A 58,956-nucleotide genomic window follows, 5' to 3' on the forward strand; every position below is an offset into this window, starting at 1 on the left:
AATCTAAGTATTTGTATATGTTGTACGTGTTTCAGATTATGGCGAATGTTCTCGGCTGTTCTGCTGGGATTCGAACAATAGACATTCAGGGGCGGATCCAGGATTTTGAGAGGGGGGGGGGCGTGCTGCCCCCACTTGAGAGAGTGCGAAGCCCGGCCCTCGGTGGGCGGACTGACGGACAATCAACCAAGTCACCAACCGGCTCGTTTCGGAGTAAATTACGACGGGGATCACTACCATTTTTAAGTATTTTTGTTCTCCTTTCCGGCAAGAATATACGGGGCAAAACATTGTTCGCCACCGCAAAAAAATAGGAGGGGGGGAGGAGCGTGCGCCGGGCGCGCGCCTGATATTCTCATTGAGAGCCTATAACTACCCAGAGGCGTGTCCAGATATTTGAGCAGCGGTGGGTTTAAGGTGGCGACAACGTCAAGTTTGGCGTTAGGTGGGGGAGGGGGGGGGGACAACCCGCGAATTTGATCAAATCAGAAGCTTTGAGACAATATTTCTGTTCATTTAGTTGCATACGTGTATATGATTACAGTGGAGGGAGGGAAAACGGGGGTAGTACTTTGCACTTTAGTTTCTTCAATGTTATTTTCTTGAATGTAGGACGGAATTATGCGCTGCGCCAGCAAGGATGGGCCCGGAACCCTTGCCCCCACCCCTCGGGACACGCGCCTGGTAGACTACCATCTCCTGTAGTAAATTGAATTACTGTGTTAGAATAAATAAATAACTTTGATTTCATTATAAATGAAATGAAATAGGGTTTAACGTCTAACTCTTCTGCACCAACTGGGCTAAAAAAAACCAAAACACGATGATTTCAATAGATTCGTTGCGGGGCGACGGTCTATCTTCGTGGATAATTTTAAATCTATGATAAAGCCGGTGTTGAGATGTAACCAATCTTGCGTCTCACTTTTGACCTTGGGGGTAAGAGTTGGCGCAGGTCTGGGCATGGACTGTATGTCGGCGGAGTTCTGTCGCCCGCGTTCGTAATCAGTAATCGTATTAGAGCGGCGCCGGTGTTGGTGGCTACCTCAAGTGGCATCGGTTTTGATGGTTCCCCAAGAGCCGTGGTTCGCTAAGAGCGGCGCCTGATTTGATGGTTCGCCAAGAGCAGCGTCGGGTTTTTGGTTGGCCTCGTATCTGTTTTTAACTCCACCTCGTTCCTGGAACTGTTCACAGGAAGGAAAGGGAACGGTTCTAGCATCACCGTGTTATAATACAGCAGACCAACCCAATTCTTTATTTTGACCAAAAAACAAAGAGATTTAGCTCTTTTAACATTACATTTACATAACAAAAATTAAATGTTCTTGTGGTAGTTTCTCACTAAATATTATATGTAAGAAAAAGACTAAAGCGATTTGAACATTTTGAGTAGTTAGTGTCAATTTGCTCTGTTCTAATTTCTGTTGGAAAAATATTATCTAATGCCGAAAACGAATGAATAAAATAAAACATATAACGAAATGTCAGTTTTACTTGCCAAACAAAACATAATCAAAATAGTCTCGCCCAGTATTAAATTAGTACTTGTATATATTAAAGGCGCGTGCAAGTTAAGGCCTAGTTTGATTCCTGTATATGATGGGATATTATGATGTTACACATTTCTAGAGTTAGTATGGAAAATGTCGAAATACGACAACAAATGCAAAGCCCAACTTAGGCATGGGCCTGAGGGGCCAAGGCCCAGGGCCCCGCGGTTTTGGGGGACCGCGGTATATGGCAAAAAGAGAAAAAATTCAAATTCCAGATGAAAGTTTCACAGTAATCGATCTAGCGGCATGAGGGCGGAGACTGATCGGTGATCGGTCTATGCCATTGGGAACTGAACAGATTTCGTATGTGATCAGGCCCTGGTTTTACAAAACATTCTCAGACTTAAGTTAAGAAATTTACTCAGCTTTCAATCACTGTTTATGACAAATATCTTTGATCCAGAAACACAACACTTTGCACATAGTTTCGTATTGATACAATAAAACAACAGATTTATAAAGGGCTATATTTTAGTTAAAATAAGGCGAACAATTTTAAGTAAATTCTCAACTTAAGTCTGAGAATGCTTTGTGAACTCGGGGCCAGATATTATGTAATTATTCTTGTATGACAGACCGTTTAATTGTGTGTTACGCATGCGTGCCATTCAAAAGGGGCCCCGCGATTGTAGTCAGGCCCAGGGCCCCGCTCCGGTTAAACTGTTCTTTGAATAAATGAAGAAATAAGAATTAAGGACTATGAATTAAGAACTAAGAATTAAGAACACTGAATAAATAATATGAGGATGTACTTAAACATGCATTATTCAAGAGCTTATATATAATTTATATAAGTACAGGGTAATAAGTAATTCAAGTTAACATCCTGATTTACAAACGTCATTAATATAATTTCCTGTATTATCAATCGGATTAAAACACAGATTAGCCAATGAAACCATCTGTTACGGGAACTTCTTGGCGTGTCATGCACGGAACTGTGGGTAAACCACTAGAAACGTCAACGCCGATTGATTAATCAATGTCTTGGGTCATAGGGTCAAAAGCCGCTCGTACGACCCCTGACGCGACCTTCCAGTACAACTGGTCAGATTTTCATGTAGTGTAGGCCATCGAAAGTATAAAAAAAACGAAACGAAATATAGATCTTTATTATAATCAGATTGCTATATTATATGTTACCAGTAATATACCATACTCTTCAATGATTATTTATATTGATATATCACACATTTACATATGATTTACATCTGATACACGATAAAAAAAACAACAATACTTCCAACAACCCCCCAAAAAACGAACACGCCCACGTTGTGATTTTGAAATAAAGATAGGATTATTCACATTCAATATTTTCAAGTCTCGGGCCGGATTTAAACCATTTGGATCAGCTAGGCCGTGATAGGGTAATCTTCATTAGTATTGTCAAGTAAAACTGTCATCGTAATGTAAGTGCGTCTTAAAAAAATGTATTGGACTAAACACACGTCGGCAGTGAACAAGAGTATCTGCCAAAAAATGTTCCCAGGTGGGCCCCGTAGCTTTTCTTCTGAGTTTGGCCCTTGCGATGACCAGTTGGTCCACGTCACATCTCTGACAGGGCGAGGGATTGTTGTGGTTTGTTATACCTCAAGACAGCTCAACAAACTTTAGTTGGGGCGGGAGGGAGCGGGGGTGGGGGTGAGGGTCTTCCAGGGCGGTAGTGTTGCCTGTCCAACCTCTTGGGTTTTCCCCGGGTCCTCCAGTTTCCCCCACTGCTAAGGGCCTCCACGCGCAACCAAATTATTCAAATTAAATTGAACTACATGTTAATCCCAAAATTAACTAGTTTGTGTCGAGTGGACATTAAAGCCCATTTCTCTCCCTCTGTTGAGTTGTCAGGTTTGTGGAGTACCGGTTGGAGGTTGGTGTAGTTCGAGATACCACAACGACAACCGAACTTTGACCGGCCTTCTTAGCGAGAGTTATAATGAACGTTTAACAAGCTTATTAACAGATGTTATTGGATGTGAAATATGTGATGTATTTTTAACAGTGTAGGTATAAAAGCTGAAAGTTGAGAACCAGATGAAAATCAGATTTTTTTAGTGAAACAGAAAGATAGCCAGAAAACGTCTAGATTAACAGATAGAGAAATACACTAGCTTATACTCAATATATTTATGTGCTTAAATTCATTTGAAATCCGTTTTAGATTTTAAGGTAAGCATTTATTTTTCTTTATTGTCTAAGCATTGGCATTGATCTTTTATAAGGGGTGGGGGTATGTGGAGAGGTAAGGGGTGGGTTGGGGATAAAATGTCTTTTTCTTTAATATCTAAGCATTGACATTGCTCTTTTATATAGTCGGGTAGTGGTGGTGGTAGGTGTGAGTGTGTGTGTGTGTGGGGGGGGGGGGGTGCGTATGTGGAAGGGCGGGGGGGGGGGGGGAATAAGGGTTTCTTTTTCTTTATTATCTAAGCATTGACATTGACATTGATCTTTTATAAGGGTGGGTGGCAGGGTGGTGATGGTGGGAGGGCGGTAAATAGCTAAAAGGTTTCAACAGGTAAAAGTCCGACAGTTAGGCATGCAGTCACACATAGATCCCAATGCAACGGAATAGGATGTAACGTCTTAATTCCCTGCATCAGTGCGACTAATATAAGACAGACAGACATACTTCTTTTGCAGTTGGCAAAAAGGAAATTTGTTTAAAGGGATCATAACCATATTGTCCATAGTATCTACGGGACCTTGGTTTACCTTGGTTTTTGTACCATTCGAACCACTAGGCGCTATTCTTTGTCAGCCCGTCTGTCCAAAACTGCTAACATAGGGAACTACGCTGGCAAAATCCTGTGGCACTTTCTCGGCCAACATCGGAATCTTGTAAAATGAGACGATAATTTGTTCTGAAATGGAGTGTTATTTATACGCTGGTATTATTAGTATATTGGGTAGATGTTTCTGTTTCGTACTTCAATTGGTAAATTTTGATTTCGTATTCAATTGGTAGGTATTTTTGTTTCGTACTTCAATTGGTAGATTTTTTTTGTGCGTACCCCAACTGGTAGTGGCAAGGGACAACGTATAGTTGTTCGGATGGGGCGCAAAACCGAGGACACGTATATACATTGGCGTGCACGCAAAAGAACCCTTGACAGTTGGAACTAGAAATAAGAGTAGACCATAGTGCCACTATCCGGGCAAAGTTTTTTTTGTCGTACTTCAGTTGGTAGTTTTTTATGTCTTACTTTAATTGGTAGTGTTTTTGTATTTGTTTCTCGCCTTTTCAATTGATAGTTTTTTGTATTTGTTTCTCACCTTTTCAATTGGTAGTTTTTTTGTGTCGTACCTCATTTGGTAGGGATTTTTTTGTTTCGAGCTTCAGTTGGTATTTGTTTGTTTCGTACTGCTATTAATGGGTTTTTTGTTTCGTTCTTCAATTTGTAGTTCTTTGGTTGACGGCTAGGGCGGATCCAGATACCATGGATAGGCGGGGGGGGGGGGCACGCTGCGAGCGCCGAAGGCGCAAAGTGCGCCAACCTTGACCAACGCACGGCCCCACTAGATCCGTCCTAGAATGCAGTTGCTTTTGTTTCAATATACGAGTATTAGAATAAAAGACCTTGTCTACTGAACAGTCTGATTTGGGGGAGGGTGAATTTGATACTACTAGGGTTAGGGTAAGGGGTGGGCAACCCTAGCATTCACCATTTACCATAAATGCATTTTCTGTATGAATAAGATCTTCCCAACCGCCCTGGGCCTTGTTTCTCGAAATATTAACTTAAGATAAAATCCAAATTTTAGTAGATACTTCAATTTTGATTGGCTAAGCACTAAAATCAACCTAATATTATCCAATCAAATTCCTAAAATTTGGATTTTATCTTAGTTAAAATTTCGTGAAACAGGCCCCTGATCTACCCAACCCGCGTCATTGACTTAAATTGCTATCACAGAGTTCAATTTTACTGTTATCATGTGATATGGCATAATCTGGAACGATACCCGAATTGCTCGAAGACATTAAAACATGTGCGTCATTGTACTGATAATTTCAAAAAAAAGTTTGCACGATTGGCGCCGCCCTAGCCCCAGCGCGTGTTATACGGGTGCATAATTAGCGCCGCTCTACCCTCGATGTATATGCCACGCGTGCATTGTGCACGTGCAAGAAGGGAAGTAACTTTTTATTTTGACTTTACCAGGCAAAGTAGCTTTAATGTTATTCAGTGTTATTTGCTGCCAGGAGAAAAAAACGACTGCTATCCTATTTCAAAGGGCGTTCATGGTATGGGTGTGAAGGTGGTGATATTGAGCCGTGTAGAATCTAAGTGTAATACTAGTTGTAGCAACATATAATGTATATATACATGTATATATCAAGTACCTGCTAGCTGTATATATATACATGTACCTGATTACCTACATGGTGTAATATTATACCTATATATACCTTGTTTTAACAACTAGTTCCACCAACATTAGTCTTTGCAAACAACTTTTATTCCAGTTGTATATACATAGAACCTGGGTAACTATTTGTTTTGGAATGAAATGAAATGGGGTTTAGCGTCCTACTGTTCTGCTCCTATACTGGCCTAATGAAGACGGGGAAATTTTGCCCGGGCAGCGGTACTATGGTCTACTCTTATAAAGAATTCCAACTGCCAAGGGATCTTTTACGTGCACGACAATGTATACACGGGACCTCGGTTTTTTGTTCAATCCGAACGACTAGACAGCTGTCCTTGTCAGGCCCTCCGTTCTGCACCACTGACCCAGAGTAAGATTTGATATGGATCGGCATATATTGGTTTAATTGAAATTATGCATACACAGTAGGACGCTAAACCCCATTTCATTTCATTTCATTTCATTTATGCCTTCACACAATCAATGGAATATGAAAATGAAAATCAGCACTCCATAGATTCCGACTTCGACCCACGGGCGTTCGGACTCCTCATTTCCGAAACAAGCACTGGCAATGAGGATGATATTGAGAGGATGAGTTTAATATCGTATACAATTAGCTGTTTAGATTGAGTTCCTATATCTATATATATATAAATAGAAGATATGGGCCGATCTAACTTTAGGTGTGAGTTATTCGTGTAGAGAGTGTAATACTGTCAGTAATTAACCTTATAGTGGGATACTCGCGTTCTAAATATATAACACAATACTTGAAATACCAAGGTTACAGACTCATACCAATGTAAAATACGAAGCCTTAAGAGCAGGGGGGGTTGGATGGCTGAATGGTTAGCGTGCGCGCGCTGTATCATAAAGTCTGTCATTGAGTCGACTGGTGTGGTTTCGAATCCCCGGTTGTACGTGACAAGGAGTAGGGTCGCCTGTCCAACCTCGTGGGTTTTCTCCGGGTCCTCCGGTTTCCTCCCACTGCTAAAGACCCCTACGCGCAAGCGAATTATTGAAATAAAATTAAACCATATGTTAGTCCCGAAATGACCTAGTTTGTGTCGAGTGGACGTTAAACCCCATTTCTCTCTCTCTCTCTCCTTAAGAGCAGCCTACACGGGGTCGTATTTAAGGCGGCGCAAACAGTGCAGCTATCTGTACAGAACTTACTTGTTATGAACTTAAACATACATTATGAATGAGCAAAATCGGCCTATTGTACGTCTTTCTTTAGGCCTGAAATGTTATAAAAACTATTATTTAGACATTAATTAACTTATCCAGACCATAATCAGCTCTCGATGTCAAGGCTTGCCTGCGATATTTGTTGGATTACAGTCCGATTTGCTGCAAAACTTTCCTTCGTGATTAACGATTAAATGGATAATCAAGACTATTAGTTTTGTCTTATCGACTTCAGTAATGATGATCGAGGCTAAGCGGAACTTTCATCCGCTTGGTTCTCGGTTCATAGTTGATCAATTTAACTGAAATTTTCAGCAAGTTGCCTTTACATTATGTAGTTTTTAACTATTATAGTGAGAACTGTCAGCTCGTTATCTAATCTCCCATAATGTATCTTTAATCTGATTAAAATATAGATCTATATTTCGTTTCGTATTTTTATACTTTCGATGGCCTACGTTACATGAATATCTGAACAGTTGTACTGGAAGGTCGCGTCAGGGGTCGCACGAGCGACTTTTGACGCTATGACGTCAGACATTGATTAATCAGCCAGCGTTGACTTTTCTAGTGGTTTACCCACAGTTCTGTGCGTCACACGCCAAGAACTCGCCGTAACAGATCGTTTCATTGGCGAAGTCCTCACTTCAAGCAGAACGCCGGTAATATAACATCTATTCCAGATCCTAGTGTAGTAAAGACAAGTAAAACGAAATTTTGAACTATAAAAAACGAAACGAAATAGGATCTGTGTTTTAATCCGATTGATCTGGGAGTTACCTTGATTCAAACCAACCTATCTAATACACTATATCGTATATTATGGAAGATAATAAAACACCTGTAAACTCACCTGATATCTAAAGATAAAGTTCTATATAAATATTGACATCCAGAATATCTGTTTCTTTATAAACACTTATACCCATTCGATAAATAGACCTCCTTTCAATCATATTCTGTCGGCATACTCCACACCCACACTGATCAGCAGTGAATTTTTCGCTAGGCCGCTACAATCACTGATAAGGATGACATCGATGCGACTTAATGAGTCAGAAATATTAACTTTTTTCCTGCGACAAATTAAATTCTAAAACATTTTTTTATGTATTGGAAAAATAAATAAAGGCGTTTGACGTATTTGTAGGTAAAAATTATTTCCTATTTAGTGTAAATGGGTATTAAAGTAGCTAAGTCTCTAACTCAAAATCATCAAAAATCTTCAACATTGAAAACACGAATTATTTGTCAATTTAAATCAACATTGATGTTGTGATCTTACCGGGAAGAGATGGGCTTCTGATATCCAATATTTAAGACAAAATAAACATTTTACCATTGGTACACGAATCGTGTACCATAATGCGTTTCGGCGTCATTTGTAATAAGGGACTTAAAAAACGAGCCTAGGCATATTCCACATGTCAAGTCAAACGGTGACGCCATATTCTTATCTGGAGAGCATGTGCAATAAATACTATCGGTGTAGACTGGAATAACCAGTCACTAGATATTGCCATTCAATTGAGACTTCTGGCGTATTTCGCCGAACATAAATGATTAGAAATTACAGTGAAAACAGAAAAGATTGAATGTAAATCAGTTTATATACATTCATATTACATTATTATATGCGTTGCGACCCATTTATGTCAATTTCTAGGTTCCAAATATTAGCGATTTAGCTCTTTTAAAATGACTAAAAGGCAGCATTCCGCCCGAAGCAGTAATGCCTTATGTAAACAATGCACGCGCCATTCAGCTAATGATTGACGCCGCGTGCTGTGACGGCACGTGTTAAGGCAGTCATCTTTGACAGAGATATTACTCTAGGCTCCCATATATAAACCCGCCCACGCGTTCAACCATTCGGCCACCCTACCTCAATTCCTCCGCCCCCACCCCTCCCCGCCCCCCACTATCGTTAAACAAGGCCAAGGTATGGCAATCATCGGGATATTTTATTCTCTGGTCCCACATGATTCCTGGGTGAACTGGACCTCGGGAGAATTTGGGCCCTAGGTGAATTTGAGCACTGGAAGAAGCCCCGTATCCTGCTAGTTATAAATATAAAAGCGGATTATCTAAACATTTCGGTATATTTGCCTGTACTACTTTTGTAGATCTTCAAAGGGGTATTTGTCTAAACGATGCAGTTTGTTTGTTTGTATTTATAGTACCATGTAATCAATGGCGGGCACCTGCAGATTAATAATATTATCATATTTACATTCTCTAACGGTGCTAACTACTCGGACCACACTTTACTAATGTGTAATGTTGTTAAACATTATAATGGCTCAGACACTCAGACTGCAATGTAGACTGTTCTTTGAATTCCAAATGTCAAGGGTGCATTTACGTGAACGCCAATAGGTACAAGGGACCTTGGCTTTTCGTCCTATTCGGACGACTAGACACCAGGTGCTCCTTCCTGGAAGAGGAATTTACTCGGCTAACTTGCTAATAGTGGGTCAGGGTCATACTCACCAAGTCACCGTGTCTTAATTCCGATATATTTTATGAATTGTTACTTAAATCCCGATGCATCATTTGAGAGCTATAGAATCACTTTCAAGATACAACATTCTGCACGACGGGTCTCTAATATGAATATCGATCCAAAAATGGTTCAATTCCGTTCAGTATTTAGAAAGTTATGTAGAATTGAAATTTTATCGATTGATATGGTATTGGTTACGCAATAAGCCCACAGCCATCGATTGAATCCAAGCGTTGGTATTTTGAATTTGTTTTCTTAATTAAACATGCATTATGCAAGAGCTAAATCTGCCTATTGCAGGTCTTTCTTTAGGCCTGAAATGTTTTCTAAATTATTAATTAGACATTAATTAACTGATCCAGGCCTTAATTAACTCTCGATGGCATCAGATTTCTCCGATATTAAATAGATTAGAATGGTTCAGCGATACTTTGATTTAATCAAATATGGAGGACCAAGACTTAGCTTCGATCAACCAGTACGGTGGTGAAATTATTGCACACGTCTGTCAAACCTTCAAAGGCTAATATCTTGGCTTGCAATAGAGTAATTTGAATGCAATTTTCAAATTATTCATTTTACATCATCTACTTTCGAACTATTAATTATAGCAAGAATGGCTAGTTCTTTATCTAAATCTTACATAATGTTTTTTTAATTAAATGTTAGATAATACATCTGAGTACATATTTAGCGTGGATTCAGCCATGATAAATTTGATATTTTGACGCATCGGGACTTTATAATAAATGATATATATCGTGATTATTGCACGGCCAATCTGCATTTTGTTGCGCCCAATTAAACGGTAACTTGAATTGAGGTGTGAATAAATCCACGATAACATAATTCACAGCATGCATTGTTTTAATATATCCTCTCTTCGCGCAGTCCCTGTAACCCGAGAACCTAGAATATCGCTTGTCCTTAACCGTTATTTTTAGAACTTAAAGAATTTTGTTATGTCACCTGACAAACGAATAAATTTCGCGGGAAAGATCGACGTATCGTCGTATATTATAGTAATAAGTGGAAACAACAGACGTGATATTCTTCCCTTCTTCACTAATTACCTTGACAACCATAATCTAGCGCTAGTCTCTCGCACTGTATAGGCAACTGATATATCACTATAGGCAAAGGCGCGCCACCGCTTCTCCATTTTTAGGCAGAAGGTAATCGCATGGCAAGAATCTGTCTTGGACCAGTCCATTTCTAAATGGGGAAGTGCGGTTAGTTCCAAAGTTCAATAATCGGTTGTAAATGAATTGATCAGTCCGAACCATAACATGAAAGTTGGTGCCCCAGGTACTGAAATGATTTTCGTCTATAATATTTAACAGGGTGTGTGCCTAGAACTAATTAAAACTGTCTGGTATGATCAAGAATTAGTCACAAACCCTATTCCCCCCGTCAGTGGTTGTTCCTCGTCAGTCGGTATAGAGTCGTGAGTTTTCTTGTGTTAGGCTTATCGCTGCCACCCTCGTCTCTGCTGAATACAGGACCTGAACTTATCTTTCGTTACAAATTTCAGGCTTACCTGTGTGTGGACGTAAGTACATGCCATTTTAAAATAATTTTACAATTTTTCTCGGGGGTGATATGTATTAATACCTGTAAATATTATTCAGTTTTAGAGAACACACCTTTAATTTGTATCCATGGTTATAAGATCAGTTCTTGTTTTGAAAAAAAAATGTCGCTTTTTGAAAATTATTTCTCTGTTTGTGAGTGATTGGTTTAATTTGTCCAGATGTCTCATATATTGTGAGTTGGTTGAGGAATTTTTCGTGTATTATCGAGATATTGAAGAGAAGTTGGATCGAAGGGTTCATGACATTTACCTGTGCCAGAAAATCCGCAGATGTTTGATACCCAATTCCTACAACTACGTATCTTAGAATTATTGCCTTACATATCTACGTCAATCTTATAGAATAAGTCACCTATCGGCTTCATTACGTACACCTCCCTTTGCTCTTTATCAAACCATTTATAGGAAACACACTTAGAAACTAGAAATAACGCGGGAGATGCAGTAGGCCATTTTGACGGGCTTCAGTTTGGCGCGCTTTGACTTTTACTGGCAACTATAGCAGCTTTTTAGTTAGACCTGGGTTTCTCAAAGAACGTCTCTGTTCACGTAAATTACCATATAAGGAGATAATTAAATAGATTAATTTGTAACAAAATGTTTATTCATGAAAATGATTCTGGATTTAATGAAACGGATTTAGAGGTGCTAGCTTATGCCCAGGTGAGTCAAATCATTTTGCTGAGTCAACGATTTTTGCAACCTGCATTTTTCTGAAATGTGCTGCACAGAATTGTAGTTTGAATTAGGACCCCGTTTTTCTTTCCCCAAGGTTGTTATTAATTTTTGATTGACCTTAAAAATGTTGTTTTGGGATTTGGATTTTCTTCAATGCTGATTAACTTTAAGAACAGGTGCGTGCTCTCAAGGTCACGCGGATATTTCGAGCCTCCCACTTTATCCTATTTAATTTCAACTTAGTTCGGATATTTTAGCGCCAGAAATATCGCGTGGCAATCTTTTCGACGTTCTCGCTTCATTAATATTTCACAATAATATTAAGCGCAAAACAACCTGGTTAATGATGTCTCCATTTCTCGATCTTTCCTTCTTTTTCCTTCGAAGTAATGGATTAAAAAGTCATCGTGAATTAGAGGCAAAAATTTCAAAAATTCAGATTCAGCGCAAAAACCAGTCTGGTCAACGCTGTCTCCATTTCTTCATCTCGGTTTTTTGTTCTTTTTGTTTTCTCTCATTCTAACTGGAATGAAAATTTTGGTGTAAAATTCCAATACATTCCGCTCGTAATGGCGATAATTCCAAAATCTGCATAATTTCAAATCAAGTCAGCACTCCCTGAAAAATAAATATCTCACATTTTATTTGCATGGATCATCAGAATTCTAAAAATAGTTTTGGCAACAACACGGCTATAAATTTAACTGATGGGAACAGATTGTTAGGTTAATTACACGGGCTTGAATTCCTAAATATATTACGGGATAAATTATTTAATTAGTTTATAGTCATTGCCAACATCTAAAGGTGAAAAACTGACATGTCAGTGTTGGGTCATGTAGCTCTTATTAACATGGAAATGGTGTTTTATGACACGTCAGTCACAAATGAATTCCGTGGAGAGATATATATTATCATGAATCAGGTTCACAGACTTAAAATGGAATTTTATTTCTACATACGTTTATACACTATTGAGTTATGAAGAATTTTATCTGGCGCTTTTAGGGTGGTGCATTTAGAACGTATATTAGTATAATATCATTTGATATCATTTAGAATGTATATATTAGTACAATATCATTTAGATATAATATAATATCATTTGACATTGATATTAGTATAATACCATTTGATATCATTTAGAACGTATATTAGTATAATACCATTTGATATCATAGTAGTTTATTCTTGTGATTGTTGACGAGATTGTAGGTTAGGTTTGGGGTAAGCGTTAGGGTTAAGTCCAGGGTTAGGGTTAGGGTTAGGGTTGGGATTAGAGCTAGCCCTGTTTACATCTCATGACCTTAAAGTTGGCCTTATCAAATAAATCTAACTGTTGAACAAGGTTACCGGTGAATGTCATCGGTACATCTGCTTGTAATGATAACAAAAGTCGCTAACCTCATCTCAAAGATGAAACATACAGATACACATACTTTAAATAAAAAGGGAAAAACAAATACTGAAGATGCCAGTAATTTTTTCAGTTATTTAAACTGATGAGTGTATCCGAATATATAAATCCTACCATCTCCGCCATATCTATATAATATGGAATCAACTATAACTATGTTACACATCCGGCATACAAAATCTGTAAATATCACCTAGTCCAATACGCACCTGTTTATTGAACGTTTTTATTTTTGCGCTATATTAAACCTACAATCTACGCCACATCTATGGAATCAACTATAACTATGTTACACATCCGGAATTCAAAATCTGTAAATATCTCCAGATCCAATCGTATAACGCACCTGTTCATTGAACGCTTTTATTTGTGCGCTATATAAATAAGGATTATTATTATTCCTGAACCTAATGCTAAAGAGCATCATTGCTGTCGGAGTGCAGAGACCGGTACACCTGAGATACATAATGATCCAAAGGTGGAGGGGGTGGTGGTGGTGGTAGTTGACTAGAATGTCAGTGCCGGCTTCAAATTCCGGTTTCATTCTTAATAATAAGATGCTTATTTTGTCTAATACATGGCTATGGCTATTGCTATGGCAGTGCGTTTTGCTCTAAATATGTATTTGAAGACAAGGGCCAAAACTTGAGTTCGAACTAAGGGATTTCATATAAACACGTTCCATAAGTTACTCGATCATTTTGAAATCGTCCACTGGATTTTGTCAGCCAGTTAGTTTATTGTCGACTGCGTGCTTTATTTTTCAAGATCGGTTCTCACTTGTGGTGGCGCTTGTGGGGCTGACTTGTAAAAGCGCCTGGTCGTTGGCGTGCAGGTAAAAGATCCCTTGTCAGTTAGAAACACCGCTGTCCAGGTAACATTTCCTTCAAAGCACACTGCATGGTCGACCTTGGATTGTGTCAACCGATTAATTTGTATTTGAGCTAGTCTAGGCACTCTCCCTCAAACTAGGAGGTCCTGGGTTCGATCCCGGTGATGGCCGAGAAAGTTCTTCGGGATTTTCCAATGTGGTTTACCCTTGTCAGTGGTACAGGATGGTGGGATAGACAATGAACAATGTCGACTTTCAGAAGGAGCGAACAACCGATGTCCCGTGTACACCTTGGTATATACTTAAAGACACCTTGCCAATTGGAATTCAACAGCTGTCCGGGAATAATTTACCACATAAAACAATGGTGCAGGGCCAGGCAACGTCTAGTTTTTCGGAAGGAACGAACAACCGAGGTCCCGTGTACACCTTGACATGCACATAAAAAACACCTTGCCAATTGGAATTCAATTGCTGTTCGGGCAAAATTTACCACATTAAAACAGCTTGGCATATGCCCTTCTTGGTTATACCGGCTGGTGCAGAAAAGTGAGACGTCATACCCCATTTCATTAGTTTGTTATAAATTAGAAATACCTTTTTTTTTTCGCCATATCTTTGAAGACAAGACGGGAATACCTGTTTATTTTTTAACCAGAGATGTGATGAGTTTGCCATTTGTAATGAGGAATGTATCTGAACATGGTTACTGGGTATCAGGTTACATCTTCAGAGGTAATAATAGACCAATATCCACAGACATACAGACACGTGCACACATACAGGCAGCATAACATACTGGTACCAGGAACCGTTCATTTCGCTGACGTTTTAGGATTATTTTAATTTTAAATTGAGGTAAAAGTACTTATCTAAACGATAAACTATTCCTGGCAGAGTTTTGGTTGATGAATCACACTGTTCAGACATTTTAGGATTTGTATACCTGAAGAAGTTGCTAAGGTTATTTAGAATTCAGGTGTATTTCGTTGGATTGCGGATTATTGTTTGAGTTGTATACAGGTAAAGGTGTTTAACTCCTTTTGATAATTTTGTTACCTTCTTTCATTTTGGAAATAGTTACACGAGTGTTTTTTTATTTGGAGATGAAATACAGTTTTAGATATCGCGGGTGTATTGAAATACTTCATGTACATTTCAGACATTTTTTTTGGTTCAAAACAGAAAATTGGGATTCACGTCATTTTTTTGCCATCGCAAATAGGCAGATTATTTTTTCAGAAAAGAAAATTGGGAATCGTGTCATTTATTGCCATCACACACAGGTAGATTTTCAAGCCGTACGGAGAATATATATATCCGTATGATCTCAAAGGAGAGGTAAAATCAACCACGAGAATAGAGCCAAATTTTCTCGAATGGCGGTAACATCAACCTCGAATGCCCGTATTCCATAGAAATGTAACCAGTGCACAATCTCTTGTAGTTTTTTGAGAATTTAAATTTGGAAATGAAAATATCATCAAATTGTGATTGTATGAGTCAGAAGATATGTCGATTGTCTGACTATGTTCAGTAAATGCGTTCTATAGATAGACCACGTGTTACACTATATACCCAGTTAACATTGATCGTTAGATTTACGTAAAGTAAAGGTATCATATTTGGTTTTACGAGACCGAGGCGTCATTCTTTACTAAATAGTCTTTGGAATGTACAACACTGATTGTCTGGATTCAATGACATGCTTCCTTTAAGGTCCCTTCAGGTTGTGGATCAAGGAAGTTCCGGTGTTCCAATTAAGAGGTGTATATGGGGAGGTAACTTCAAAAGAAAAATAGAAACAGTCCCTTAATTCGACATTAGATTTTGTTCTGATTTCAACAAGCTGTTGTTATTTGGACCCAGATTAGTTAATTATTTAAAGTTACAATTTCATATTTTTAAGTTATATTTTTAAAATGTATTAAAATAAAGCCCTAAAATAGACGGTATCTATAAACAGTCCTACCTTGTTAAAGAATAATCCTATTAATCCTATAATTCACTATTGCAAGTTGAGAAATTGGCAAAAATATCATTTTCAACTTCAAATTCAAGATAGCTATTCCATAGTGGGGAATAGGAAAACAAGGGAGGTAATTGTGTTATTATTTCCGGTGTAAATGATTTTTAAGTGTGAGAAAGATAGCCTATGATCGTATAATAGTGAGTTGACAACCTATTGAGCAAAAGACATAGAAATAATTATGTTTTGACTTTCTTAGAAAATATGAAATTGTAACTTTAAAAATAGATTACATCAATAGTTCATGAGCTGCAATATGCCACATGGAATGGTTTAATGTTCTCCCTGTGCCATAGGTTCAACCATTTTCAATGTTATTTGAATGTTTTCGTAAATTCATTTGGCGTTGACAGGTTAGAAACAGCCAGCCCAATTTTTCCAAATTGAGAAGATATATCTTACTCTTCTGCACCAACTGTGCTAAGGAAGACCAGGTGATATATGTATATTAGCTACGAGAACGTAGCTAAAAACGTTGAGATGATATACTGATGATATACGATTTGGTGCCTTCAGTTTCACCTGAAAAACTTAATTTCTTTATTAATACATGTACCATCTTAAAAATAAGTTAATTTTATACTATTAGAACTTATTACACATACGCAGTCCAATCTACTGAAACAACATTCATTTATAAGCAAATATTGACAATAAAGTAAATCAAGCGTTGTTTTTATCAAAATTGATTCGGACATTCATAATTACGGCGTATTACTCTTGCGCAACTCGGATCAGGTTAGTACTTTGTTTGGCTATTGTGCACAAGTTCCCGCTTCGATTTAAAAAAGAGGGGATTTTCTGCTTAATTGTAGTTGGATTTGGCAGAAATGTTATAAATAACAATAATCAATCGTTGTTTTGAATAAAAAAAATGTCAATTTTGCCTATGTGAAACCTGATGTGATTAGCGTTGGGGGTTTGCCACTTGAAACTATATAGCACCATCTCTTATCTCGAAACACGGAGGGTTGAGAGATGAGGTTTCTTATCTAATATATATATATGTAACGATCATGCCAATATTTCTGTGAACATTTTCTGTTAAAAGGAACTAAATATAAAGATGGATTACTTTCAATTAGCTTGATGACAGAATTAATACAAACACTAACCAGTCACATTTAGTTTCTGATCTCAAAGAGGCAGCTGGGGAGAAATCAAAGAATAAGTAAACATTGAGATAATGAGGTTGTTTTCTTCAAGGTGATTTGATTGGGGAATATTATTATCTGTTCTCAAAGTCTTTTTTATGCTTCCAATATTTTTCATTGAAATAGTTATTTCCGCTGTTTGAAACAAGTCGTAATGTTATTCCTCTGTTTGGAATAGTTCGTAATATTATTTCCGCTATATTGAATGGTTCCTAATGTTATTTCCACTATTTGGAGAAGTTTGTAATGTTATTTCCGCAATATGGAAAAGTTCGTAATATTATTTCGCAATGAAATAGTTTGTTTCAAATAATCCGGATGTGTAAGTCCGTATTTCCTGTTTGGGATAAAATTACAAGTTTCTGTTGCATTCCTATATTGTAATTTTGGAACGTTTTTACATATTATTTATTCTAATACCAAGGCAATTGTACCAAGTCGTTAGTTACCATGGATACAAATTAAAATGTTGTCATATTTCAGTGTTTCTGTAGATATCATGTTATAGGAAGCTGAAATATACATGGCGATATATAGTTAGGTTACCATGGTTACGTGGTTCACTATAACCATGGATACACAAAGAAATTGGGCTTATTTATTACAATTATAATCTGTCAGTAAAAGATATAATGACATTTCTGACGGGCAAGGTATGATTCTTATATTAGTTGCTATGGGAACATGGTTGTCAAGGGAGTTAATTAGTGTTAATTGTAATACAGGTGAGAGAGAGTGGAAGCGATGACGAGGAGGAGGCTACAAACTCCAGGGTTCTCCGTGGTGAGTTATTCAATTTCATCAAGTTCATTAACATTATTAACTCTTAATTTATAAACTTTATTAATAAAAAGTTACATTTTCAGTGCCCGTGTTTTGTGAGTTATTCACGTTTTTCGGTGTTGATATTCACGTTGCTTTACGCGTTGTGAGTTATTCACGTTGCTAAAATGCTGTGAGTTATTCACGCTGCTAATGTGTTGTTTGTTATTCACGTTATTTTCTAACAATTTTAATGGGTTCTAGTAGATTATTACTTACGTTTATTTGTTATATTTGTGTTCAATTACAAAAACTATGACGTTGCTTTCATATTTAATTTCCCTAATGAACGCTTCTATTTAGTTAAAGAAATAATGTTGTTATAAATTTATAAATTTACCCCCTCTCCAAACACGTTTAATATAAGCATGGATTAAATACATACCACCAACAATATTCTACAAGCTTCCACGTTTTCACATGTTACAAGCAATGTATGATTTGAATGGAATGCGCATGCATGTATCTGATTATTTGTATGTTATGTGTTCAAACTTCTGTTTTATGTGCATGTGTCAATGGAGTAGAAATAATGTAGATTGCTAGTGTCAAAAAGATTTCAGAATTCTTCTTATTTTTATAAACTTGAATACATCGAAAAAATCGACAGGAACTTCAAATGTTTATAACTTTATGGATTTGTTATTTAAAAATAACTTTGCACAAACAAATATTGTTGCAAAAGTTGTGCGTAACCTAATCTGGCTCGACTTTTATTCTGGGATATTGTTCCTGTAACTCTACCTTGTATTTGGGGTATCGTAGAGTTCACCACCTCAACTCGAAACAGACTATTTTCGTTAAATTATATGTATACTAGTCTACAGATAGAACAGTATCATACTAGAACAATTAGTATGGATATAACCACTTGGCTTATTATGCTAGGCTCCCACTATCACGATTCGCGCTACGATTGGAATCGTAGTTTAAATCGTGGAGTAATCGTGCTGATCCTATCAGATCTTTTCATATGTTGATCGTATCGAAACGTTATCGAACGTATCTGCGCGTACCAGATCGCGGACTCAATAGGGACAATCTCTCCGCTAAATGCCTCTCAAGGGTTATTGACAGAACAGTGTGGGCTTTCGCGTGGGATATGTTTATTTAACATTTACTTCCAAAGATAAGCGATAGGCTATCTATATCACAACTAGTGGGATAAAGCGAGATAATATTTCGAATAAATAAATTACTTTGGTAGACGTCTGTCGCAGGGTTAATACTTATATTAATATTGCGCCAGCGAATTTTATTTTTGTGTGTTGAGGTTGTCCATAGTTTGTTCTTTGTCGGTAAGCTTGGGTGTGTCTTTGGCGTGTTTTTCATAACGACCCCGTGCCACGTCAAAGAGAAATTCGATGGGACAGTGTACGTGTGGAAATAATATTATTTAACACTGACTTCCGTGAATAAGTGATGATGGGGATATTTCTTCGAGATATATACCAGGGCCCTTATTCACGAAAACTTAAACTAAGATACAATCGAAATTTTAAGAAATACTGCAATTCGATTGGCTGACCAGTAAGATCAATTTGCATATATCCAATGAAGTTGCAGTATTTCTTAAAATTTCGGTTGTAACTTAGTTTAAGTTTTCGTGAAAGGGCCCTGCTTTGCGAGATATCCATAGTCGAGATAACGCGAGTCCATTGTACTCTAATAACTCACCGCGTGGTTAAACTTCAGTATTGCACCGGTGCCGCTGTAATGGTGGCAACAACCTTGAGTCTGTTGTATATATGTGAGAGAGACTAATATAACCAAGACTATAATACTGTCCCTTTGAAAACTCTTCTTCATTAGAAACCATAATTTGTTATTGTTGTTGATTAAGCCATGCTCCATTTTCACTTTCAATTTATTGTATCAGTATTTATCATTGAATGATTACATAAAATCCATAAACCAAAGAACAATTTGTCTTCTATGAATCGTAAAAGACACCACTCAAGGCGCCAAAGCTATGAAAAGCTGCTACATGGTCCGACGAGACGGATTTAATACGAATGACGAGAGTAATAACAGTCCCGCCAAAATTCACATTGATATGCCATAGCCATGAACCATGACGATGTAGAAAGTAGAGTCACAAAAAAGAAAGAAAGAAAAGGCCGCCAGTGACATTTATACTTATTATTTACAATGTCAAACGAAGAGGAAATTTTAAAACATAAGAGGCGTGTCCGTGGAGGCATAAAAGGCTCTGTGAAATCCACAAAAAGATGTTTACGGAAATTCGTTGGAAATGCCAAATTATCATTTGATGAACTCTTAACTGTTATTGTAGAGATCGAAACTATTCTTAATTGTAGACCACTATCATATGTGTCAACCGAAGACTGGGAAGAACCGTTAACCCCCTCACATTTACTTTACGGTCGTCGCATACTCGGATTACCAAGCGAAACAAAGGACTTAACTAAAGACTTTAATCCAGTGAAACCAAACGAAATGCGAAGAAGACTTAATCATTTATCTATGATATTAAGTCACTTTTGGTCAAGATGGAAGGGGGAATATCTTTTAGAACTTCGTAATTCTCATCGAAGTCATTCATCCAATACTTCCAATATCATTTCAGAAGGTGACATTGTAATCGTTAACGACGAAAATCAACCACGTAGCCTTTGGAAGCTTGGAAAGGTGGAGAAACTCGTTACAGGAGATGATGGACTTTCGCGCGGTGCCATAGTCAAAGTCAGTACTAATGGAAAATCATTTAATCTACGCCGTCCAATCCAGTTGTTGTATCCATTGGAAGTCAGTCATAAGACAGAAACCGACAACCCAGTGTTCATCGATATAGTTTCACAAGAAGCCAAAACTATTGAAACAGAAACCATACGTCCACGTCGTAAGGCAGCCGTTTCGGCAGATATCAAACGTAAAGGATGGATAACTCAATTAACCCAGGATAACGAAGATATTTCATAATCCATTTTAATCATTATATTTGTGTTACAATTTATAGGACTCCAATAATCCTTTACAAGAGTGCTTATCCGTTTATGTTAATGTTCCATGTTTATTATCTGTGTATTATTATACTGTGTTCTATTTCCCATTGTGCCAGGACTCAATTACCAAAGACTCGTATTGTGATAACCCTTTTTTAAATTTTCATTTATCAGGGCCATCAGAGGGGAGTGTGAGAGAGACTAATATAACCAAGACTATAATACTGTCCCTTTGAAAACTCTTCTTCATTAGAAACCATAATTTGTTATTGTTGTTGATTAAGCCATGCTCCATTTTCACTTTCAATTTATTGTATCAGTATTTATCATTGAATGATTACATAAAATCCATAAACCAAAGAACAATTTGTCTTCTATGAATCGTAAAAGACACCACTCAAGGCGCCAAAGCTATGAAAAGCTGCTACAATATATATGTATATATAGAGAGAGTTAAATATGTGATATTTGATACGAGAGCCTGGTGAATAACAACATACTATCTCTCGACTAACACTTGTTTTATACAGGTAGGCAGAAATACGTTTAGTTTATCAATATTACGACAACTAGGCAAGATCAATTGAAATTTATCACACGTGGAAAAAATGAAATGGGATTTAACTTGGTGGGCTAATGAAGACTGGCTGAACAAAATTTCAGTTGTTAACAGAAATTAATGGACGGATTTCGATATCTTTTCGATGAATTAGCGGTGAATTCGCCTTTGAACCCGAGCTGAAAGTTGTAATTTTAAAACCCAAATAGGACAAAATTAATCCCAAGGGGGAGTCCCGGAAAACTAATAATCTAATTGGGGTTAGCTTAAAATGACCGGATGTCGTCACGGCTGGTCGACTTCGGTTAGTTCCTTTAGAAACGGTCTGTGTTCAGCGGACATCGTCTGATCGGAGGTCGTTTCTAAAGGAACTAGGCTGCATGAAATTTATGATAGTTACGAACGTGACTTTAAAGTAGCTAAGTCTCTAACTCAATATCATCCAAAATCTTCAACACTGAAAACACAAATTATTTGTCAATTTAAATCAACATTGATGGTGTGATCTTACCTGAAAAAGATGGGCTTCTGATATCCAATATTTACGACAAAATAAACATTTTACTATTGCCTTTGGTACACGAATCGTGTACCATAATGCGTTTCAGCCCCAGTTCTAGCAGAGACTCGAGGAACGAGGCTAGACATATTGCAACAAACCAAACGGCGTATGTAGACTGGAATAACCAGGCGCTAGAAATTTGCATTCGATTGAGACTGCTGGCTTATTTCGCGGAACATAACTGATTTGAAATTAGAGTAAAAACGGAAACCATTGAATGTATATCAGTTTATATACATTCATATTACAGTATTATATGAGTTGCGACCCACTTGTGTTAATTTCTAGGTCCCAAATGTTAGCGATTTAGCTCCTTTAAATATTACAGCATTGGAATATAGTTGTCTGAAATCTATCAGTTCAGGTGCCAATATATTTTACACGTACAGGTGCCAACACGTGATTTTATATCTCCAAACGAAATTGTGATCTTTTCCCATACATCTATACAGTGATCAAATCTTTCACGGATTAGATATTTCCTTCAAATATATATCAACCAAAAGATCACAAAGCAACTTAAAGGCTCAATACCACTCTTGTTGTAACTGAATAATATGTCCCAATCTTTATTCTGGTCAACAAATTGTACTATTTTAGAATATTTCAATTAATTGATGATAAAAATTTCATCTTAAAACACCTTATTTAAAAATTTTGAAAAATTCAACATAATGGTTTGAAACGTCTAACGTAAACCTTTTCAAATGAAACTTCGATTTAAAGATATTTTCGAACCCTCTGGACAAGTAAAATAGGATGTAATGGATAATTTACACAACAGGTAGGACACTTAAACTTCTAGTACTTAGAGATATTATTTATTTTCTGGAGCTTTCAAGCCAGCAAGAGTGTTATTGTCCCTTTAAGTAGGCTAGTGAATTGTATATAAAAAAAAAACACCACAAGCAACTATACAGTTTCAAGTGAATGTCAATAAGTTTCCCAATTCTATCGACAGAACTTCAGAGGAATTTCGCTTTTGATGGAATGTTGCCTGAAAGGTGTTACAAATTCTTTTCTGCTATTTTGACATTTGCTAGAGAATATCAAAGCTGTTAGTGATAAAATAAAAATAATATTCAAAATGATAAGGGGTGGGGGGAGGATAGCCGAATGGTTAGCGTGTGTGCGCTGTATCATAAGGTCTGTCATTGAGTCAACTGGCGTGGTTTCTATTCCCTGGTTGTACGTGACAAGGAGTAGGGTCACTTGTCCAACCTCGTGGGTTATGTCCCGGTCCTCCGGTTTCCTCCCACTGCTAAAGACCCCTACGTGCATGCGAATTATTGAGATAAAATTGAACCATATGTTAGTCCCAAAATGGCCTAGTTTGTGTTGAGTGGATGTTAAACCCCATTTCTCTCTCTCTCTCTCTCTCTCTCTCTCTCCATGTACCAATATTGATATAATTATGATGTGGAAACACAGAAAATAACAAATTATTCCATGAGAGGATTTTAAGTTATTGTGAAAGGACTAAAAGTAATTATTGTATTTTTTTAGCACCAACAAGTATTTTAATCAAATTACTCCATTTAGTTAGGAAAGTTATTTTTTTTTAGTACCAACAAGTATTTTATTTCTATTTATATGACTTCTATTTTTTTTAGCACCAAAAAGTATTTTAATTCTATGTATAAGACTTATATTTTTCTGAATGTTTAAATATATATTTTATTTCTAAGTACATTTATATGTTTTAAATGTATCTGAATGGTTAAATGTTTATATTTTCAGAGCACCAAGGGACACTCTGTGCTGAGAAGACACAATTATGGTAGTGGTGCTGGAAGTCCCACTGCAGGTAGACGTTCCTATGGCTATGGTTTAGATTATTCCAGTGTCTCTCCTGTAAGATCCCGCTACTGTAAGTTTAATACATTGTTCAGACGTTAATATCGAAAACCTAGGTGTATATGGACCAGGTGTATATGGGCATGGTGTATATGGACCAGGTGTATATGGGCGTGGTGTATATGGACCTGGTGTATATGGGCATGGTGTATATGGACCTGGTGTATATGGGCCTGCTGTATATGGACCAGCTGTATATGGGCCTGGTGTACAGTGTATATCAAAAACCAAGGTGTATATGGGCCTGCTGTATATAAACCTGGTGTATATAGAAGTCAAACTTCTAGATGTTATATATATTTGAAATCAACAAAACATACTGAAGCCATCATTTTAACGCCGCCCCGGTCAGATTGCACGGGACAAAAGCAGCCTTTGAGAAAACAGGTAGAGAGCTGGGTTTTTAAAACTGGTTCAGATGATAAAGTTACAATGGTTGAATGATCACCAGTTTAAGTAATGCATCTGAACGGGGCTATAAATTGTCACAAGTGTGGATACACAATTTATTGCTATACAATGTCTTGATTATGGATACACAATCACTCAATTTATTGCTATGTAATGTTTCGATGAGGATGCTCTCGACATTATCAAGCAAATGATACAAATAAATATGCCTGGATGGAGCCTAAAAGTAGGACGTTAAACCCCATTTCATTTGTTGTATTTGTTTGGTTTTTTTAGATTCGGGAGAGTCGGATTATTTAGATAGTCAGGTACAACGTGCCACATCCATTGGATCAGATGCCTTATACGAAACTCTCGATACTGCCAACGTGTCTCGTAACCGTGATTACGACTTGCTTCAGTCCACAAATTCGGCCATAGTAAGTACATTAATTTATCTTGCTTTACGATTTTATGAACTGGAATCTTTACTCAACATAGGGTGGTGTTTATGATGGATGGACCGGTTCTGTTCAAGGGCCTTGTTCCTGAAAATATGGTTGTGGCCTGTACCAGATTTAGGACAAATAAGATGCTGTGCTAGTCAAGTTGTGAGACCTGGCATGCCTACACAGACAGTCTGGCATACCTGCTCAGACAATTTCAGAGTAGTTAAAATTTTACCTGATTAATCAGTATTTTCAACAAGTTTTAGGCAAATATTTGAATTTTTCAAAAGGAAGATGGGTTCCCACTGCCAACGAGCCATGGCCTAAGCACACCTAAGCACGCCTAAGCACAATGGTGATTTTGGCACTGGTTAGAGTATTTTCACTGGTTGAGTATTTATGCTCCTAGCCAATAAAAGGGTTGTATCTTTAAAATATTTGAGCACAATTTTTCTTGAATCGGGCTCAACTTTTCTGACACATAGGGCTTCACTGTGTTTCCATTTAAAATCTCTATTAAATTCGGTTGTCGCTATTTTCAGGAAATAGTACTGGTCATCTGTCATATTTAAAATCTATGTGGAGTAACCATTCCTTTAACATGTTAAATGAAAACATGGAGAGACACTATTTGTATTGATATTTTCAAATTGACGTATTCTGGGCCTTATTAGCTGGCGATTCTGGGCCTTATTAACTGGCGATTCTTAAAACAAATCACAATGACCAAGGCCTGAATAAGCCCAGAAGATCTATTTTTAATGATAAGAATATATCTGAATGATATACGTTTTCATTGGCTGAAACTAAAATTCCCGTGAAATATTATAGCTGTCAGACATTGAAAACGCTAAATACTTCAGCTATATTTTTGATTTAGGCCTCCAGGGCTGTAAAAATTTTGTTGCCCATTGTAGTCATGCATGGCACCATTTCAAATTACAATTAAGGTTTTTAATCAAAATCCTTAGTTCAACTTTCCAGCCCTTCCTTTTCATTCTCATCCATTCTTAAATTTTGGGTCATTTTGTTTAAATATGAAATGGAAATGAAATGGGGTTTAACATCCTGCTATTGGGCTCCTAGTGATGTCAATGTGCATAAAAGACTTTAAATTTGAGATTCTAAATATTTATTCCAAATTTTTCTTTCCATTTTGATGGATATCTGAACACATTGATAAATTTAACATGCATATAGAATGTCTCTGTTTATGGTTTCTGCACAATACACTCTGAAATCTTACGTTCACCGGATTCCTTTGGTTAAAAAGAGACTGGATGATCGTAATCCTTTTATCACCATTGTCCAGTCTCTAGAAGCTGGTGGGCACAGGATTTTAAAATGTATTGTTCACTAACCTCCTGTTTGATGATAAATGAATTTAGACTTTATAATATTCTAGTTGCTTGTCAAAGGGAATAGGTCAAACAATCAAAACAAAATCCATCAACTGAAAAATCTATAAATTTGGATTTATTCAATTGATTTGGTTATAAATTAAGACATTTGACTTTTTGATTTATTTTTGATGACAGGTTTATGATATTAAGACCTCAGCCCTTATTCGTAAAAAGCTCAAACTAAAATTTAAGAATTGAGTCTTTTCATTGGCCAAGTTTTAAAATTTGTACTAGAATTTGAAATTTCGACCAATAAAATGACTGCATTCTTTAAATATTTAACTTGAGTTTTCATGAATAAGATCCATTGGCCTTTATTCTATTAAAATCAGTTCTAACTTAACATCATGTTATTAAGAATGGCCGCTCACTATGGTAACCAAATGTAAGTACACTAACCTTATTCACAAAAACTTAAAATGAAATATTATAAGTATTCAGACTTTTGATTGGCTGAGATTTAAAATACCAACCAATGAAAGAGTCTGGGGCTTGTATTATTTTAGTCTAAAGTTTTTATGAATTAGGTTTCTTAATTTAACTTAAAACTGATTTTAATGTATCAAAAGTTTTGATGAATAAGGGAGGCGTTTAGAGTAGGTCAACAGGTGAATGGCTGTTAAACGAGTATTAAGGTATATATGGAGGCCTGGACAACCACAGCTACAGGACAACGTTTGTTTAGGAGATAGCTAATGTTTTGTTTATATAATTATAAGTTTAAAAGGCAACTGCCCCCATCGTGGGATATTTACGAAAAAATCTCTATTTTTTTTTTTCCGTTCCCCAAATAAATGAGAAGTGTCACCAGGTGTTCTAGAAAGAATAAGCATACCCTGCCTCATGTATGATGCCAATCATTACTCATAGCTAAACATATGAGAAGTGATATGAGGTGTTCTGGAAAGATTAAGCATATCAATCCCACCCTAAAGGACACCATTGGCCATTTCATTCTTTCGGATTATGAACTGTCTTTTAGAATTAATCATATTCCACTGTCCCCATCAGATACCTAAATTGATTAAACTCACGGCACGATCTCTTTGATTTCATTGTTGAAATTGTTTCATGATTTGAGTGAGATTATCTGGTTTGACACCTGCAAAGCATTCTACATGCCTTGGAATAAGAAAGAAATTAACTTCACTTTATCTCAAATTTAAAAAAAAAATCAAATCACCACTGAATATTTCAGCTGAGATCAAAGAGGCTTAGTGTCCTGAAACCAACTGTGAAACAGTCTTGGGGCCTCGTTACACGAAAGTCATGTAAGCAGTATGCAAACTGAGTATTGTTTTGCGTAACTTTACAAGTGCTTCATGTAACGTAGCCCCAGCACCTGTTGGACCTAACATCTGGCCCGAATTAACCGCATGGTCCTGTATAATAACATAAACTTGATAATTCATATCACACGAAAAAATATCATTTTCATCAGAATTTCTTATATTTTGGGAAATTAATCAAAATTTGATCCATCGTTTTTAAAGTTTAAAGAATATGCACCACTTTTGGAATGATCTTAAAGATACATTATGGGAGATTTGATAAAGAGCTGGCAGTTCACATTAATATAATAGTTTAAAACTAGATAATGTAAAGGGAATTTGCTGAAATTTTCATTTAAATTGGTCCACTCTGAACCGAGAATTTAGCAATTGAATTTTAGGCCTAGCCTCGATCATCATTACTAAAGTCGGTAGGTAAAAAACATAGTCTTGATTATCCAATTTGATTTAATCATGAATGAGCGTTGAGCAGCAGATTGGATTATAATCCAGTAAATATTGAGGCTAGCAATGACATCGACAGTTGATTATGCTCTGGATAAGCTAATTAATGTCTAATTAATAATTTAGATAACATTTCAGGCCTAAAGAAAGACCTGCAATTGGCAGATTTAGCTCTTGCATAATGTATGTTTAAGACTCCCAAGTTATCATTTTCAAAGTTTCAAAAGAAAAGCTTCCGTGATGATCATTCATTTCGATGGTGTGAACAAATTTTTGAAAAATCCTAATTGATCATTCCATTCATATCTGGTTTGAATTGTGTCTAGATGATCGTTTAATAAATTTGAAAACAAAAGTAGATTAGAATAGAATTAGCAGTAAATGAAAATTAATATTTGAAAATTTTTAAATTGCTTGTGTAATTCTGCAGTGAAAATGAAAACTAACTCTATCTATCTATGACTCAATATGAATTGATTTTAATAATTTTAAATGTGGTAGAATTTTCAGAGTTTCTGTTAAACATACAGAATCATTGTAGAGTTTAGAATCAGGTCTAAAATCTCTTCTTTTCTTCCAACGGAAACTTTATTTCAAACCATTCCTATAGGTCGCATGTTAGTTAAAGAATACAAATATTAAAGTGTTTCTGGAAAAAGGGATATTTCTATGGAAATAACCCTGATCGTTAGGCCTTATTATAACATGTTTGGGAGTCATATTAGTCATCCATGCCATGAAGGGTGTTGTCAAGGAATTCTGTTCCATCCGTATATCCCGGACCTGTCCTACATGAGTTGGCAACAGTCCGACTGCAGATATGTCAAATTGGACATTTTCATGGCTATTGGGTGGAGGTCAGGCCAGTTGAGAAGGAGCTATGTGGAGAATTGTTCTATGGAGAATTCTATGTTAGAGTTATCTACCCATAAGCCAGACCTCTTTCCGTAACCTGTTTGGTGTCTAACTAGACATGTGGTTTTCTAATCTCCGCCAGTGAAACTAAAAATAGACTCTCCCAAACCAAAAATATGGAAGACTGACTGAATATTATCCAATGTTTATTATAGAAATCTGAGAATATAGAAATTGTTTGAAATTCAGTTTCCCCTTTTGATATCGGTGATGCAGATCTCGTGGCAACCTTCAAGTTACATGGAAGTACAAATATTTAAAAAACAAATAATCAAAATTTATGTTTGGTGATAAGAGTGAGACGGTAATGCTCAAAGTAGGAGAGAGAAATGAAATGAAATGAAATGGGGTTTAACGTCCTACTGTTCTGCCCCTAAACTGGGCTAATGAAGACGGGCATACGCCATACAGTGTGCTATGAGGGAAATTTTGCCCGGACGGCGGCACTACGGCCTACTCTTATATCGAATTCCAACTGCCAAGGGATCTTTTACGTGCACGCCAATGTGTACATGGAACCTCGGTTTTTCGCCCCATCCGAACAACTAGACAGCTTTTCTTGTCAGTCCCTCCGTCCTGCATCACTGACAAGGGAGAACCACGCCGGAAAATCTGGATGAACTTTCTCGGCCAATGCAGGGATCAGGAGAGAGAAAAATGGGGTTTAATGTCCACTTGACTCAAAACTAGATCATTTCGGGACTAACATATGGTTCAATTTTATTTCAATAATTAGCAGTGGGATAAAACCAGACAGGCGACCCTACTCCTTGTCACGCACAAACAAGGAATCGCTTGCAGTGGGAGGAAACCGGAGAACCCAGAGATAATACCCTCAGGGATGAACAAGCAACTCTAATCCTTGTCATGTACAAGCGGGGAATGTAGAAACCACGCCACTTGACTCAATGACAGACCTTATGATCTAATTGCTAGATCGACCTACCCCACTCATATGGATGTATAAAGTCTGTTTCACAAACTCTGTGCCTTAGCTAATCGAAGCATAGTAGATCACAGATCGCAGATGTGAACATACTCTGCGATTATTTTCGTGCTGGCTACGATAATACAACATAGCTTTTCATTCTGGAAGGTAATGATCAACTCTTCCATCAGTAGAGAGCAACTATTCCAGATTGTTCCTACACATAGTGATTAGCTATGATATGCCATGATTGTCTATAGCACACTATGGAGAAAATCGCAGCCTGTAAGCCTTGGTCAGTATTACGTTGTATCAACGACCATTTCACTATCCCATTGCTGGCATGAAATGCAACCATGGACTTTTATTTTAAAAGTGAATGATATCAATATTATTTGTTGTATTTCAAAACTGATATGTTTTTGCCAGCTCAAATGTTCATTTTAATTGTATATATTCATAGAAATTTATAAAAAAAAAAATCTTGTTTTCTTCCTTCCTTATCGACTATTTATTAAAACACTGATATTGACTGCTAGATAAATTCTTGTATCATATCAAAACGTGGCCCCGCCTTATGGTCATGTGACAAGTAAAAAGTTCATCAGAGTTACCTTTCTTACATTGCTATATTCAGAAACTGTGAAATTATTAATCATTTGCATCAATCTATGTGTTGTTTGTTAACCATGTGTCTTGATCCTTGCAGTGGTCTGTATCCATATCTTTATCAATTATATGTTTATGTTCTTTAGTTAAGATTAAAGAATTAAGGTTGTATATTATTTAAATGTTTTTGGTTATGTGATCAAAAATAACAAATTAATGTTGTCTGAGGAAGGTCGTTGAAAAAATTGAGAAATATCTACATATTTGGAACTTGGAAGGAATCGGATTTTTTTAGATCGCTCTTCGGGGAAAAAAAAAATGATATGTAATATCATGAATTTTTTTCTATTTTTTACAACATTGACCTTCTGGCAACCTTGACCTTCAGACGACCTTGACCAGATATATTTTTGGTCACATGATCTGATATTATAAAGGGTTAGGAGGTTAAATGCGCACATCATTGTAAAACTACTTCTACCTTCCACCTACACCAAGATAAAGATTTTTTTAAAAAATCTCAAAAAAAAAAAAAAAAAAAAATCCTGTAGAATTTAGAAACCTTTCCTTTTGGTTTTCTTCCCACTTCGACAACCCGTTAGTCTTCTTCTTCTTCTTCTTCTCTCTCTATCTTTCATTCTCTTATGATTTTTGATTTTCCTAATTTTTTTAAAAAACATAAATTTCATGAGAAACTCTAACAAAGTGTTGCCTTGATGTTATTCAAGCAGCCCCCGTCACCGTTTTCTGCTGTAAAGGCCAGATTGAATCGGATATCATCAAACCTCCCACACAGACGTTTTACATCCGATATCTCGTCACGACCGTCTCTCACATCGCACACACGATCCGACATAAGTCCAATCCGGGATATCGATTATTCTGACACAACTAGTTTGGTAGCCAGCCCTAGTCCTCGACCATCACATTTCACTTCAAGACCACACTCCACATTTCGTCCAAGCGTAGCTCCCGAAAACTCGACGTCGTCATATAGCAGTTTTAAAGATCTAGACACAACGGACCTTGTCGCCAGTCCGCCACCACAGCAAGGAATTCTGCCACAAAGACTTCTATCGTTAGGTCGACGAGCTGGTCTCTCGACACCCATCACATCCACTAGTTCATGGCGCGATTACAATCTACCAGTTCCCACAAACCTCTCCACATGTCCGATATTTGACGACAGTTATCCTATGATTGAAGATGATCCCGAAGAGAGATCCTCGCGCTTGATTCATGGATATTTATCGCCGTCATTGGTCACAAAGTTTGGATCACCAGGCATTTCTCCTATTGGAAGTGGAACGCAGACGCCCAGTTTTATACCAAATTATGCCAGTCGTTCAAAATATGCAGATCTGCCATCCCTGGCCAGAAGTTACGCCACATCCATGAATTCTGATTTTTCACCAGAATTAGATTACGCAGAGCAACAGAAGCATAAAATCTTGGGGACCAAAAGACACACAGGAAACTATTATGATCGTCTTCAGAGAAGACGAACCGGAAGGAAAGAAAGGTCCAAATATTGGCCGTATTACGATGTGGAATCAATCGCAGGAAGTGATGTCGGCGAAGTTCTTAGCGATGATGAATACGGCGCTTCAGGTTACACAGCTCCGACATACGTACCCTCTTACGAGTACGAGGACGAAGACGATGACTACGTTCCATTTAAGCCACGATACGACAGATTGACCACGCCTGGTTTATTAGAAATGTCTCCGTATAACGAAAGTGCCGTCAAACCTGATATTTCCCATTTGTCCTCCTCTTATTTACTTCCGAAATCCACATCAGCGGTGTCGCGTCTCAACGAGAATGACTCAATGGTGTCTGCTCTTGTAGCAAAATCTGTGGCGAAAGCAAAAGAACATCTAAAAGACGTGAATTGGGGGAAATACGATAACGCTAGTTTGGTTTTAAGTGTGGAAGGGGATATGGTTCACCCATCCAACGGAGAAAGATATGGATTTAGATATTACCCACAACCCATTTCAGTTCGCGGTGGAAGTATCGATGAAAGAATTATGGGTGTACCGCCATCAAATCTAACATCAGGTGACAGTGTGTTTTTTAACTATGTTAGCAAAATGCGAGATTTCCGCGGTGGAATGCGAGATCGTGTAAGTGATACTTTGGACACTCCCAGTTTTTGTTCTCGATATGACTCTTTGTCGAAAAGTATTCTGGCGCGTTTACCACCGCTATCGCCCGGATATCCGTCACATATACCCCAAACTAGTTTTAAAAAACGTCTGGAGGGAGGTTTGACCCACCAACTGGATGTTTATCCCCTGCCTCTGAGTGAAAAAGCTTTTCCCTCACAACTCGAACTCACTACTAAACCTAAGACAAAAGACAGCAAGCATGATGAATTCTCACGCGAAGGCCCAGTCACAGTTCTTGATAGAATCTTAATAAAGGTAAATGTATTTGGTTCAAAAGTAATCTGATCCATTTCACAGCCCCGACCCCGACCCCCCCGCACGTTCGCTCGCATTTATAATTTTAGTCAAACCCTTTTTCTGCTTCACTACCCTGTAGTTGGCTACGCACACTTACTTCTCCTTCACAGTTACGCAGGGGTGTGTTACATATCTATCGATATATATTTATATATATATAAAGTCTTTTCTAACAAGCCGCTTTTACTAGATGAATGTTAGCCTGTAGTGCGCAAGCAACGCGGTGTAGTGTTTCTCTTCCTTATATGGTCATGGATGAATGGACTAACTTCTGCTAATGCAACACAAAAAAAAAGCCCTAGGCACTGTTAACTCTGTTTTAAACTTCTAATGACTTCTAACCCTTCACGGCCATTAAAATGGCTGAAAAAAAAAACGACGGGTGGTTGCCTGAATAATATATATATATTAGTATATGATCATCGCATATATTTATATATATATATATATTTTAAAAAGGTTAAGGGAACATGAAGGAACACTCTATACAACATATGTTTCTTTTTTTTTCTTTTTTTTTAGAATTTATTTTATTTGTATGGAAATATTTGATATTTTTTGATTTTATGATTATAAAAATACTATATCTCATCTTTTCTACTATTAAACACCTGTAGTCATTAATGTGTGCATTACCTTCAAAGTTTCCTTTGTAGATTTCATGATCTTTGACCCTATCCTTGACCTGACCTTGACCTCCCTCATACAGGTTAACTCCGAGACCCATGCATCACCTCGAGCAGCCGTGGCCTCACTACGTGCCAGAAACCGCCCACAGGCCCAGCCAGCATCAGCCAGAATAGTAAACATCCAACCCAGATCTTACTATCAACAGGTAGCATTTGTCAGATCTTCTTCTGCCCCGCCATTGGGGCGACCAGTTGTAGTTTACACAGCGGGGTCGAGGCAATCATCAGTACCGAGATCATCATCTCCATACGTCGAAAGAGCAAGATCACCAAGCATCGACGTCTATGAACGCTCACAGAGTGTCGATAGAGAATATTATTCACCATACGATTATTTATTGCGGCAACCAACAGCTGCCCGAGTAATCAGAGAGGCTAGAGAAAGAACAAGGCGCCCGTATTCTGGGCCAGACCAACGTTATTTAGTTGCCAGATACGATCGGTCAATCCGTAAAGCTCAACGCGCATTATCTCCCTTAAGATACGACTATGAGTCCGATTATATTACACCAACCAGAGTTGGCCTTTTCCACTATTTGTCGCCTACCACCTCACGTCAAGACGTCGGACAGTCCAACTATTATACTAGCTCACTAACAGCCCGTAGGCCATATCGACGATTCCGACGATCCTTGCCTTTTAATCGCAATGCACAGCCTGTTGAATTGCCATACTATGAACTAATGTATGCTCCTCGCAACTTGTATCAGAATGAAGTTTATCGGGTAGTTGAACCATTTGAGAGACCCAGGTTTTTAAAAAGAAAGCCAAGATCCCTCTATGTAAGCAGAATTGTGTCATAATCGTTCTTTTCACTAAATTTGAGCTGCTTTGAGCATTTGATTTCAGTGTTTAATTTTTTTTTTTTTTTTTTTTTTTTAAACTGACAATATGATACGTGATGCTAAAATTAAAATCCATCCTCTAACTTTGATATCATTACGCCAATTGCCTTTTCACTCATGCTTTAACCATACCTCATAAAATAAAGCACCATACTTGTCAAGATTTCTAAAATTAATACATTTATTTCTGTTTATTTTTTTTTTTTTAGCTTACTAACAAAACCCATGAAATTAAACAAATAAATATTCCTTTTTATTAATAATATTCCCCATTTGAAATAATTAGTATTCAATTCCAATTTTTTTTTTTTTTTATAATTGCTTTAAATTCCTTCATATCTTGCTACAATTCTTTTTTCTTTAGTTCAAATTTTTTTCATATTTTATTTTTAATTTTTTTTGAAAAATCAGAATTTTACCTCTTGACATGTATGGAAGAATTTCATCGTTTAGGCTTTCAATGTTTATCAACCAATCAAAAGCTTCGATTGTTGCGATTCCGTTGTTGTTTCCTTCATGTTCTGACAGTGCCTGGGACTGTATTTGGTTTTTTTTTTTTCAATTAATTTAAATGCTTTTTATCAAAAGAAAAGTTTACATTAGCTTTTTATTATTTGAAAGTCTTTGTTGTAATCTAGCACATTATTATGAATGGCTGTACACGGTCTTGTCTGTTTATTCACCAAGCATGTAATTTCATTATGAAGCAGAATCTTTAACGATTGATTTGGCTGATGCAAAAAGAAGAGAAAATATCCCTTGCCTAGCTAGCATGCCAGAAAAATGGCCGACCAAATTCGTGATGGGAAATACTTATATATATCTATATATATATTCTCTGCATGCAGAAATGATAGTAAAAGGCATGAATAACACTTATTTTAACTTCTGACTGGTTGTGGTAGGCGATAAATTATCCCCGTCAAATTTTTCACCCGTAATCGCTGGAAACATTCGTTATTCAAACTGCACTGCTGTTTTATAATATTTCACAAAATCCTTTTTTGGTTGGCCGCCTGCCTCACCCGCTGCAAGCATCCATTATTTTGTCCCATACTAATGTGGTTTTCGTTTTAATTTTGGCATTTTTTTTTTTATGACGAGCTTGACATTAAAGTTACTTCATTTGATCTCACAAAAAAAAAATGGTTGAAATAAACAAAGATTCAAACAAGTAAATATTCAATGAATTAAAAAATAAATAACAATATTAAATAGATTTATTAATTAATATCTCTAATCTGTGTAGTACGTCATCGTTAAATTTTAATTTTAACCTAAATTAAATTATCAAGAGATATCCTAATTAAATTAAACTTTAAATGCTTTCCGGGTGAGGCTAATGTGAATATTCATTTTATTGATCGTCATTTATGCTTTCAATACAGGCTGCTATAGTTGCCAGCAAACTCGAAGACGAACCGGGCACTAGACGTAGGAGAACGCCCAGATCGCAATATGCTGCCAACAAGTATCGGGCAACCCATAAAGTAGGAGAGGTAACCTCGAGCTTATGTTTGTGTCGGCTCCGTGCAAAACTCATTTTTAAACTAACACTTCTCTTATCCAATGGCTGATTAACTACTTTCTTATTTCACTAAGAGAGATGTTTTGAGCATTTTGATTGGATGAGAGAAACAATGGCTATGAGCTGAGATTTGTCTGTTGCCAGATTATTTTTCAATCATTTTAAACAATCACATCATTGTTAATTAATTAATTAATTCATACATTATTTAAACTAACAATTGTTTTTTTAGCTTCTTTTTTAAAAAAAAATGTTAAATTGCTTTAGTTTCATTTATTTAAAATATTATTGTTAGGGAAATGAATTGTAAGTATGACATATTGCTTAATGCACGTTTTTAAATATCTAAATGTATTATATATAAATCATCTATTGTTTAGAAATATCATCTGTTTGTTTTGTTATCCAGAAGTTGTTTCCAGTAAGTACGCCAATTCGCTCTAATTTTTCTAAGCTTTTGAAATTCAAATGGAGCAAAAAGGTTGTTATTCTTTTTTAAAAAAAGCTTGTCATGGAGTAAACTAGCCAGATAAATTTTACTATGTTCCGTTTTTGTTTTGTTCTGCTCCAGAATTGTGCTCCAATAAGAGTCTGAGGACTGTCATTCTAGAGCAACCAGTGTTGTTCACATTTGAATTAGAAGCCTTGAGCACATGATGACAGCTGTTACTCTGGAGCAACTGCCCTTGAAGTGTTGTTCACAATTAAAATAAGTGCCTTGAGCACATACTAACAGCCGTCACTTTAGATCAACCATCCTTGTAGTGTTGTTCACATGATGACAACTATCACTCTAGATCAACCATCTTCGTATTGTTTACATATTAAACATAAACTTATTGGAAATGATTACTGGAATGTTAAGTTATTGTTGGAAATGTTATATTTTTACTATTTTGTTTGTTTTATTCAGGATTTTGATTCCAGCTATTAATATTTTCATCCACATATTACGAACAGAATGTTACATTAATAAATGTTTCATAAATATTTTTGACATTTTGTCACATTTTGATCTGAAAAACAGGTGGAAATTTAACGTTATTTGTCTCAATTTTTAGATTCATAAAAACAAATTACAATATATGTATATCTTGACTGAAGGAAAATATTTGGCGACAGACAATTCCAGGCTCTCAGACATTCAAACATACTACGCGATTTGTTCGGCTATGTAAGAATTCGATACATCCCGCTATCCGTTTTTGTGTTTCAGAATCCACTTTATTACAGTAACCAGACCGCATCAACTGCCAGTTTGACATCATCTGGCCCAAAATCGGTATGTATACCAAAAACCACACTCGCAAAACCAATTCTCATCAATTGTTGGTCATTCTTAATAGGATGTTTTAATGCGACTCCCTTTTTGTAGTCTGTAAAGTCAATGTACCTTAATCGACGGTCCTTTTTAAAGCCAAGATATTTATTAAAAGATAAGATTCTTAATCTGTTTCATAGTCTGTTAAGTCGATGTACCTTAATCGATGGTCAATCTTAGTCTCTGATCAACATTTAAGAGATTCTGAATCTGTCGCGAACTACAATATTTGAAAGTTAAATTTCTTAAATGAAATGGGGTTTAAAGGAATGTCCGTCCGAAAAGGGTTCGGTTTTGAGATAAATTGAAATTTGCAGACGATAAAAGGATATAAACAAGTCGACGCAACTTAAAAAGTATTGAGAAAAATCTTTCGATGTACCATAATTTTTACTCAATTAAATTTTTTTAGCCTGTAATAAGCACTGAAAAATTAGATTTGTTTAAAAAAACTCAGTTTGAATCATGAACTTGTTGGTAAATGTAGCGGAGTTGTTTGATTAATCATGGGTCACCGATTGGTCGATACAGTTCAATTGGTAGGTCACCTATTGGTTGATACAGCTCAATCTGTCGGCCGCTGATTGGTCTGTACAGCTCAATCCATGGGACGCCGATTGGTCGATACAGCTCAATCCGTGAGCCATATTTTGGTCAATTTGAGAATAAGTTTTATGTTAAATGAATTAAATGAAGAATGAGTCAGACATTAAGGCCATCCATTAAGAATGATGTTACAATGTGAGACAGGGATAAGTCTCTTCACACGTATAATAATATTCCAACGTTTGGTTTGCTGTGATATTTCATCCCCGTATGAATTCAAATCAACAGTCATTCCAAGTTGTTTGCTAAATTTTTCACAAGTACTTATAAAATTATATATTTATTTTTCTCTAAACAATCATATTTGTATGTATATTACACAAATTGCACAAAGTTTTAGAGCAAATGAAAAAAGTTTGGTTTTTTGAAAAAAAAAAAAAAAATTTACATTATGTACAAAAAAAATGCAAAAATTAACAAACCATCCACCATTTTAAATAGATTGCTGTATTGATTATCAACCCTAGAGTAGTTTTTCCTTCCCTCCCTAAAAATGGTAGATACTCCAGAAAAATGTGTGCATCAGTAACGGTGGGAGGACCTGGAGAAAACCCATGAGGGTTGTCATGTACAACCGGGGAATCAAAACCACGACAGTTGACTCAATGACAGACCTTATGATGCAGCGTGCACGTGCTAACCATTCGGCAATCTAACCCCACCGATTTAATAGATTTTGCTAGTGTAGTAGATTATGTAGAAGATTTACAGATTTTTCGGATTTACAACGATGCTTGGAAGATGTTCTTTATTTCAACCATAAAGATACTGATTTGACAAATTCAAACAAAAATTGTGCCTCGGTAGTTGGAACAATGTTTCGCTTAATTTAGTTCTTGATTTGAAAAATGACGTCTTGATGAATGACAATCTATTTAATCGACTCGATAAGTTCTTCGAATTGGACTCCATCGATTTCGTAAGAAAATGTCTCTTACTGGTGAGACATCGCCCCACAAAACCCACGCCTCATCCAACACTAACCTACAGTTTACCCAGAATTAACACCACCTTCAAAATAAATATATTTTATAGCAAAAAACAACGGACAGGAAAGCTGTTCGTGATATGGACGGCAATTTCACGAAACCGAGAAACATCCTCTCTTGGCAGGTATGTATTCATCATCTGACTAACACAATCCAGTCTACACCACCAGTTTAATTACTCTGTTATCCAGTCCCTTAGCATGCTACATGTTTTCTTGTTCATATTTAGTTCGTTTCAAAGTTTTCATTTTTTATATTTTATTACATTTCGTAAAAATTGCTCTAAAGCTTAATGTCAGTTGTTCAGAAATGTTGCTTTCTTTTGTTTTTGCTAGTTTGCGATTTCGATGTTGAACTGAACAGTTAAAGAAATATGTATATAGCACTGCTGCCTTTGCTGAATTCCCTTTTCTTTATCAGGATAAAAAAAACCCCACTAATCTTTATCTAAAAAAAAAAAAAATTAAATAAACCAAATTTTAATTACATGTTAAATGTTTAAGGTTAAATTTGTGTAAATTAATTCATTTCTTTTTTCTTCAACTGTTCAGAAAATATTTCAAAATTTCTTGCGCTTTAATATTTATGCAATATTTTAGCTGCTTTGTTTTCGTTGTCGTTCAGCGAATCTTTATTTTTATTTTTTTTCTTTTATGTTAATATGAGCGTAACTTAGTGCTAATACAAATTAGATGGAGCATGGGAATAAACAAAAAATATTTTTCAATTTCTTGAATTTTCATAAAAAAAAATTAAGATTAGTTTTCTGTCATCCTTCTCTCACTTTTTTTGTTTTCTGATCTTAGTAGAAGTCACCTGAACTTATTGCAAGACATATTTTAACTTTATCATGTCTGAATGAATATATGAAAAACATGAAAAGGATTCAAAAATCGTTAATAAAAATTACAAAAATCATAAAGTTAAAATTTATCAAGGCAATATCTTCCAGATCTTTTTTAAGTAGATCTTGATATTTAGTGAAACAATTCTTTATTTCATTTTTTTAATTTAAATTTGTTTTTTCATTCCCACCATCTTTAACTGTCTTAGTACAAACTCTCTTGTCATTCAAATTATTACGAAATACATTTCATAGATTCTATATCTGGAAAAAAGACACATCTGTTTTGAAAAATTGTATTTAAATATTTTGTATTGGCTACCATCAACATTAGTCCAGCTGGTGCCGAAGTCTTAAATACCATTATTCAAATCGGCTATATTAAAAATTATATCAAAGTCTGATACTACAAAGATTTGTTCATGGACATCAAAAAAGTCTTTATATTAAAATACTTAATTTCAATATAACATATAAGATAAATTTTTAAAATGTTAAAGTATGATTTTCAATTTGTTTTTAATTTACAAGAACGGACATAAATTTTATGATTATCTATAGTTGGAAACGGGTTGTAGAATTTTTAGGAACGTTTTTAAATTTTGATTTTGAGCAAACAACAAAATATCAGATGTGTCTTTTTTTAATAATGATAAATAAAACAAATTATGAAGCCATAATGTTCACTTGCCGTTGTTATAAAAGTATCGATTAGACTCCCGAGTGCCTCCCGAGGAGGTTCTCTACCGACCAACAACTTTTAACCGAATGAGGGAACGACTCCACGAAGCCCAGGATAAAATGGACAGACATCGACAACTGTTGGATAGATATATACCTGATGAAGGAACTACCGAATCCATAGAAAGTCGTGTGAACAGAAAATTAAGTGAACTCGAGACACGCGATGCGTAAGTATTTTTAAACGTTTTTTTTTTTTTGGTTCGAGTGTGGTGGATATGTCTGGATTTATGTATCAAACCCCTTTATTTTCTGGAAAGTGGGTTTTGAAGGGATATGGTTTCAAGGAACGTGTTCTAAAGGGATGTGATTTACAGGGATTTATTTTAGAGGGATATGTTTTGGAGGGATATGATTTAAAGGGATATGTTTTGGAGGTTTAGGATTTAGAGAGATATGATTTAAAGGGATATGTTTTGTAGGTTTAGGATTTAGAGAGATATGATTTAAAGGGATATGTTTTGTAGCGATAGGATTTAGAGGGATCTGTTTTGTAGCGATGATTTAGAGGGATATGTTTCGGAGGGATATGATTTAAAGGGGTATGTTTTGGAGGAATAGGATTTAGAGGGATGCATTTTGTAGAGTGAGGTCATCTTAAAGGTATGTCTTTTGAAGGGATGTGATTTTTAAGGGATATGTTTTAAGGGGTGTGTTTTGAATATATATATGTTTTAAAGGGGCTGCTTTAGAGGGATGTGTTCAGAATGGATCTGTTTTTGAGGGATTGGTTTTGCTTTGATCTTTTTGCGTAAAAAAAAGGATCATTCTAAATTCCAAATTCCAAAATTATCTCAACATCACAGCAAAGGATTTTTGACATTCTGGTTGAAAGCTAGATTATAATTTAGAGGTTAATAATAAATCCAGAGATATCCACTTCTGTTGTGATAGAGAACAGTTAAATTTAATGGAACATCATTATCACAAAGTTTCTACTAAAAACAAAAATCTGAATGGAATATTTATCCACACTTTCAGTGTCAAGCATCAACATTTGAATAATTTGATCATTGTTTGAATAATTGGATCATTATTGGAACAAATGGATCATTTTTTGAATGACTAATTGGGTCTTTATTTGAATAAATGGTTTATTATTTGAACATTTGAGCAACATTGAATAACCTTAGCATTATTTAAATATTTGCTCGGCATATGAATAATAGTCTGGCCTTTGAATAATTGATGACCATCTGAATAAGTAATGGAAAATAGTTGAAATTTTGTGAATTTTGATAGTCCAGAGGATTTTGATGACTCAGACTGTACATGTATATTGTAAAACATATTCTGATTGGTGTAAAATACTGTCTCTCTATGTAAAGACTGACAATAGTCCCAATGATCCAGTCATCTCAGATACAAGTCACTGTTGAATTTGAATTCTTACTGGTGAAACTAGATTATCCGCTGATGAAAAGCAAGTTGATCGTTCATTGACTAGTAATAGGGAGACGTTAATGCATTGGTCACCCGTATGATTATTTAGATTCGTTTTATCATTTCTTAGAACTCAGTCAATCATGTGTCCAATCGGCCAGTCTCTTTTAATCAGACAGAATTTTTACACCAATCAGATATATTTTTGAAGTAAATTATAAAGGGGATGCAACAATTCAAAAGATTGAAATAGATTTATTAAGTTATATTGATAAAAAATTCTAAATTGACCACACAAATTTTATTACTTTTAAATAATTTCTGTTGCACCCCCTGTTTTAATCATTGTTATGATGTTTCTTATGAATTATATTATGCATGTCTATATTTGGAGTTTTATTTGTATTTGATTTTTTTGAAAGATATTATTTGGTATTTTTGAAAAATATTATTTGATATTTTTGAAAGATACTACTTGATATTTTTAAAAAATATTATTTGATATTTTTAAAAAATATTATTTGATATTTTTTAAAAAATATTATTTGATATTTTTTAAAAAATATTATTTGATATTTTTGAAAAATATTATTTGATATATTTGAAAAATATTATTTGATATTTTTGAAAATATTATTTGGTATTTTTGAAAGATGCTATTTGATATTTTTGAAAGAAAAAATTTGAATGCTAAAATCTTTAATTTTCTTCTTATGTATTTTCAAAATATTTTTTTTTCTTTTGATGATTTATTTTTCAAGATTTCTCTTCTTCCTTTAACAAATAGATCTAGTTATTTTATAAAATATTAACAAATCTTTTGAAATTTTTTAGTAGATTTTCATTTGTAGATTTTCTATCTTTTTCTTTTGACGTTTTGTTTTCAAGATTTCCCTTCTTTAATTAACAAATAGATCTAGTTATTTTATAAAATATTAACAAATCTTTTGTAGATTTTCTTTTGTAGATTTTCTTCTTTTTTCTTGTTAGATAATTGCACATCCTCTCAAATTTGATTTTCCCCTAAAATTTATTTTCTTCAAATAGATTAGTTTACAACTTTTATGTTTATAAAATTGGGATTTTCGTTTTGATGTGGAATACAATGGTATATATTTGATTGATGTGACAATTATTTTAGAAAATCTACAGAATTTGATAAACAAAAAACAGATTCCTCGTTTTGTCTGTGCTGTTATATTTATCCCAATCCCCCACTTCATGGTTGCCCAATCCCCGAATCCTCTGTCCCTCCATCCCCTCAATTCCCCAATCCCGGTTGCCAAATCAATTATTTTAGAAAATCTACAAAAATCAGATTCCTGGTTTTGTCTGTGCTCTTATATTTATCCCAATGGTTGCCCAATTCCCCAATCCTCTGTCCCTCAATCCCTACAATTCCCCATTGACGGTGGCCAAATCCATAATCCTCCGGCCGCAAATTCCCCTGTCCCCTATTGATACACATCAGATAAATATATAACAAAAAAATAAACAATACAATTTAAACCATAAAAATGAAATACCGTGAAATATTACGCCTGTATTCTAAATAAGTAATGTGTTGTATACAAAAAACCCAACCACAACCCAAAAGATATTAAATTTTTTAAATTAAAGTAGCTATTAAGTGATTACATTATAATATGCATTGCGACCCATTTGTGTCAATTTCTAGGTCCCAAATATTAGCGATTTATCTCCATTAACAAAGCGCATGTACAAGTATTGTAATATACTATTCAAAAAAAGTAGGGGATATTGGATTTTTAAGTGTTATTAAAGTCACCTAATGAAACTGACGAAGAAACAAATGACAAAATGAAATGAAGTTCACATTCATCGATTTATTCCAAATGATCGTTAGACTAAGTAAGGCACAGATTGACCATTATAAGGGTAAAATGATACCCGGGGTCAAACAGCAAAGTTACCACAGCATCACAACCAAGTCAGTAACGGGTAAATCCTCCTCTGTTTGCCAAACAAGCATTGATCCGACGTGACATACTCCTAATGAGACGTCTAAGGTCATTTTGGTCCAGATTGTCCCATTCTTGTGGCAACGCAGCAGCAAGTTCTTGGACATTGGCAGGACGTTGTTGACGTTGACGTAACCTCTGTCCAAGCATGTCCCAGACATGCTCGATGGGGGAGAGGTCGGGACTCAGTGCTGGCCAAGGTAATGTGGTGATGTTCTGTTGTTGGAGGTAACCTGTAACGATCCTGGCCCTGTGACATCTTGCGTTGTCATCCTGGAAGATGAAACGGCGGCCATGACGTCGTGCGAACGGCACAACATGGACTGCCAAGATGTTGTCCCGGTAGTACTGGCCTGTAACACGCCCTGCAACAACATGTAAAGCCGTTCTTCCAGCAACAGTGATGCCTCCCCACACCATAACAGAACCACCCCCAAATCGATCATGTCTCATGACGTTAACGTCTTGGAAGCGCTCGTTTCGACGACGCCACACCCTCCTACGTCTGTCCAAAAAATCAACAGTGAACCTTGACTCATCTGAAAACATCACATTGCTCCAGCGTCGATTATCCCAGTGTTGACGATCCCTACACCAACGACGTCTTGCCTGAATGTGATGATCTCTCAAACAAGGGATCACGCGAGGACGTCGGGCGCGAAGGTGACCCCTATGCAGTCGATTCCGAATCGTCTGGCCACTCACTCTCACACCAGTGTCTGTTTGAAGACGAGCGCTGATCTGATTTGCTGTGATGACACGATTTCTCAAGGCCAAGGTACGGATAAATCGATCCTGGGCTTGAGTTGTCGCCCTTGGTCGACCTGAGCGTGGTCTGTCCTGTACAGATTGTGTATCACGGTATCTGGACCATAGCCTGCTTATGACAGACTGAGAAACATTCATCGTCCGCGCCACAACCGCCTGTGTTGTGCCGATCTGTAGCATGCCAAGGGCACGTAACTTTTCATTTTGGGTAAGCCGACGCATATCAAAATTTGTTTTCTGGTCACTAAAACAATTAAACTGATGTTTCCACCCTGGAATTCAATGCCACAATGACTGTAACATTCAAAGTCAGAGTCGTGCAAATCTTGGGTTGGACCCCCATGATGATCCCAAGCATCACCTGCATTCCATGCGGTAGCTATTGGTGCGTTTGGGCGTCACATGTAACTGGAAATGTTTCTTCTGTTAGGTTCTATAGTGACTTTTTTCGTAGTCATTTGCATATTTTAGTATTATGCCCCCAAAATCAAATATCCCCTACTTTTTTTGAATAGTATAGGTTGTTGTGTGTATGGACTATATACAGTACAGAGTTTCATAAAGATATCTTAAGCAGTTTGTGAGATATTCTCTAGAATTGAAGGAACCATTTCAATATGCCTCCCTTAATTGTGTTTGTAGCAAGATAATAAAATAATTAAAATAACAGATATTGAAGGAAAATATGAGTTGTGATTCTTTTTCACCTAATATCAACTTTGCCTAGGTAATTGGCCATAGCACAAACGAAAACACACATTACTCAGCAGCTTCTCCATTTCCACGAATCAGGTAATTTATATCTCTTCCACATCAGCCCGACACACTTCCTTAAAATGCAGTGTCGGCTTAAATATCAACGTACATACCTACATGGCCCATTGCCAGGTAGATAATAGTAGAAGGCACTAGTAATACAATATGAGTTCTGGTTGCCATAGCAACGTGCGAGGAATACCTGCCCATAAGCTGATTTGATTAGGTGCCAAATAATCTGCATTCTTGTCGGTTCTCATAGGTAGAAGAGTGAAACACAGAAAACATGTTCCTGTTACAATGTTTAATGTCTTGTCTTTCATTGCCTCTGATTAGAAATAGGATAAGAAAAAAAATATATTTATTCTTTTTCAAGATAAAAGATTGCCAAGTATTATATTGCCCTATTTATATATATAAAAATATAACAAATATTGAAATAGGTTGCCAAAAAAGATATAATATTGTAAGTATAAGTAAATTATATATGTCACACATTGCAATAATTTGTTAAAGAGCTAAATCTGCCTATTGCAGATCTTTCTTTAGGTCTGAAATGTTATATAAACTATTAATTAGACATTTATTAACATGAAAAGACCATAATCAACTCTCGATGGCATCGGATACTCAGGATTTTAACTAGATTAGAAAGCTTTACCATTTAAAAATTTAATTTAAAAATGGGAAAGCGAGGCAAAGCCTCGAATATACCAGTACACTGGTTACCACAGTGCATACATCTTGTCAAAAATACAAACAGTAATAACTTGGCTCAGAATGGAGTAATTTGAATGAAATTTTCAATATTTTCATTTCACATTATCTATTTTCAAGCTATTATTTGCAAGAATGGTTGGCTCTTTATCTAAATCTTTAAATATTATACAATCCTTACTCTTCTGTGTACAGGTATTCATTTCACCCATATAGAACTTCAACAAACTATTTTTAAAAACAATATTTTATTCAACCTAGTCCTCAATGTGTGGGTTCCATGGTTTATTCAGCCCAGTCCCTAATTTGTGGGTTCTATGGTTTATTCAACCCAGTCCCTAATTTGTGGGTTCTATGGTTTATTCAACCCAGTTCCTTATTTGTGAGGCCCTGGGGCCTGTTTCATGAAATTTTAACTAAGATAAAATCTAAATTTTAGTAATTTGATTGGATAATATTAGATTGATTTTAGTGCTTAGCCAATCAAAATTGAAGTATCTACTAAAATTTAGATTTTATCTTTAGTTAAGATTTCCAGAAACAGGGCCCTGGATCCAAACATGTGAGTTTGGTGTTTATTGCTATTCCCCAATTTTTTCTGTCCAGTCCCCAATTTATTCAGTCCAGTCCCCAATTTGTGAGTCCCAAGCTTTATTCTGCCTGGTCTTTGTGCATCTTGCTTTAACATGGAGAATTTTTTTCTGATTTCAAGTTTTTTCAGGTCTGGTGGAGGCCAATCTTCGGTAGGCTCATATACACCTTTTGATTATTACGTAAGTTTGCTGCATGGCTATTAACTAACCCTTACTTTTCGTACTTTTTAAGATTAAGGGAAATTTTTATAAAAACTTTATTTAAAACCCTTTACATTGGGGTAAATTTTATAAAAACTTTATTTAAAACCCCTCAATTTAGGAAAAAAATTATAAAAACTTTATTTAAAACACGCAAAATAGAGGAAATTTTATAAACAGTTTTTTATAAACCGTTTAAAATAGAGGAAATTCTATAAAAAAGTGTTTTTTTTAAAAAACCCAAATAGGGGATATTTTATAAAATTCAGATACTTGTTTTAATAAGTTAAGTCTAAATCACCCATTATTATTTTAGCAAAGTCAATATAAAATAAATTAATTATTAAATTCTAAATATTTTTTTTAATTCATTGTATAATTTATCACATGGTAGTAATTATAAAATTGATATTTTTTTTTTAAAACAATATTTTATTCAGAAATTGAAAGGGATTGAGGAACGGGCATAGCCTATATGACCTCCACTCCATTGATATTCTGAATCGTGACATGTTTTGATTTGATAAATAAGATTATTCGACGAATATAATGGCATATATTTTTAGTCTTTGACAAATCTCAAAGACAACAAATACTGAACATGTCATTTCCTTAGATCATTAAACAAATAGAAATAATTTTGGTTTCAAATGAACATAAACAGAAATGATTTTATAAATTTTATTTCTACTAAACATCAAAAAGAAATAATTTGTAGAAGTAATATATACTATTCAAAAAAAGTAGGGGATATTTGATTTTGGGGGCATAATACTAAATTATGCAAATGACTACGAAAAACGTCACTATAGAACCTAACAGAAGAAACATTTCCAGTTACATGTGACGCCCAAACGCACCAATAGCTACCGCATGGAATGCAGGTGATGCTTGGGATCATCATGGGGGTCCAACCCAAGATTTTCACGACTCTGACTTTGAATGTTACAGTCATTGTGGCATTGAATTCCAAGGTGGAAACATCAGTTTAATTGTTTTAGTGACCAGAAAACAAATTTTGATATGCGTCGGCTTACCCAAAATGAAAGGTTACGTGCCCTTGGCATGCTACAGATCGGCACAACACAGGCGGTTGTGGCGCGGACGATGAATGTTTATCAGTCTGTCATAAGCAGGCTATGGTCCAGATACCGTGATACACAATCTGTACAGGACAGACCACGCTCAGGTCGACCAAGGGCGACAACTCAAGCCCAGGATCGATTTATCCGTACCTTGGCCTTGAGAAATCGTGTCATCACAGCAAATCAGATCAGCGCTCGTCTTCAAACAGACACTGGTGTGAGAGTGAGTGGCCAGACGATTCGGAATCGACTGCATAGGGGTCACCTTCGCGCCCGACGTCCTCGCGTGATCCCTTGTTTGAGAGATCATCACATTCAGGCAAGACGTCGTTGGTGTAGGGATCGTCAACACTGGGATAATCGACGCTGGAGCAATGTGATGTTTTCAGATGAGTCAAGGTTCACTGTTGATTTTTTGGACAGACGTAGGAGGGTGTGGCGTCGTCGAAACGAGCGCTTCCAAGACGTTAACGTCATCAGCCATGATCGATTTGGGGGTGGTTCTGTTATGGTGTGGGGAGGCATCACTGTTGCTGGAAGAACGGCTTTACATGTTGTTGCAGGGCGTGTTACAGGCCAGTACTACCGGGACAACATCTTGGCAGTCCATGTTGTGCCGTTCGCACGACGTCATGGCCGCCGTTTCATCTTCCAGGATGACAACGCAAGATGTCACAGGGCCAGGATCGTTACAGGTTACCTCCAACAACAGAACATCACCACATTACCTTGGCCAGCACTGAGTCCCGACCTCTCCCCCATCGAGCATGTCTGGGACATGCTTGGACAGAGGTTACGTCAACGTCAACAACGTCCTGCCAATGTCCAAGAACTTGCTGCTGCGTTGCAACAGGAATGGGACAATCTGGACCAAAATGACCTTAGACGTCTCATTAGGAGTATGCCACGTCGGATCAATGCTTGTTTGGCAAACAGAGGAGGATTTACCCGTTACTGACTTGGTTGTGATGCTGTGGTAACTTTGCTGTTTGACCCCGGGTATCATTTTACCCTTATAATGGTCAGTCTGTGCCTTACTTAGTCTAACGATCATTTGGAATAAATCGATGAATGTGAACTTCATTTCATTTTGTCATTTGTTTCTTCGTCAGTTTCATTAGGTGACTTTAATAACACTTACAAATCAAATATCCCCTACTTTTTTTGAATAGTATATATATCTTAGATCTGGGTTTTTTTAAAATAAAATTTCAGAGGTTTCTTAAATTTTATTGGAATTTCTAATGAATTTGAAACATATAGTATATAAACATATATTACTATTTATATTCTAATGTATATCCTAAAATCTGGATGGTAAAAATACTTATATTCACAGTAAATGTAAATGCTAGGGAATACGATTCAAATCTTTTAAGTTGGAATTAATAAACAAAATAAAAATTAGATTTATTCTTACGTAAAATTTAAAATCTTTTATCAATTATGGACTCAAATCTACAAATGTAAAAAATAATTCGCTTTTGTTCTGCAGTATCCATATAGATATGTAACTTAAAGGCTTCAAATTTTAATTTTTTATAGATATGTTACTTAGCAATGCTGTTATTATTGCTTTATATTATTTAATTTATATAAAAAAACAAAACAATTGTATTTGCTTATCTTTGTATTATTATATGCTTATGTCAGTTGTTCGTTATGTGAATGCAGTTTTCAGAGGAGAATCGAAATAAGTGTAAAATGGATCTTAAAAATTTAAATAAAAGTAAAATCTAATGGAAATAATCAGGGATATTTCTTAATTGAATACTAGAGACAATATCATAAGATTTAAAATTTCTCAAAATTTCTGTTAATTCCAAGTAAATTCATCCCTTAAAATCTGTAAATTCGGTCAAATCATTTATATATAAGGGTGGGCATATGTCATATTATACATATTTCACATTTTAAATTACACAAATAAAAAAAAATCCAAAAAAAAAAAAATCATTTCATTGGAATTACATATCGATGCCACTTGATATAACTGGGTTAGTACAGTTTATTGGGAGTATTCTTAATAATAATTTATTTAATAGCTTACATAGGATACAATAGGTAAAGAAATATATGAGCTAAATTAATATTTGCATGCTCTATGCACAATCAGTTTCATTGTATCTAGACTAAAATATCGGAGTAAGTAAGATATTCTGTAGATTCTGTTTTTCTTAACGCTATTATTGTTCTTTGTTTTCTTTTTTTTGTTAATTTTCTATCGTGGGCTGTAATCTTTTATTATATATATTGAAGCTCTGCAATTAATCGTTATTTGTTTCTAATCTATTTCTGCACTCTTTATTAATATTTTATATCTTTGATATTCAAAGATGGACATACACTATTTGTATTTTACTTGTTTTCATTCTGAAATGAAATAAAATGAAATGGGGTTTAACGTCCTACTGTTCTGCTCTGACTGGGCTAATGAACAAGGGGCAGTGTGCTATGAGGGAAATTTTGCCTATTCTGGTTTTGAATTCCATCTGCCAAGGGCTCTTTTACATGCATGCCAATGTGTACACGGAACCTTGGTTTTTCATCCCATCTGAACAGCTATATGAAGGGACAAGGCTCTGACAAGGGGGAATCACAATGGAAAATCCCAATGAACTTTCTTGGCGATCACCGGGATAGAACATGGGACCTCCAGGCTAGCGGGCCATCGTCTTACTCACTGATCCACTGTAGCTCCCTCTGAAACAATGAAACCTGTTCTATAAATTATGATTTTTACAACCTTTCAAGTTTGATTCATTGAGTCGAGTGACGTGGTGTCGATCCCAGGCTTTAGCTGTGGGTTTTCACCTTAGGACCTCCGCTTTCTTTCTCCACTGCCAAAGACCCCAACTTGCCAAAAAATTATTGAAATAAATATGTATTGTATATTAAGTAACCCCATTTAGGTTATGGACGATAAATCCCAGCTCTTTTAAATCAAGGAAGGGAGGTTGGGTGGTTGAATAGGTTAACGCGTGTAAGGTCTGTCATTGAGTCAGGTGGCATGGTTTCAATACCCAATTAGTATGTGCAAGTGAATTATTGAAATAAAATTGAACCATTATGTTAGTCCAAAAATGACCTAGTTTGTGTCGAGTGAACATTAAACCCCATTTGTCTCAATCTCTTTTAAATCAAATCAATTGCGATTGGTTCGTATCAATATGAGTACGAGGTGTATGTTCATCGATGTATATATTCAAATTGAAAGAAGTTTGTTCACATCCGCGGTCTTATTTATGGATTAGGTTTGGACAGTAATAGTGGGAGGTCACATCAGGGGTCATACGGTCGGCTTTTGACCCTATGACATCAGACATTTGATTAACCAATCAGCGTTGATGTTTCTTGTGGGTTACCCGCAGTTCCATGCACCTCACGTCAAAAACTCGCCCTAACACCTAACAGGCCGTTTCATTAGCTAATCCCTCACATCATCTAGAACGCAGGTTATATAACAACTCTTCCAGATTCTAGTGTATTAAAGCCCTGCGCACAAGTGAAACATCAAACCATATGTTAATCTCGAATTGAACTTTTATTGGGTTGCCCTTAAATATATCTCGAAGACTCGCTTTTTTGCTATGGATGTAATTTTTGTAGCCATATATTGTGAACAAACTTTTTTTTATATTTTCTCAGTTTATTTTCATGTTTAACACAATTATGAATTTCTCTAAATAATATAAATTTCACTTTGAAATTTCATTTTTAATTTTTAAAAAATAAAAAAGATTTTTAAAATTTTTTTAAAGATTAATTTTTCGGTCTTTAATAATTGCATGCAGTAGAATAACTACATTTTGAGTAGAAATTTTTTATATTCTTTTAACAAAAAATATAAGGTACAGAAAAAATTTGAAAATAGAAATTGTTAAAATTTTGATCGATTAAAGATGAAATTATATATTTTGTAAATTTGGAAATTTTATTTGAATATTTTATGTAATTTGATGTAATATTGATGATGTTTTATGTCCATTGTTTTTATACTCAAAATATACAGGTAAATCAATAATTACTTACCTGAGATATACAGGTGAATCAATTTACTTACCTGAAATATCTGTAACAAAAATAAAAAATATGGTTTTTGGTTTCGTTTCCCTACTGCAAGAGAAAATGAAATGGTGTTTAACATCCTACTGTTCTGCTCTGACAGGGATAATGTAGACGGGCTAACGCCATACAGTGTGCCACGAGGGAAATTTTACCCGGATAGAGTTTCTTTCTATTCAGCATGGCAAACGAGTAAACTGGTGAACCTTGCAATTTTATCCCTTCCGAACAAAGCTAGATAGTCATCCTTTCCAGGTCCTCCATCCTGCACTACTGACAACGGGGAAATCAGGCTGAAAAATCATGAGAGACTGTCTCTCTCAAAACCAGGATCGAACCCACGACCTCCTAGCTATAGTCAGCGAGGAAGAGAAAACAACTCACATTTATAACCTAACAGGAAAAAAAACTATGAAACAAAAATCCAACATACATCGACTAAGTATTCGTGAACGTTGTGCACTCCATGAATTACATCATTATATTGCTGCACACTCCTTGATATATTTTTTCACTCTGGCTATTATAAAACTGGAGTTCGGGAAAGTTTCCTGTAGACTAACTTTTAAGTCAAAGAACATTTACAAACTGAACAGTTGTCAAAACATTTGTATAAATTATACTGCTTCATTGACCACCTGAAAAGAGTTATTCCCCTTGGCACACCATTGTGAAGAAGAAGAATAGAAAATGACTGTACATAAATAAGTGTCTATTTCTCAATTTGCCTGTTTATTTTGAGTATGAATATTTTGTTAATCATTTTATGTGTCATGTTTCATCTAAACAAATTTGGGTACTAAATCGTTAATTTCCCTTCCCAGGGACCAAATGGGCCACCAATTTCCGAAACCAGAAGACGCATCCGCAGGGTGCTCAATGGTACCAGACGTTAATTAACAGGGAGGGTACGTATCCCTCATATATTTTATATCCTACCGTGTCGTAAACCTTTATATCACTGGACGTTCTTAACCCAAAAAGTCTTTTGCATCCAGTCTCTTTCAATCAGTCCCAAATCCTATAGGCCTACAGCACTGGATGTTCCTACCTTTGCATCATAGTCTCTATCAATGAGTCACATTAGGTATCTTTTGGTTTGTTCACCTTAGTTAGTCATGATTTTCTGAGTTTTAGATCCATTTTTCATCATTCATGTAGATAACCTTCATTTGACCTTTTAGGGGTGAGATGTTGAACCTCCTGACATCCCCAACACATAAAATGTCTTATCTTAAAAAAAAACTTTTTAGAATTTTAATTTTCTTGGTATCTTTTGAGTGTTTCACAACTTATCTTCTCTTTTATATTCAGAAACAACGTATTTTCTAGATGTTATCCCAATTTTTTTAATGTTTACACCGATCTGACTTTTTATTATAAAATCACACTTTCTATTTACAAATCAATTCCAAAATGGCAGCAAATAAATCCCAACCTTTTGTTCTGTTCTGTTGAATCAACGAGGGCAGACATCCTGAGTTGTGTTTTCAGACATGACGTGGTTAAAAACCAAACTGGATAAGTAAACCCCTGAGTTGAGTAAACCTCTGATGAGTTGAATAAGTAGATCTATGACTTGAGTAGGTAAACCTCTGACTTGAGTAAGTAAACTTTGGTAAACCTATGACTTGAGTAGGCAAACCTCTAACTTTGGAGTAGGTACCCGTCTGATTTGAGTAGGCAAACCTCTCACTCAAGCGTAAATAGACATCTGAATTGTGTAGTTAAACCTCTGAATTGAGTAACACATCTGATTTGAGTAGGCAAACCTCTCACTCAAGAGTAAGTACACATCTGACTTGAGTAGATAAACCTCTGAATTGAGTAGGTAAACCTCTGAATTGAGTAGGTAAACCTCTGAATTGAATAGGTAACTTGAGTAGGTAAACCTCCGACTTTGGAATAGGTATACATCTTTTTTGAGTAGGAAACCCTCTCACTCAGGAGTAAGTACACATCTGACTTGAGTAGATAAACCTCTGAATTGAATAGGTAACTTGAGTAGGTAAACCTCTCAATGAGTAAGTACACATCTGACTTGAGTAGATAAACCTCTGAGTTTCGGTTTTTTTTTTTTACTCTGGCAGGTAAACCTCAGAGTTGTGCGGGGAAAATGTTAGTGTAAATATCAAGGAAGAAATATTCTGGCTAGTTACCAATCTTCCCACGAATTTCTCCATTTAAACTATCCATGTAAATTCATGTTACCATGGATATAGGTGACGTGACATAATTTAAAAATATTCTTCAGCGTTTCTAATTTCCAACCTTCCCACAAATCTCCTCCATGGAACTATATTTGCTGTGAGTAGACTAGATATCGAGTGTTTGATATTTCGAGTGTAGTATCTCTTTATCTCTCTCTTCATCATTTCATCCCTTTAATATTATCTTTTTTTCAGCTCAAATATTTTTTTTTTAATATAAAAATAATTTTGATATAAATGTCATGTTTTAGTTCTTTTACAGAGATTTCTTTTTTATTTGAAGAACAAGATTACCATGGTAACAAAAACAAAAATCAAAACATGTGGCTCTAAATATTTTGTTTTATTTCAATAAAAAAAAAAAAAATTAATTTATTCAAAATAAAAACAATATTTCATTGTTTTTGTATTTTTTTGGAAGATAAGAAATTCTGTGCTTTGTATTTTCATGTTAATCGTATTCACATGCTTGCTATTCTACTTTCGCTTTGTCGCTTTTTTTTTTTTCACTGTTGAAAACACCAACACATTTGCAAAATGTATTTTTATTTTCTTCTAAGCCAGCTTTTAAAAAAAATTTACTAAAAAAAAATTGTTATTTTTTTAATTTTTTACTTATTATTTTTTTAAGATATTGTTACCATGGAAACTGCCATTTTCCTTTTTTTTGTCTAAAGAATATTTCATAAAATTTGTTGATAATATATGTTGAAATTTAATTTTCTACATTTTTGTTAAATTTTATAATAGAATTATTTTTAAAAAAATATGTCATATAGCTGAAAATGCTTGCTATCGCTAAATGTAATTAAAAACTAAGATTATATATGAAAATATTTAAAATTATTAATGTTTCGACGTTTTCCTCTTTGTATATTTCAGAGATATTAAATAAGAAGGGGAGAAGATGATGCTACGATAGCTGGCCGCCATACAACGACGGTTTAGAGCAGCCTAACGCTATTTTCACGTTTAAAGTTCGAAGCTGAAGAGCTCGCCTTAAGTTCAACTATTGTTCAATGTAAAGCTTATTATCAATATATATGTAGCAAATATCTTTAATGTCCATTAAAAGTGTACGAATATGATGTTGTCTTCTCCGAACTTCAGTTTCTCCTCTTCTTACAACGATCTTGTTAAAAACTTTTGGTCTCTTCTTTCGAGTTAATTTTTTGTAATTTTTAAAAATCCAGAATTATAAACGAAGAAACCAAAACTCATCGGTGAGATTGTAAATTTAATTCAAGTATTTTTAAAAAATTATCGTGTGTGGCGATGTATGAGAATTTTAAAACCATCCCTGTAGCTAAAATACCTTCGTAGGTTGTGATGATGATTTAGTGTTGGATTCCGCCCAATTAAATTACAGGCCTTTATATGGTCGTCCTTAACAACAATCACATGACATGGTCATAGGATTGACTCAACCACTGCCATTTTTTTTTAACAAAAAAAAAATAAATGTGTGATTTTTTAGATGTTTATTTTGAAATTGTATGAAACATTTTGAAGGAAGATCAGAATTTTATATCAGGTTTATGTCTAGGATTTATTTAAAACATTTTGATAATATCTATGTAAATTTTAACAAAACATTACTAAAACAAAATAAGGGTCGTATCTGTTTATTTATTGTAAATATAGTATTATTATTTGTCTACTTTTTTTGTCTTCTGGGTAAAAACGTAAGATTTACAAAACTGGGACAAAACTTGCACATCGGAAAAAAAAATTTCTTAGACGTATAAAATTTAAGATTTCTGTCTTATCGTTAATTTCTGTGTACATGTATATATTTATATCAATGAAATTTTATTTATTTGTGTAAGATATTATTATTGTGTTAAATCTATACTCTTTCTATCTTATGTTAAAAGCTGAATTAATCTATTTAACTCGAAGCCTCGGGAGAAAAATTATTAATTTATTTGAAGGGCTATGTGCAATGTTTGTAGCCGTTACGGTTAATCCCAGCTCTATTTTCAATTTTCCTGGCTTTTATAAAGAATTTGCGGTTTGTTTTGTTTACGAAGGTCAGAAGGGCAAGCATCTAGATTATTTCTGCCCTTAGTGAGCAGTTTCTGGCCTAAATACAAGATTGCGTTCAAATAAAATTGTCATCTTGCATATTATCGTCTCTGTTGTTTGTTCAAAATAAAATGAAATGAAATGGGGTTTAACGTCCTACTGTTCTGCTCCGACTGGGCTAATGAAGAGGGGCTCAAGCCGTGGCACCGCAGCTTACTCTTATATTGAATTCCAAATGCCAAGGATTCTTTTACGTGCACACCAATGTGGACACGGTACCTCGTTTTTTTTGTCCTATCCAAACGACTATACATTGTCCCTTGCCAGGCCATCTGTCCTGTACCACTGACAAGGGGGAACCACACCGGAAAATCCCAATGAACTTTCTCGGCCAATGCAGGGATTGTACATATTGTGACCTCCCTGTTAGCGAGCCAACGTCTTACTCATGGGGACTTAACTAAAATATTTTTAAGAATCAGAATTTTCATTGGCCAAGAGTTAAAATCAAAGCATGGTTATTAGCTTAGCCAATGGAAAGGTTTCATTCTGAAAATGTTTTAGTTTATTTTAAGAATCAGAATTTTCATTGGCCAAGAGTTAAAATCATAGCATGGTTATTAGCTTAGCCAATGGAAAGGTTTCATTCTGAAAATGTTTTAGTTTATTATAGTTAAAACTATAAAGAGAGAGAGAAATGGGGTTTAACGTCCACTCAATACAAACTAGGTCATTTTGGGACTAACATATGGTTCAATTTTATTTTAACAATTCAAGTGCGTAGGGGTCTTTAGCAGTGGGAGGATACCAAAGGATCCAGAGGAAACCCTACTCCTTCTCATGTACAACCGGGTTATCAAAACCACCACAATTGACTCAATGACAGACCCTATGATGCAATACTCACGTATTAAACCATTCGGCCAACCAACCCCTACCCATTAAAACTATAACTGGATAAGGAAATTTAATCAAGTGGAGTTTAATATCCTCCTGTTCTGAACCAGCTGGGTTAATAAAGATGGGTACACACCAATGAGGGAAACTTCTGCTCTTGACTTAAACTTCCATCTGTCGAGGGATCTTTATACAAAGGAACTCTGCTTTTTGTGTCCCATCCGAATGACTTGTCTTATCTGGGTCCAAGGGGGAAATCCAGCTGTAACATCTATTTGAACTTTTTAATCCTACACCAGGATCGAACCTGGGAACTCTTGGTTAGTGGGCCAGAGTCTAGAGAGAGAGGGAAATGGGGTTTAACGTCCACTCGACACAGACTAGGTCATTTCGGGACTAACATGGTTTAATTTTATTTCAATAATTCGCTTGCGCGTAGGGGTCTTTAGCAGTGGGAGGAAACTGGAGAACCCTGAGAAAACCCACGAGGTCGAACAGTTAACCCTACTCCTTGTCACGTACAACCGGGGATTCGAAACCACGCCAGTTGACTCAATGACAGGCCTTATGATACAGCACGCACGTGGGGCCAGCGTCTAACTCACCCTGCCATTATGGCTGACAGAATTAAAATGAAGGAATAGAATATTACTGAGATCATTTTGGAATTAACATAGTAGTGTTTATGTTTATGGTTATCTGAACAATGAGGGGCTATGGGGAGAATTATGCCACATTATTCCGCCTACTCCTAGACGTGCTCTACAAATTTTGCTTCCGCCTACTTGTTCTGGTGTACTACAAATTTATACATGAAATGTGTAAATTAGCACCTACTGGGCTAATGAAGACTGGCAAACACCATACAGTGTGCTATGCCCAGGCAGCTGTACCACAGACTATTCTTATTATCTCTCCCTTCAGGGGTCATAAGAGTGGCTTTTGATCCTATGACGTCAGACTTTTGATTCACTAATCAGCCTTGATGTTTCTGGTGGGATACCCACAATTTCGTGCAATGCACGCCGAGTTTCTCGGCGTAAAAGACTGTTTCATTGGCTTATCCCTCCCATCAATCAGAATGCAGGTTATATAACAACTTTTCCAGTGTAGTTAAGACAAGTAGAACAAAATTTTGAACTATAAAAACAAAACGAAATAGGATCTGTGTTTTCATCAGACTGGGGAAGACCATGCTGTAAAACCACCTGACGTTCTAATCAGTGACCCAGCACCTCACTCACTGAGCCATCGTGGTTCCCCAATGGAGATTACCATCCTGTCAACGCACCACTTTAGCCATTTTGTAACAACATACAGTTTATTATACTTACTACGCAAAGTTAGCAAGGAGAATTTTGCCTATGCAGCAGCATTTCTACCTGCTCTTATTCAAATTTCAACTGCCAAGGGATCTGCAACATGCACACCAAAAATACATGGGTGAACCTTATTTTGTGTCACATTCAATCCACAAAACAAACACTATGTTCTTCTTGATCGACACCAGAATTCGAATCCAGGAGATTCTAGTCAGGAGTCCAGTTTGCTGTTTCATATCAACCTACTGCAGCCTGAAGCCAATTGAAAAGAGAGAGAGAAATGGGGTTTAACATCCACTTAACACAATCTAGGTCATTTCGGGACTAACATATGGTTAAATTTGATTTCAATAATTCGCTTGCACGTAGGGGTCTTTAGCAGTGGGAGGAAACC

At 35.8% G+C, this 58,956-nt stretch overlaps 1 protein-coding gene across 10 annotated transcripts; it reads left to right on the forward strand.

Moving 5' to 3' along the window:
* Positions 1–11,014: 11,014 nt before the first annotated feature.
* Positions 11,015–56,442, forward strand: LOC126816438 (uncharacterized). Of its 10 annotated transcripts, none has more exons than XM_050542999.2 (12): positions 11,016–11,173; positions 18,051–18,108; positions 23,975–24,104; positions 24,779–24,921; positions 31,253–32,950; positions 35,915–36,025; positions 37,271–37,336; positions 39,017–39,094; positions 40,520–40,725; positions 46,874–46,904; positions 52,930–53,013; positions 55,198–56,442. In XM_050542999.2, exons 2-11 carry the CDS (start codon positions 18,070–18,072, stop codon positions 52,999–53,001), a joined length of 2,574 nt encoding a protein of 857 aa, XP_050398956.1. In that variant the 5' UTR covers positions 11,016–11,173; positions 18,051–18,069; the 3' UTR covers positions 53,002–53,013; positions 55,198–56,442. The 10 variants fall into 10 exon arrangements, with proteins under 10 accessions (XP_050398961.1, XP_050398956.1, XP_050398957.1 ...); XM_050543000.2 differs by having other exon boundaries at positions 46,883–46,904; XM_056100001.1 differs by lacking the exon at positions 31,253–32,950 and adding an exon at positions 33,702–34,463 and having other exon boundaries at positions 11,018–11,173.
* Positions 56,443–58,956: the final 2,514 nt, after the last annotated feature.

This window comes from Patella vulgata, chromosome 3 (genome assembly GCF_932274485.2).
Source record: "Patella vulgata chromosome 3, xgPatVulg1.2, whole genome shotgun sequence".
NCBI lineage: Eukaryota > Metazoa > Mollusca > Gastropoda > Patellidae > Patella > Patella vulgata.

Excerpts from the sequence above, each read along its gene's own strand:
- LOC126816438 (XM_050542999.2), top strand. The coding sequence starts at position 18,070 with ATGACGAGGAGGAGGCTACAAACTCCAGGGTTCTCCGTG. Across the intron at positions 36,026-37,270 it reads CAACCCATAAAGTAGGAGAG|AATCCACTTTATTACAGTAA; the intron begins GTAACCTCGAGC and ends TTTGTGTTTCAG. Across the intron at positions 46,905-52,929 it reads CTGGTGGAGGCCAATCTTCG|GGACCAAATGGGCCACCAAT; the intron begins GTAGGCTCATAT and ends TTCCCTTCCCAG.